This window comes from Malaclemys terrapin, chromosome 21, assembly GCF_027887155.1.
Source record: "Malaclemys terrapin pileata isolate rMalTer1 chromosome 21, rMalTer1.hap1, whole genome shotgun sequence".
NCBI classification, from domain to species: domain Eukaryota; kingdom Metazoa; phylum Chordata; order Testudines; family Emydidae; genus Malaclemys; species Malaclemys terrapin.
The window spans coordinates 1,272,070-1,323,283 of NC_071525.1; the positions used below are offsets into that span (position 1 = coordinate 1,272,070).

General features: G+C 45.8%; 2 protein-coding genes across 2 annotated transcripts; one reads left to right on the top strand and one right to left on the bottom strand.

The window, feature by feature from the left end:
* Positions 1-1,664: 1,664 nt before the first annotated feature.
* NUP210L (nucleoporin 210 like) lies at positions 1,665-45,462 on the top strand. The gene is made up of 40 exons (XM_054010592.1): positions 1,665-1,927; positions 4,182-4,318; positions 4,853-4,984; positions 5,906-5,999; positions 6,643-6,793; positions 7,869-8,001; positions 8,538-8,696; positions 9,262-9,330; positions 10,679-10,785; positions 11,785-11,925; positions 13,718-13,855; positions 14,768-14,923; positions 15,507-15,705; positions 16,062-16,207; positions 17,191-17,412; positions 17,947-18,120; positions 18,581-18,773; positions 20,243-20,331; positions 20,651-20,755; positions 23,992-24,093; positions 25,003-25,131; positions 26,379-26,506; positions 27,471-27,603; positions 28,231-28,293; positions 28,808-28,987; positions 29,664-29,744; positions 31,054-31,185; positions 31,806-31,964; positions 33,446-33,537; positions 34,851-35,025; positions 35,690-35,865; positions 36,304-36,524; positions 38,473-38,609; positions 39,133-39,259; positions 39,965-40,114; positions 40,411-40,661; positions 42,225-42,429; positions 43,246-43,350; positions 44,922-44,996; positions 45,095-45,462. The coding sequence occupies exons 1-40, from the start codon at positions 1,665-1,667 to the stop codon at positions 45,211-45,213; spliced, it is 5,748 nt and encodes a 1,915-aa protein (XP_053866567.1). The 3' UTR covers positions 45,214-45,462.
* Positions 45,463-46,559: 1,097 nt separating this feature from the next.
* Positions 46,560-48,863, bottom strand: RPS27 (ribosomal protein S27). Its single transcript, XM_054010590.1, has 4 exons — positions 48,754-48,863; positions 48,392-48,500; positions 47,578-47,688; positions 46,560-46,805 (listed from the first exon to the last, which is right to left on the bottom strand). Exons 1-4 carry the CDS (start codon positions 48,757-48,759, stop codon positions 46,777-46,779), a joined length of 255 nt encoding a protein of 84 aa, XP_053866565.1. The 5' UTR covers positions 48,760-48,863; the 3' UTR covers positions 46,560-46,776.
* Positions 48,864-51,214: the final 2,351 nt, after the last annotated feature.

The following is a 51,214-nucleotide window of genomic DNA, read 5'->3' on the forward strand; positions in this document are numbered from 1 at the left end:
GCTCTGTGAGGGTTTGGTGCAGCCTTACTGCTGAGACTGTGTCCCAGGGAGAGGGAAGCTGCCCAGTAATCTCCCACCTCTGTGCAGCCAGGGGCCTGTGCTCCCCAATGCCATCCTGGAGCCTCCACCTTTATTTGACAAAATTTGCAGGATTTAATATAGTGTGCAGAATTTTTATTTTTTTGGCATGGAATGCCCTCAGGAGTACCTCTCCTGCATGCAGGGGTGCTGAGAGCCATTGAACCAAACTGTAAACCCTGGATATCATGGAAACCACTTCAAGCCAGCCAATGCAGCAGCAGCACCCCCTAGTTCCAGGACTTTTGCCTGCATGCTAACAAACCATGCCAAAGGGCCCGATTCTGCCTCTCCCACACTGAGCTTTTGGATAGGGCTAAGTCCGCCATCAGCGCTTCACTTCACTGTACCTAGCCACTCAATGAACTAGGAAAGGGCCAAAGCCCACAAGCTTGTGCTTTCCTCCTGCTGTATGGGGACACCTACAGGCTGCTCTGGGGATCCTGCCAATTTGGGGTTGGCTTCTGCTGGGCAGGGTTAAATCATTGTTGGCAACTCTATAAAGACTTTATCACAACTTCCCAGCTGTGGGGTCTCTCTCAACACCCCAGTGCCTGGAGGCACACCATGGGGGAAGACTCAGCTGCCATTTAAAACACACATTTCTAGGCTTCACTATTGTAGAGAAACTTCGAGCCGTGACCTGTATGTGCCTTAACAGCTGGAAAGCAAACAACAAACTATGATTTTGGGGGCCTGGCTCATGGCTATTAAGGAGTGGCAATCTAATTATCCTAAGTGTTTTGCTCTAGCTTGGGCCTCTCACCTCGTATCTTCCTTACCCCATTGTCCTCTCCTGCCCCCCACCCTCGCTTGGCTCAGGATAAGACAGCAGGCCCATTCCTCTCCCTGTTCCCAATGCCTAGGTCAGGGGTTGGCAACCTTTCCGAAGTGCTGGGCCGCGTCTTCATTTAGTCACTCTAATTGTTTCATGTGCCAGTCATACATTGTTAACAACGTTTTTAGAAGGTCTCTTTCTATAAGTCTATAACATATAACTAAACTATTGATGTCAATAAGGCTTTTAAAATGTTTAAGAAGCTTCATTTAAAATTCAATTAAAATGCAGATCCCCCCGGACCGGTGGCCAGGACCGGGCAATGTGAGTGCCACTGAAAATCAGCTCGCGTGCTGCCTTCGGCATGTGTGCCGCAGGCTGCCTACCCCTGGCCTAGGTCATCCTGAAACCTTCCAGTGCCATTCTCCAATGCGGCTGCCTCTGGGGTGGCACCGGGTGCCTGGGCGTAGGTTAATTCTGGGCGCAGGAGACTGGCACCGGCGTGTGTCAGGGGCACGCAGCGCAGCCACCACCCCTGTTCTACGTTAATCCTGCCCCAGACCCACCCGCTGGCACCCAGTTTTGCAGCCAGGACATCAACCCTGGCCCTGGGAGCACACCAATGCCCTCCCCTCCCCGCTCGGGCAACCTGCGCATGCGTAGTGGATAAACTGTGCGCCCCACCCGGCAGCGCCCCGAACGGAGCGGAGCATGCGCAGTCGCTGGGCTACAGAGCGGCCGACGGGGAGCCGACGCACGCGCTGTGGGGCACGGAGGGGCGGGAGCAGCGCCGCACGCGCAAAGGCGCATGCGCAGAGTAGCGGCTGCGTGCCGGCGAGCGGGAGCTGAGCCCTACGGCAGCCGCCATCTTGTCGCCGCTCCTTTCCTCGTCTTCCGCATGAGGCTGCCGAGGCGGGGCCGGCCCCCCCCGCTCCTCCTCCCCCTCCCCTTCCTGCTCCTCCTGGGCCCCGCCCGCCCCTTCAAGCTCAACGTGCCCAAGGTGCTGCTGCCCTTCAGCCGAGAGCTCCACGTCCCCTTCGTGCTGGAGGCCGAGGGCGGCTGCTACTCCTGGTGAGGGGCGGGGCCTCCGGGAGCGGGCTGGGGGCGGGGCCTGTGGGGCTGGGGAGGAGCTGGAGGCGGAGTCTATGGGGCTGGGGGCGGGGCCTGTGGGGCTGGGGAGGAGCTGGAGGTGGGGTCTATGGGACTAGGGAGGGGCTGGAGGCGGGGCCTGTGGGGCTGGGGAGGGACTTGTAGGGCTGGGGAGGGGCTGGAGGTGGAGTCTATGGGGCTGGAGGCGGGGCCTGTGGGGCTGGGGAGGGGCTGGAGGTGGGGGTCTATGGGGCTGGAGGCGGGGCCTGTGGGGCTGGGGAGGAGCTGGAGGTGGGGTCTATGGGACTAGGGAGGGGCTGGAGGCGGGGCCTGTGGGGCTGGGGAGGGGCTGGAGGTGGGGTCTATGGGGCTGGGGGCGGGGCCTGTGGGGCTGGGGAGGAGCTGGAGGTGGGGTCTATGGGACTAGGGAGGGGCTGGAGGCGGGGCCTGTGGGGCTGGGGAGGGGCTGGAGGTGGGGTCTATGGGGCTGGAGGCGGGGCCTGTGGGGCTGGAGGTGGGGTCTATGGGGCTAGGGAGGGGCTGGAGGCGGGGCTTGTGGGATGGGGCGGGGCTTGTAGGGCGGGGTCTATGGGGTTGGGGCGGGGCTTGTAGGCCTGTGGCTGAGGCTGTGTGGAGATGGGGGGGGGGGGAGAGACCAGGGTTTTTGACCTGTGGGTGTAGGGTTGAGGGGAGCCCAGCCTGGTGATGGGGGGAGGAGGCCCTTACCTGGGGAAAAGGGTGAACATAGGGTCGTCCTAGGGGAGAGGCCTGGGCTGGAGGGAGCTTGGCCTTGGGGGTGGGGCTCAGCGAGTGCCAGCCCCCAGAGATGTGGAGAAGCTGGGTGTATGGCAGTGGCAGGGGGAGTAAGGAGCTGGGCCTGCAGTAGGAGAGAGGGGCCCAGATCTCTCCCCCGGGGGAGTCTGTGGGGAGGGGAGTAGCTGAGCCTCTGTGGGGACAAGAAGGATTTTGGCCTGTTGGGGTAAGTTATGGGTAGTGGGGCTCCACTCTTTGGGAGGAGCATATGGGCCTTTGGAGGGTTAGAGGGGTCACAGTCTGTGGGGAAGGCAGGGACCATGGGGAAAGCAGTGTTGCCTTATTAGTTTGTTTGGTCAGAGCTCTACAACAGGCCGGATGATCTGGTACAGCGTTGGTTCAGTGGCCTCCTTACCCTGCTGAGCCCTTATCATTCATGTAGGTCCTTGTGAATTTCAAAACTAATCTTTGGCACAGTGGGTTTTAGCCCACAGAACTCATTTCCACAATATATTGGTAAGACCAAACCTTGTGTGGGATTTGAGAAGTGGTTAGATGTTTCTATGGATAACAATAATATCCAGAATGGCAATAGTGAATACTAACTCCCCTCTCCTGGCAAAATAAATAAACCTGCACAATTTTTGGAAGTGATGTAACCCTTAGGCCTTAAGCCAACCTCTAACTGTTGCCAGTTAGGAAGAAACATTTCCTGGGAGTGGGCATTCCGTGACTGTCTGTTGCAACATCCTCTGAAGCAACTAGTACTGGCCCTTGTGGTGGGACGGGGTACTTTTCTAAATGAATCACTAGTCTGATCCAATATGGCAGTGTCACGGGGGTCGGGGGGAGACAAGGCCCTGCGACCCCCGGCTTCCTGCGATTCACCGTGACTCTCAGCCAGGCAGTAGAACAGAAGGTTTATTAGACGACAGGAACACAGTCCAAACCAGAGCTTGTAGGTACAACCAGGACCCCTCAGCCAGGTCCTTCTGGGGAGTAGGGAGCTTAGACCACAACCTCGGGGTTCCCTTTGATTCCCCAGCCAGCCCAAGACTGAAACTCCACTGCAGCAGTCTCACTCCTCCTCCCCCCAGCTCCTCCCCCTGCCTTTGTCCAGTTTCCCCGGGCAAAGGTGTCACCTGGGTCCAACCCCTTCCCAGCTCAGGTTACAGGCTCAGATATCCTCACTCAAGTGGAGTCATCCCCTGCTCTCCCATGCAGACAGTCCCAGCAAGACATTAACAGGTCAATCCGCCCCACTTCCTACTTTGTCCCAGGCAGTTCCTATGTATCCTCTCCGATAGCATGCAGATCACTCATACCAAGGGGAGCATTTCCCTAAGACACTTCCTTATTCTGAGTTTCAGATCCATCTGATGTTGAATCTATCTGTAATATACTGAAAAAGATCTGCACCTCCCTTATTTTGCCCAGGTAATAAAAATAAGAATAGAAGACTCCAAATCTCTCTGTTTTCCAGGTATTCCACACGTCATGACACAGTCACCATTGAGCCAATTTACGAGAATGGTACCACTTGTTCGCAGAAAGCTTTGCTGTCTACTCAGTCTACACAGGCCACAAAGCTAAGCAGTGTTGTTATAGCTGAGGAGCTTGGTAGGTGGATAAAGAGCAACATGATAGAGAAGGAATTGGGTGTCTAGTAGGGACTTCCAGGGCTGAGATAGAATAGGCTCATGAAATCATCCAGTCCTTCCCAAAGACACACATATAGGATTGGGCACTATGGTACTAGTGCTTTGTTCCATCTAATTTTAATAGTGCAAGATGTGGAACTGTGGTGTATTTCAGTATCCGTTTCAAAACCACAGATCTGAGTGATGTACATGCAAAATGACAGTGACGTGTAGTGGGCACACCACAGTCTGCATGTGGCTCAAGGAAAGATAAAAGCAAAAAGTATAACAGTGTAACATCCATGCCCATCATAGTCCCAGAATGGGCTTATCAGGGACTTTGTTGAGGAACTTGTGCTTTCCGACAAAGGTGCTTCCTCCTCCTCCCACTGATTTAAGAATTGCCACTTTTTTGGTTTTGTTTTCAGTAGTATTACCTTCTCAAGACTTGGGAAATCAACAGAGACTTATGGGATGTTGAATTAAGGCACACTCATTTATTCTCACCTTTTAGTGACAGGCCATTTACTGCGTTGTGACATCATTGTCGATATGATAAACAGTATTGAAATTATCTCCCGAACCCGAGAAATATATGTGGAAGATTCTCCACTTGAATTAACCGTGAGAGCTCTGGATGTTGAAGGTACTGTATACAGGACAAACTTCTGGGGCAACTCCAAGGATTAAACTCTACCTCCTGAGAAACAAAAACATCCCTTAATCTGAGCTTTTTAAAGAATGTATTCTGATATGTAGCAGATCTTGTTCCCATCCCCAATGTAGAAACTTTTGGGTGTATCACAAAATCCTATATTTCATGTGCTGTGTAATTTTCACGTAGAGAAAATATGCCTAACTAGTTCCTAAAATGTTTTAATATGAGCAACATGAGAGTTTATTGTACTTCTGTTTATCTTTCATTTGGAGGGCATATAATAACTGCTGAGTAAAAGTAGTATCCCATTTAGTACGAGCATAACAACTCTGTGACATTGCAAGGTTCTCAGATGCCACCCTAATAAAACTGGTATAAAAACCTAGATAATAGTAGCCAGAATTCTTGTTTTCTTTGCTATTATCTCCACCACAGAGCTGATTTACTAATAATTGTTTAAAACTGTTATATTATCATTCCAGCTAATTTCCAGCATGAAAATAAAATAATGTTCTTCTTTTCATCCTAGTTTGTTTTTTTGTCTACTTGTACATGGGTTTGTGTGTTTGTATTTAGGGAGAAGTTGGATATGGTCAGAAATATTTTGGAATATAATGGGCATGGGCAAGTATACAAGATTAAGAAGGGAGAGTTGTCATCAGAAATATTCCACACCTGGAACATGGGCCTGTGGCCTGTTTGTTCACGGTTCTGTAACTGGATTTGAGGAGCAAGGCAACGTAAGGACAGTTGGTGGTGGCATAGTGATAATGCAGGGTTTTCCCTGTTCTCACAGCAGTAGACAGTAGAAGATAGATTAACACATTTAGCTGTGTAGGACTCCATACCTAAAAACATATGTATTCACCAGTACATTTCTGAATCTGTCTGTTTGGTTTCTGTCTTCAGGAAACACATTCAGTAGTTTGTCAGGAATGACATTTGAGTGGAGCATTGCTAAGGACGATGACATGGAAGGCTTAGAACTGTCTAGCAAAATTAGGTAACTATATTTAGAATGATTAATATACCGTCTGTTGCATTTCTATAGCGCCTTTCATCCCAGCATTTCACAGTGGGGTAGGAAGTACTATTATCCCCATTTTACCTGTGGGTAAGTGGGAATGCAGAGAAGAGAATTGATATTCTCAAGGTAACAGCGAGTCAGTGATAGACCTGGATATAGAACCCAGGAGTTCTGATTTCCAAGTTTATGGGCTGACTCTTCAGTCACACAGAAGTACTGGTGCTGGTAAAGCCAGATGCAGCAGAAGCTGGCTGAAAGAGTTCTTGTGATCTGCATATCTGTAATAAGTAGACACTGAGTGCAGGTGGAGGGTTCTGTAGTGGATTAGCTTCAGCTATCTGTGTAGACATTACCTTTCTCTGTTCTATTGCCCTGTACACCGAGGGAGTTCTCTTGTCTCCCCGACTTGGTGATTAATGGATGTGCACATATCAACATAGAAGTTACAGGGTTCTGTCCCTTTATTTTGGCTAACATAGGTCCTCGTTCCACATAATCCTGTAAAGTTTGTCCTTCGATTACTAAAACATTTGTATACACACACACACACTGAAAATATAAACGGAAATGATCTTGGAGATCCTTTTCTACCTGTAAAAGCCTAGTTTCGTCTTTTTAGGATTTTAAAATACTCTGAAGCAGAGTATTCCCCACCAGACTACGTTGTCGAGATGGAACGAGCAGGAAAACAAGGGGATAGGATTCTGGTATCGGGCATCAAAACTGGTGCAGCTGTCATAAAGGTCCGAATTCAGGAACCAACTTATAAGGTGAATTCTTATTGTAGATTTCCCACCTTTAAAACAAAACTTGTGCCTTAAGTAGATTGCAGTTCCCAGGCATATGCTTGTTAAAATTATATTTTCTTTACCATCAATACCATTATTTGTCTTTCAGAAGTTATAGGCAATGACACCATTCAAACCATTTTCCATTTAAAATGTATAAATTTGGACAGTTTTGATAGTAGGGTATTGAGAAATAAATTGATCTATAAATCCCTAAAATATAATATACCCATGTATAGTGGGTTAAGAGGACACTCAATTAAAAAATCACATTTCTGTCTGAACTTGCCTGTAACAATAGCAGATAAAAAACAACACCTACGACTATTGTAACTAAGAGGTTGGAGAAAAATACTTTTTTTTAATTTTTTTTTCAGTTCGTTACTGCATTTGTCAGCATTTGGTGGCTAGTCAGTTTCACTGATATGATCCCAAAATGATTAATTCAGTTAGTATTTTTTTTGGTTGTGGGAGTCTTTCACATAGCAACAGAAGAAAGAAAATATTTTAAAAATAAGAATATGTGATTGTAAAACCACAAAAATTAGCAAGAGGACTTGGGCAGATGTAGAATCTGAAACTACTTTTAACCTTTTTTTTAATTAACTAGAGTTCAGCTGTCCATCCTTTAAAAGAAAATTGCCACGTTTTACTATATCTAGCAGGCAGAAGGTTCGAATGGTGAGACACTTCTTCCCATGAGTAACTGAAATTTATTTTAAAATAATATTTTTAATAATAGAGTTTTAATTTTGAAATCTCCTGCTGCTGGTGGCCCTCTTGCTGAAAAATTACAGTGTGATATTGACAGAGTGGGATGTCTGGCCAATGTCAAACTCTAAAACTAGTTTCCCTCTTGCTTTTGACACTGCTTTCACAACCAGGGCAAAGCTTTTGCCCATTAAAACCAAGCATTCTGTGTAATACTTTTTAAAGTTCTACTTTTGATTGTTTAACCCTCTGTTGAAGCCTTGTGAGAGCCGTGCTCTCTCACACATTTCTATCCAGTTTTTGCAGAGTGGTAGTAAGCTTCTGGTTTCTATCCGTCCTCCATTAGAAAGTAGCTGCTGCACTGGTGCGTCTGTTGGTTCTGGAGAATATATTCCTAATACCATCCTATGACATTTACCTTCTGGTTGGAGCCTACATTCAGTACCAAGTTGCTAAAATTGTACAGGGAAAGATCACAGGTAAATTCTTTTTTTAATACCTTCAAGTTTCCCAGAATCTTCAGAATTTTTTTCTAAGTGAAATTAAGTTTCGTGCACAGGTGGTATTTCACTTTCCTGCAGTTGCTGTTCATGACCCCTGGGGAAGCCAGGGTTAAACTTAACCCTGAAACCCAACGGAGCAGATGTTTTCCATGCGTGTCTAATGTCCCTTGTGATGGGTCTGTGTCCTACAGAAAAACTCAAATCATAATAGCAGTGGATGCCGCTGTATAGAGGCCAATGACTATTGTGTGGAACAGTGCTTCAGTCTGTGGCAACAGAACATTTGAACTCCAGATACTTGATGCACTTAACTAACCAAGACTGTTAAAGCTTGCACACAGCTATTTGACGGTCTTCAGGGCTAACACACCTCTGCCCCTGTGTGTGTGGGGGGGTTACTTCTTTGGTTGTCAGGAACCCAAATCTGTGCCTTTATAAAGAGAGAATCTTGTGGAAGACAGAAGTAGACTATTGTGAAATAACTGTTTTAAAAAGTAACTTATTTCCTGCAGAAATAGATTTGCCTCTTGAACATTATGAGCTTGAACTACGTGACCCCACTGTTGCACCTGGTGGGTCTGATCTTATTCCGGTGGCCAGACTGGATGTGGACACAGCCACTGTGACAGCAATGCAGTTGGGACAGATTAGTCTGGTCTTTGTTCATAAAAGTATCCTTTAAATAAAGTTGTAACCATGTCAGTCTTCTTTATTATTGTGGTCGTTCTCTTTCCTAAGCATGTCAGACCTGAATTAAGTAAAACCATGCTTCAGAAAGCAGATTGGGTGAGGCCCCACCTTGCAACGCCTCAGAGAATTCTATAACTTGTTAGGGTAACTCCCTCCCTCAGGAAGATGGATTTTCCTTCTTCAGCCCCTGTCCCTTCCTCAAGCTGGGCATGATGACATACTCATTCATCCACTTCGAGGTCAGTATCATTGGTTCTTTTTGGCCAGCGCCCATCACTCAGCTCCTCGCTCAACTCCTTCAGCTGTGATGCTTCTGGAATGAGAATGAGCCTCCTTGCCAGGTTCACAGTCCAGTTCTCATTGAAGTCAATAGAAAGACACCCACTGACTTCCGTGGAAGTTGGCTCAGGCCCCAGGTCCCCACATTTATGGGCTTAAGGATTCCAAGGACATATGGTTTGTTTAAAGGCTTCTGTTGCTCCCATACGTCCCTCCTATTTTTTTTTCCACAATAAGACTGAATTCCTTCTTTATACGCAAACTAAGATATTCACATGCGAGCTGCATCTGGACTTCCAAACTGCACTGTCTATGTCGTAGAAGCTGGATTTCTAGGTAATTAATCAGAAGATAAAAGCTTGATTTTTAAACTCTTATTGCTTCATGTTATTGACCAATAAAATGTTTGACTTTTAACAAAGTGACTTAATTATATGATAGCATTGCTCATGTTACTGTTTTACGTCTATCACACAGAAACCTGCTGTTCTTGTTTGTAAAGTGCTGTGTAAGTTTACAGCACTATACGTGTTTTGTTTTAATAATAATAAATGTAAAAATAAATTGTTCATATAGTTTACAGAAAACTTATATCTGTTAAAGAAAATAACCCCATGCTATTTCAAGCTTCCTCTTATTAATTTTTGCATATTTTTGTTTATTGTATACTTCATTTAGGGCCATTTTCAAATAATTAGATGTTAGAGGGTTAAAAGCTTATGGTAAAATTCCAACTCTTGCCATGTTTTGCACATGACTGCATTAATTAACAGGCAAAGTGATTTTATATATATACACACACACACACACACACATATGTGCACACACAATTTGTATGATTGCTTTGTATAAAGCACTTTGAACCTTACGAGTGAAATGCCTTCTGTAAATGAAAAGATCATTCTTATTATCAGTTAGTCTCACTTCGTGAAAGAAACAGGTCATGATAGTAGGATGAGACTATGTCTTATTGAAGAAACAGTCTTTGCTTGTTTCCTTCCAGGTACGTGGGCTTGAAAATTCAATCTTGCATATTCACAACCCAGAAATCTAGCTAGTTGCCTGCTCTGTAATTAGAGGCGTTAGTTAAACTTAAAGATTAACGGCACAGAATGGGCACCAGAGTTGGAAATAACTGGTCTCAGTTGCCGTATGAACCTATGCAGTCGTGCTACATTATTAAAAGTAACTACGCTGTTTACAGAGCTGTTTTCCATAGGAGAGTTGTCTGGCGCTCAAGAAGTATTGAGAAGAGGGACTGGATTGTTTAAGGGATGGGTAATTGACCCTTTTGGGTCACAAATTCTCATCCAGAGTAAATGCACAGTGACCATGAAATTACCACCACCTGATTGGCTGTTGAGTCTCCGTTTACTTTGCAGCGAACAGATGCCTGCATCACAAAACTCACCACTTCTGTTGGCCCAGGAAAGGATTTACTTCACACTTCCTTTTTGCTTCTATAAGTGCTCAGAGTAGGAGTAAGAAGCATTGCAGGGAAATTTGCATTTACTGTTGCCTGTGTTCTACCATTTAGGGGATCCAAAGGGGCCTGCAGTCTTCAACGCTGTGAATGCAGCACCTTTCACCAGCATTAAATTAATGAAACTGAAACCTGGCTGGGTTTTTATTCAATGATTTTCTTTTTTTTAATAAGCCACCTTTCTTTTACATTTTATTTCAGGTTTCAGTGTTCACCCAGGAGACAGGTGGGTTCTAGAAGTGAAGCGAGCATATACAATCACTGTTGAGGTGTATGATAAATCCAGCACTAAAGTCTATTTATCTGATGTGAGTATGTGGGAAGGGTCTGTTGTGCTTTATTCCTTACAGACCCACAGCTGCAACAACTGAGGGATTCAAATCCCTTCAAAGTCTTCTTGGAAATAGCTTATTCTTCAGATGTTTAGGATTGAGAAGTATTCAGGTCTCTGGAATTCAGCTTAATGTGATGTTACTAAAGAGAGGATAACTTATTTTCAAATTTAAACTTCCATCTTCATTTAGAAGCTGTAGTGTTCTAATAAATGTAATTTTTCTTATGCCTTTACATTTAGGGCAGCTTCAGCACGCGGGGAGAGTCTGCTAGGAGAAAGGCAGCCTGGTTTATTGGAAGGAAGGTTCAGTGGTTGGACACTAGCCTAGGAGTCGGGACAGCTGGGTTCAGTGCCCTGCTGTGCCACAGACTTCCTTTCTGACCTTGAACAAGTCACTTAGCTTCTCTGTGCCACACTTCCCCATCTGTCAGACCTGGGGTGGTAACACTGCCTGACCTCACAGGGGTGTTGTCAGGCTAAATACGTTAAAGATTGTGAAGTGCTTTGAGATCTACTGATTGAAGATCTACTATATAAGAGCTAGGTCTTATTGGTGCTAGTCTGAGCTGTCTGCCAGTGGCTTATAGTGACCTTATGCAAGTCACTTAAACCTCCTTGAGACTTTGTTTCAATGTAATTAAAATGGCAATGACAATGTTTCCTTAACTCCTGGGGATTTTTAGAGGTTGTTCTCCTAACAGTCATTTCCTTAAGAAAAATGTTCTTCATTCCAATACAGAAACCAATGACTGGGCCCTTCATTTACCCAACTGTATCCAGAATGCACTCCCAGCTTACAGTTGTTTCATAACCATGTTGGTTTCCGAACTCTGGGAACACCCAGCGTGTGTGCGCGCTCGTGGCCTTGCAGATTTCTCTGACTGTATGTCTTGCGATTCTTCTGATAGAACGTGGATCCGGTTTCTCTGGGAAGTGGTTCCTTCATTGATTTCTGTTTTTTGTTGTTTTGCAGAACCTCAGAATAACTCACCAGTTTCCCAAGGAGTATTTTGAAGAGTTCTTGTCTTCGGTTAATGGTTCTTACCATATAGTTCAAGTCCTGAAGGAGGGCATTACAGTAATAAAAGCTGCCCTGGTATCTGTTCTTCTACAGGTAAGAGGTGAAGGTTGTACCCTTCCCTTTCCAGAATTTGCTGTTGCCTAAAGAGTTGATCCAGTGCCCATTGAAGTGAGTGGAAAGACTTCCATTGATTTTAATGGGCGTTGACTCAGACCCTATGATATTACTGTTCACAAATGTACAAGCTGAACTCCTGTATGTTTCACGTTATGGCAATATTGCTAACGCCTTATTTACTTTGAATCGTAGCAGATGGTCCTATAAAACCTGTGTGTATAAGCATCTCCTCCTGGGGCTCCTGGGATAGCGAGCTCTCTCTGAAGGACAGCGTGATTTCCTCAGAGACATGAAATCTAAGGACTAGAGAGAAATGCCATGACTAATTGAACTAGGTAGTGCTGAAGATCAATAGGCTTCATTAAGCTGCTTTGGTGCTGCACCCTTTCCTACACTATTCTGAATTTTCTAGGAGTTCCAAACAGGAATAAGGGGGTGAAATGAAGAAAAAGAAAATGTACGTTGACTATCAGGAAAAGCTATAGAATTGTCTGCCAAGGGAAATGATGGAAGATGCTTTGCTCAGGACATTTCAAAACACAGCCCTTGAGAACATAGTATAGGGAACTATCATGCGCTGCTCATAGGATGGACAAGATGCAGACGACCTATTAAGCATTAGTTTTAGGGAGCAAGTATTTTTAATGTATCAGACATTTTTCTCTGTACAATTCCAGGCTTTAGTAAATGTGTTATATAGGGAAGATTTTGTAGAAGTCTGCTTAATGTGCACAGATTAAAGCCACATGAGGGCCTTGATCTGGAGAACATCTCTAACTGAACTGAATGCGCACTGAGGACAGTATATGTCTCTTGGATTAATAGGCTTGACTAAAATGCATTCTTGGGTTAGCCTATTAAGCTGGCTGGTTGTTTCTGTCCAGTTGTAATGTTCTCTTCCAAATGGTTTTGAACAAGTGAGAGGTCTTAGTTACACCAAGTAGCTGGGATTCCTCTACCTTTGCTCTAAACTTGATGTAAAGTGCAGTTTATTGTTATTTCTTCTTTTAATTCTTTGCTGGCAGCAAGTGTGCTTACTTGTCCTATAAACCATATAAACAGGAGCATTAAAGGCTGCTTTTATATAATATTCTATTTTTGTTTTTATAACTGTAGGAGTAATCTTCCTTTTATGAAATCTAGATTTTGCCCCCTCTCCTTCTGTTTGGTGACATACTGTACATTTCTCAGTCATGTAGTGTTTGACTATCTCCTAGAGTTTTACACATGAGGCAACAGCTGTTGGGAACAGCTGGAGGTATTGCTGCTGTTTTGGGGGAATTTTGATTAAGCTTATACAAAAAAGAAAAAACAATTGACTTAAAGCAGAAACACAGTGTTCCTTATTCCCACCTTGTTTTCCAGGTAATCAGTACAAATAAGAACCATTGTTTCTTCACAAAGTGTCAAATCTGTCTGCACCTTGAAGGGAGGAGTATGGTATATATGGAGATATACCTATCTCATAGAGCTGGAAGGGACCCCGAAAGGTCATCAAGTCCAGCCCCCTGCCTTCACTAGCAGGACCAAGTACTGATTTTGGCCCGGATCCCTAAGTGGCCCCCTCAAGGATTGAACTCACAACCCTGTGTTTAGCAAGCCAATGCTCAAACCACTGAGCTATCCCTCTCCGCAATATGCATTGTCTGCACATGCTGCCCCATGCTGTTACCTCCTTGTACAGGCAGTTAAGCACTAGTTTACCACTTTTGTGAGTAGGGTGGCATCTTTGCTTGAAAGATTATTGTTCCTTGTTTTGTGCCTGTAGGCTGGCTCTGAGGATTACTTACCTGTCCCAATCAGCCATGAACAGGAGGTGAAGATTTACTTTCCAATCAAGTTGACACCCTCCTTCCTTGCATTTCCACACCATCCCATGGAAATCTTGTATCGGTACAAAGTTCAGGTGAAGTATATATGGTATGGAACATCAGGAAGAAGACCTCTTTGATATGAGAGTCCCTTCCAGAAAAAAAGCTTATTAATTACTTCTAGCCAAATAGAGACCCTGTTAGTATCCACAATAGCTAGTGAGAGGGCGTGACAGCCTTTGTTTCTTTGCTAGCCTGATCTTGCACCCATTAAAATACACAGCAAAATGCTCATTGAATTTACTGGGGACAGGAGCAGGCCCCGTGCTAGCAACATCACAGGCAGATGACTAGTGCTTTCCTTTAGCCCCCCTGCAAGCCCCACCCCTCCTCACCAGGCTTGTTTGCTCTTCCCTCCCTCACAGGTGGTCACATTTTATCTTTGTCCTAAACTGCTCCTTTTGATCCTGTTTCTCCAAGGCTTTGTCTTCCTCTGTCATCTCTTCTCGTTCCCTTCTTTACTGATCATGCGCCCATGTTTCTAGCACCACTTATCTTTAGTCTGGCTACACAGCCTTCAAGCCCACTGCATTCCTATATCATTCTAAATTGTATTGTCTAAGCAGCTAGAAAAGGGGCCGCGGCAACCTTCTTTCACTATTCTGTTCCTGGCTGTGCCACTGACTTACCTTAGGTAAAAAAACCTTCCTGTGTCTCATTTGTGTCAGTATGGTTTACAGTTTCCTATCCCCCCTTATAGGGGGATTGTGAGACTTAATGAATGCAGGTGAAGTGCTTTGAGATCCTCAGATGAAAGGAACTGAAGAAATGCTGTTGGTACTTTATTTTTTTACCCTATTAGCATGTTGTTCCACAGCCAAATCAGCTCAAGCACACAGTTTGCCAAAGAATTAACACTAATCTTGATCCCTGCACACAGTCCTCCTCCCGCTTTAGTACTCGGTAATCTGAACTGTTTACCTTTTCTATCCTCTGCTGCTCCATAGGTAGAAGGAGGCAGTGGCAATTTCACGTGGACCTCTTCCAATCAGACTGTAGTCACAGTCACCATAAAAGGAATAGTGACTGCCGGGGTGGTCAGAGGGCAGAGCACAGTACAGGCCAGAGATGTGCAGAACCCCTTCCATTACGGAGAAGTAAAGGCAAGTCTTTTCCTGACAAATCTTGCTTCCATGACAGAGGGGGTTGCTTATCCAGGGTTAGAAATCTAAAACTCGTATCTGAAGAACAAAGTTGATGATGGGCGCCTGCTTAGAAATGTTGGACTAGATTCTCCTCTGACTTACATTGCAGTTCAGTGCTTCAGACGAGTTACTCCATCTCCTGATACTCGCTGGAGGGAGGGAGTAGGATCACCCCCAGGGTTGTTGCTGTTTGTTTGTTAAGCACAGACTTCTTGTCAACATATTAACAATTGTCTGCTGAGCACAACAATATTAAGGTTTATTTGAGTCAGGATGCCTGGTGCGGTACAGTACCAATAAAATCAGCTGTAACTGAATCTCTTAAACCTGGATAGTGGAATTCTGCCTGTACGATTAAGGCTGCAAGTGAAATTCAGCTGCTAAGCCAGAGCTGGCTTCCACTTTTATGTACTCTGCCTGCCTCTCATGAGAGATTCTCGGTTTCCTTCTTGAACCAGCGGCACTTTGCAGTGTGACTCGATTCTAACCCTGGGGGTCTAACCCTTCCTACTTTGCTGACTGAGACTCTTGGTCAGTGCAGGTGTGTGTCTTGAAATTGACGAAGATGGAGATTTTGCCATTTCATGCAGACATTGAGATTGGCCAAGTTTTGGAAGTTCCACTCATGATGTACCACACCGATAGGGAGACAAGGGAGACCATTGCTTTTACGGACTGCTCCCTCTTAGCCCTGGACGTAAGCATGGATAAGCAAGGAGTCTTCATCCTTGCTGAAGAGGGTAAGATAGATGAGCTCCAAATTTGCTCATTTTTTAAAATACCTGTTTGCAAAGTCCATTTATAATTTATTTCCCAAAGTGCCGTTCCCTGTTTTCCAGTTTGAGTATTGCGTCAACCAGTCACAAGGTCTAGACAAAGGGATAGTCACCCTGTCATCATGTCTGGAACTGTATCATTCAACTCTTCCGACAGCTAATGGGGACAGGACAAGTGGAGAGAGGGGGACAGTCTGGGAAACATTTAGGAAACATTTGGGAAGTCATGGATTCCATTACAGCCATAATCCTGTGTCCAGACATCAGCCCTGCTCATCAGAGATGTAGAAAGTGCTGAAAAAATGCTCTCAAATTTACAGGTAATCAGAAACCTGGCCTGACATTCTGCTCCAGTATCCAGTTAGCAGCAAAGTCCTTGGGACACACGTTGGTAACGGTGAGCGTGACCGTGTTCCAGGAGTATTTTGAAACCAGTGCCACATTTGCTGCTTATGAGCCTCTCAAGGTGAGGAGCCGCTCCCCTCTCTCTACTTCCTTCCCTGCCATTTGAGTCATTCTTTTGTCTTCGCTGTCTTCACATATTTGCTTCTGGAGCGAACCCACTGATGGTAGTGAGGCAGCAATACTAGTGCACACTTCCCTTGTGTTGTGGACTACCTGCCGTATTCATGTTGTCATGGAATTGTGGTCAGAAGGAGAGGGTACTTTACCCCTTCCCCGCTGAGGGATTTGTGAGGCTTTATTAGTTAACATTTGGCAAGTCCCTTGGAGCGGGGAGTTTAAAGCATATCACCCTGAAATGTTGCTATATTTTTCTCTGGGAGGAGGAAGTTCCTCCCAGACCTCTTTTTCCTTCACATTACACCTGCCCAAAGTTTAAACCATATTTTGCAACTACCAGACTCAGAGGATTGAATAAATTCCTTTTGTGAAAAAAAACATCAAATGTATCTGAGCAGGTCCTCTATTTCAGTAGCAATTTTTTTTTCTGTTAGCTGAGCTTTCTGCTGCCGCAGTAGGGTATCTTTTTTTTATTTTTGGTGCAGATGATTATATATAGTATTAGTTTTCTTACAGATAGCTCAGTATAGTCCAACCCAGATCCAATAGCAAATGGCCTCTTCCTATAATATTGTGTAGTTTCTCAACCTTTTGGGCCTGCATAAGAACATAGGAACGGCCATACTGGGTCAGACCAAAGTCGACCTAGCCCAGGGTCCTGCCTTCCGACAGTGGCCAATGCCAGGTGCCCCAGAGGGAATGAACAGAACAGGGAATCATCATGTGATCCATCCCCTGTCGCCCATTCCCAGCTTCTGGGAAACAGAGGCTAGTTGGCTCCACTTAAAAGCCCCTTCCATTGCCAAGTGGTATAAAGGAGCCTGCATGTAAATGAGAATCAGGCCCATTGGTTGTATTATAGACGTTACCTTGCTGAGACTATGTAGTAAAATAGCTCTGGCTGCTAATTTCTCTTCGTGTGATCAGGCTCTAAACCCAGTGGAGGTGGCGTTGGTGACTTGGCAGTCAGCGAAGCAGATGGTATTTGATGGAGGGCCGGGGCCATGGGTTTTGGAACCATCTCGTTTCTTCTTGGAATTGACTGTGGAGCATGAGGAAAAAATTGAAATTACACAGGTCCGGCTGCCAACTAAAAGGAAACAGAACCAGTACATTTACCGGATTTTGTGCTTGGAGCTGGGAGAGCAGGTAGGAAGAAAACACCTACATTTTCTGCAATGTAATAACTAGCTGGCAACAGATTGGCTAATATCTCACACATAAAGCAATACAGTGTGAAAAAAACATGTTCCATTTCTCCTGACAGGGAAGTTCAGGGCTTGCACTAGCACAATCTAACTAAGGGACAGTTTGACTCTTGTGTACCAAAAAGTCATTTTAGAAACTCCTACTGTCCACTTCACGGTGGAAATAGAAAAAGGGATAGTGTATTGCTGCATCTGATACTTAAAAGTATTCGGAGCAGAGAAGCTTCATTAGTGATGGTGCCTCCCCAGACACCCTGGGCCTCTAGAGATTCTCCCATAGAATGTTTGGTTTTGAGTCTCAGTATTTTTTTTATATATAGACTAGACCTTTATCACCACCCCTGACCCCCGGTATGGTCTAGCTTTTGTTTTCTTTAAATAAACCCATTTTGGAGTGCTGTTCAACGGGAAATCATGGGTATAGCTGAAATTGAAAAGCCTGCTGGTTAACCATCTCCCTTGCATATCCTTGCAGGTACTTACGCTCCGAGTAGGTAATCAGCCCGGAGTCCTGAACCCTAGTCCTGCCGTGGAAACTGTGCAGGTGACGTTCATTTGTGCTCATCCAGCCAGTGTGTCTGTGACTCCAGTGTACAAGGTAGTTGCAGGTGCCCAGCCTTGCCCGTTGCCTCAGCACAACAAACAGCTGGTAAGACTTCATATGTTCTAAAATGAGTGAATAACCCTCCTCTCCTGTAATCATTTGTAGGGTGATTGGAAACCCATGATGCGTGTGATATGTTTGATGTCCAGATGAAGCTTGTGTAGCATTAACTGATAATTTAATAGCTTTTATCAGGAAATCTATTATCTGAAGATGGAATCACCTCTGTCAAATGAAACTACTTTGATGGTCCCTGCTCAGTTCCTCTGCCCATCAAACCGGCTGGGTAATTACGTCAAATTACTGTGTAATTTGGCAGTAACTCATTCTCTGCATAAGGAAACTCCAAAGAGGAATCACAGCATCCTGGGCCCTGTAGTCTCCTTAGGCTGCACCTCTCTCGTTCAGATGAATGTGGCTATGGGCTGCATTGTACAAGGTGGTTTTCCTCTGGAATCCGGCTCCGAGTTACTAATGAGATTGAGTTCTATTATTTTGGGTGCAGATCCCCGTGTCCAGTTTGAGGAATACAGTTTTGGAGTTGGCCGTGTTTGATCAGCACCGGCGGAAGTTTGACAACTTTAGCTCCCTGATGCTGGAGTGGAAATCAGCCAATGAAAGTCTCGCACACTTTACTGACTCAAAGTCCATGCAGATGGTAGCAAAGGATGATGGGAGTGGACAGACCAGATTGCACGGTACCTGTTCAGTTTTATACACTGAACTCCAGTGAAGTCAGTCGGAATTGCACCTGCTTACCCCAGCACTGAATTTAGCTCAAACTCTCTCTCCTTCCTCCTAATATAATCTCTATATCTATGCATCACCATGATATCTGGGCTTCACTTTCTCTAATGATTTTGGCTTTATTAATAAAGAATTTAACATAAATTAAGCTCAAACTTCAAGTTTCCTCCCTAGGCTGGGCTCCTCCTAGGTTCTTCTCTAAGGACTGTTCAGCCCACTCGCTAGATCAGAGGTGGGCAAACTACGGCCCAGGGGCCGCATCCAGCCCTCCAGACATTTTAATCCAGCCCTCGAACTCCTGCCGGGGAGCAGGGTCCAGGGCTTGCCCCGCTCCGGCGCTCCAGCTGGGGGGTGGGGTCAGAGCCTTGGCCCACTTCGCACAGCTCCCAGAAGCAGCAGCATGCCCCCCTCCAGCACCTACACATAGGGGCGGCCAAGGGGCTCTGAACCCTGCCCCTAGCGCTGCCCCTGCAGCTCCCATTGGCCAGGAACCACAGCCAATGGGAGCTGCGGGGCAGCACCTGCGGACAGGGTGGCACCTGCGGACAGGGCAGCGCACAGAGCCGCCTGGCCGCGCCTTCACGTAGGAGCCAGAGGGGGGACATGCCGCTGCTTCTGGGAGCTGGTTGAGGTAAGCGCTGCCCAGAGCCTGCCCAGCCCTGATCCCCTTCCCACAAGTCAAACCCTTCAGTCCCAGCCTGGAGCACCCTCCTGCACTCCCAACCCCTCATCCCCAGCTCCACCCCAGAGCCCACACCCCCAGCTGGAGCCCTCACTCCCCCCCGCCTCCCAACCCCCTGCCTCAGTCCAGAGCCCCCTCCTGAACTCTTAATTTCTGGCCCCACCCCACAGCCCGCACCCCCAGCCAGAGCCCTCACCCCATCTTGCACCCCAACCTCCAATTTGGTGAGCATTCATGGCCCACCATACACTTTTCATACCCAGATGTGGCCCTTGGGCCAAAACGTTTGCTCACCCCTGCGCTAGAGCATTTCTTTAGCGAGCCAGTCCCAGTTCCCTTACATCTGCAAGTGGAGTAACAAGCCACCTGCCTAAGTCAGCAGCACTCACTTAACCCTTTCCCAACAGAATTTCCTCCTGCTTCCAGGGTGGGTGGGGTATGTCAGAGGAACACTGCTACTCTGTTACAGCCTTTAAAAGTGCCATAGCATGGGTAATGGATTATAGATGTGTGTTTTTAAACGGATAACACAAGGGAGCTGTCAAAGAACGATTCAAGCAGATTTCTAACAATTAATTAATTGCTTCCAATTCTTAACACTGAAATTATTGCTCATGAACCTCATTTGCAAATATTGCATCCTGCTCACTCTTATTCCTAGTTGAAGGTGGAATTGCTGTTTTTGTTTGTTTTCCATCTCTTGTTTCCAGTGAAATATCTGCTCTCTATTGCTTATAGGGCATCAGCTCCTGGAGGTGCACCGCATCAAAGGGACTATTCTGATTGGAGTCAGCTTTGTGAAGTATTCAGAGAGAGGCAGTCCAAGAGTGAGTGGAAGAGGCCATTTTGGGCATAGTATGGATTGATTAATCTCTAACTGATCTGTCTAGCAAACTGTTGCAGTCTACTCATAAATTGAGCTGAGTAGGTTAGGATTGTGCAGATAATTATATCTTCAGGATTGAATACTGGGTTTTGTCCTCTTTCAAGAGGAAAGTCCTATTTCTGCCATCCCAGCCAGTTAGGAGAAGTGCTAGTGCACTGCCACAGCAATCATCAGGTCCTTCTGCGAAAGAGAAGGTTTGGGGTTTTGTGACTAGAGGGAATACTAATGTCACTTCTCTCTGGTTTTGGTTGCATATTTAGGAAGTATCTAACTTGCCTACCTCCACGGCTGTGGAGTTGTTACTGGTAGAGGATGTGACAGTGGTGCCAGACAATGCCACTATCTATAATCATCCTGCTGTGAAGGTAAGAACGTTATTCGTATGGCTACACTATATCACATCAGTCTTTGGTATATTAAGCAGCATTTTACCATCAGTAGATGTTTTTTTTCCCCCCCTCAACTGCCTTCATGAACATTTGGAGGACAGTGACTGTGTCCCTGCATAAAGCTCATGCCCATCTGTTGTATAACTGCTCATCGCTTCATGGAATGATAACCTCTTTGATCTCTCCCTTTCTGCTCAATGAAATGTAAATACAGTGTGGTGTTGGACTGCAAGTGCTGCCTATGTTCAAAGGTAGCAGTGCTTCTGAAAAGAAGGCCACTGTTCCAGATGAGTGTTAAGAGAGATGATCTGCAAGTATTCTTCACAGTACACTTAATGAGGCCTGTCCTGTTTCAGTGAAACTGAAGAGACAGTGCAATTAGTGGAGGAATCACTGTTCATTGCCTTAAGACATCCTTCTGTTGAGTGTCTCTGTAGCACTCCCAATCCCTGCCCACTGGCCAGTGAGTGATGGGAAATCAATCTTGGGTTTTCCATTTGAAAATCCAAAGCACTAACCCCCAGGCTGGACCATTCACAATTATTTTAATTGGATACATGGTATTAGCTGATGCCCTTGAGTTCCTTTCTTTGTAGGGGAGCAGGGGAATCATGACTTTGTGTATTAGAGCTGGCTGTTCTTGATCACCTCATCACTTAGGGCCAAATTTGAGGTCTTTACTCGGTTTTTACTCATAAGAACATAACAATGGCCAGACTGGGTCAGACCAGTGGTCCATCTAGCCCTGTGTCCTGTCTTCCGGTGCCTGATGCTTCACAGGGAATGATCAGAAGAGGACAGTTTATTGAGTGATCCATCCCCTGACATATAGTCCCAGCTTCTGGTAGTTAGAGGTTTAGGGACACTGGAGCATGGGCTTGCGTCCCTGGCCATCTTGGTTAATAGCCATTGATGGACCTACCCCCATAAACTTATCTCATTCTTTTTTGAATCCACTTCTACTTTTGGGCTTCACAACATCCCCTGGCAACGAGTTCCACAAGTTGACTGTGTGTTATGTGAAGAAGTATTTCCTTATGTTTTTTTAAATCTGTTGCCTGTTAATTTCATTGGGTGGCCCCTGGTACTTGCATCTGAAGAAGTGAGGTTCTTACCCACGAAAGCTTATGCTCCCAATACTTCTGTTAGTCTCAAAGGTGCCACAGGACCCTCTGTTGCTTTTTACAGATTCAGACTAACACGGCTACCCCTCTGATACCTGGTTCTTGTGTTATGTGAAGGGGTAAATAACACTTCCCTCTTCACTTTCTCCACTCCATTCATGATTTACAGCCCTCTGTCATACGCCATCTTAGTCGTCTCTTTTCTAGGCTGAACAGTCCCAGTCTTTTTAATCTCTCCTCAAATGGAAGCTGTTCCATACCCCTATTCGGTTTTGCTGCCCTTCTCTTCACTTTTTCCAATTCAATATTTATTTTCAATTCCAGTTATATGATTTTTGAGATGGGGTGACCAGAACTGCAGGCAGTATTCAAAATGTGAGGGTAACATGGGTTTATATAGTGGCATATGGTATTTTCTGTCTTGGTATTTGTCCCTTTCCTGTGGTGCCTAACATTCTGTCCGTTTTTTTGACTGCTGCTGCAGAATGAGCAGATTTTTCAGAGGACTATCCAGAATGACTCCACAATCTCTTTCTTGAGCAGTAATAGCTCATTTAGACCCCATCACTTTGTATGTGTACTTGGGATTATGTTTTCCAATGTGCATTACTTCACATGGAATTTCATCTGCCATTTTGTTGCCCAGTCACCCAATTTAGTGAGATCCATTTGTAACTCTTTGCAGTCAGCTCTGGATTTAACTGTGTTTGGTAATTTTTGTATCATCTGCAAACTTGGCCACCTCACTGCTTACCCCTTTTTCCAGATCATGTATGAGTATGTTGAATAGCACTTGTCCAAGTACTGATCCTTGGAGGACCCTGCTATTTACCTCTGTCCACTGTGAAAACTGACCATTTATTCTTAACCTTTATTTCCTATCTTTTAACCAGTTACTGATCAGACCTTTTTTATCTCATGACTGTGTGTTTTGCTTAAGAGCCTTTGGCGAGGACCTTGTCAAAGGCTTTCTGAAAGTCCAAGTTCATTATATCAACTAGATCACCCTTGTCCATATGTTTGTTGACCCCTCAAAGAATTCTAATAGAGTGGTGAGGCATGATTTCCCTTTACAGAAGTCGTGTTGATTTTTCCCCAACAAATCATGTTCATCTATGTGTCTGATAATTCTGTTCTTTACTACGGTTTCAACCAGTTTCCCTGGTACTGAAGTTAGGCTCACTGGCCTGTAATTGCCAGGATCGTTTCTGGAGCCTTTTTAAAAGTCAGTGTTACATTTAGTTAACTTCCAGGCATCTGGTAAAGAGGTTGATTTAAACGATAAGTTACATACCACAGTTAGTAGTTCTGCAATTTCATATTTGAGTTCCTTCAGAACTCTTGAGTGAATACCATCTGGTCCTGGTGACTTTTATTCCTGTTTAATTTATCAGTTTGTTCCAAAACCTTCTTTTATTGACATCTCAATCTGGGACGATCCTCTGATTTGTCACATAAAAAGAATAGATCAGGTGTGGGAATCTTCCTCTCATCCTCTACAGTGAAGACTGATGCAAAGAATTCATTTAGCTTCTCTGCAGTGGCCTTGTCTTCCTTCAGTGGTCCTTTACCATCCAGTGGCCTCACTGGTTGTTTGGCAGGCTTCCTGGTTCTGATGTATGTAAAAGAAATTTTGCTGTTCGTTTTTGTGTCTTTTGCTAATTTCTCTTCAAATTCTATTTTGGCCTGGCTAAGTATTCCTTTACACTTGATGTGCCAGAGTGTATGTTCCTTTCTGTTTTCCTCAGTAGGCTTTGACTTCCAATTTTTAAAAGAAGTGGTTTTTTCCTCGAATCCCTTCTTTTACTCTGCTGTTTAGCCACGGTGGCATTTTTTTGGTGGTCTTACTGTTTTGTTTTTTTTTAGTTGGGGTATACCTGTAATTCGAGTCTTTCTTACAGTGTTTTGAAAATGTTTCATGCAGCTTGCAATTCTCAATTCTTACTTGGGCTAAAACTCCCTTTGGAGACTGAGTAAAAGCTGAGTAAGGCCTGCAGGATTTAAACCCCTACGTCAGTGAGCCAGCACTCTGAGTTGGTAGAGGAGTGAGTGCCCTGGGATTTTACTCATTTTTCTGTGTCATTCTAGGAAATATTTGATCTAGTGGAAGGATCTGGGTACTTCTTGGTCAACAGCAGCAAAGAGGAGATTGTAAACACTACATACCTGGAAGCAGAGAGTGCCATCGAGGTGAGCACATTCAAGGTGTTTTCCCCTGGAGAAAAGCCTGGGTTCAAAATCTCACAGTGAGATTCACCCTCTAGGAAAGAAATAGATATTTTTTCTTACTTTCCATCTCTCATTTCTTTTTACCTTCAGAACTGTTTATGCAGTTCACTTTAACACGCTGAATTACTTTATTGCCAGCACGTTTGTAAAGTGGGCCAGATATTTGTTAGACTAGATTTCTTAATAAGAGAAAATATTAGAATAGTGGATTAAAGTATGCCTGTCACCAAATGGTACAAAATACACTGTATCAGCTACTGTGTATAGATTTTATTTACCTTTTGGATTTTATTATATGGGTAGGGACTTGGCTGACTTCCAGATCCTGTATAGGGTGACACTTTCAACCATTATAGTTGCTCAATCAAAATTAATTCTCTCCTGTAGTTTTCCTGGCTGCTATTTCCTGTAACAGTAAATATAATACAATATACTATTTGGTGCTAACGGGCCCAGAGGCATGAGTGAGCAGCAGAGTCAGAAATCACACTTGAGTCAGCTTTGCTTTCCTGTAGAGAGAAATTTAGCCTGAATATCAGGAAGAAACATCCTGACTGTGTGACCTTCTGGACTGTTGAATAATTTCCAGGGAAAGTGGTGAAAACACCATGAGTTGAGACATTTAAAACTAGACTGGACACAGTGCTCTAGGAACTGTGCTATAGGAACAGTCCTGTGATGGCTTCTGGTTGACCCTAACAGAGCTTTTCCCTCTTTTGTTTACATGGTTGTTTGAACAATGACTTTTCAGCAGAATGCCAAACTTGGTCACTTTTACAAGTTAGCTTTAGCTTTTTGGTGACAGAGATGCAAATGAAATCGGTATCCACTGCAGATAGTATGGCTAATACCTCCTCACTTTCCTTGTAGATCATTCCTTTGCATCCTGGATCTCTAACCCTGGAGGTCTACGATCTCTGTCTGGCATTTCTGGGACCAGCTACAGTCTATATACATGTGTCTGATATGCACGAGTTGGAGGTGGATCTCATTGACAAGGTGAGACAATCTCAGGGAAACTCCAATGTCTGTAAAAAACCTAGCCTGCTGGGATGTGATATTTTTTTGTTTGTTCTTATTTCCGTTCACACGTTTGTTTGTTTGTTTTTGTTTGTTTGTTTTTGCATTGTATTGAGCCATCTCTGAAGTAATTTTCCTTTCAAAAGATATTTGTTTTATTTTCACACTGTTAGAGAAATCTGTATGAACGTATCTTTTTAAATACAAGAGACATCGTCAGTGTGGCAGCCTTTCATCTAGGCATCCAAGAACAGGATTCTTGTCTGTTCCAATATGCTGTTGGCTCCCAAGGACAAAGTATGTGACTGCACAACATGCATTCATCATCCTGAAGAAACGCATCTCTCTCTAGGTTGCTTAGTAACGAAGATAGACTCTTAACTATGGTGGGTGGTAGTTTTGAGAGTTTGAGGCTTCAAAAATATGAGAGTTACACGTTGGTTCTATAAGTCTTACGATTCTTTCTTCAAATCTTGTGGGGCAGAGATATTTCACATGAGCCACATAGCTGGGCTTGGTGCACTTGGTGCAAGATTTGTCCACAGGACTGCAAGAAAAAACACAACTTCTCTTCAATACTTGGTTAGACGCTACCCACTCCTGCCCTAGTATATACTCTTCTCTTCTTCCCTGGGGGAGTAAGCAACTTCTTCTGGAACTGAGCTGCAAGGGGTTTATGTTGAAGATTGAATGCATGTCTTAGCTAGGTGATAAACCATGAGATCTTGCATCCACTTCAGAGGTTTGTTTTTGGCAGTAAATCATACTGCTGTAGAAGGACCAGGCCAGTCTTTTGGGTTTTTTTTTTTCTTTTCACATTTTATTAATGTGAAATCTTAATTTACCTGGGTTAAAAAATGTATTTAAGGCCATTCAGTGTCCCAACAATAGTGTCACTCGCTACACAATGAGAGACCCAGTGTGAATCCCTGTCTCATACTGTAGGGGCTGCCATACATTCTGGCAGCCCCACAGCAGCTCTTAGAAGAGATGAGCCTCTAATTTTAACAGCAACAATTCTCTATTTCTGATGAAGAAGTGACACTGAAAGAAGAGGGAGCCTGCCTGCATCCTCTTGAATGTCCTGCCTATGTGAGTATCTCTCTGCAGGTAGGAAGGAGAACTTAAGAGACGTAAGGTGGGTGGTGTCCCTTTGCAGCCCATCCAAGGTTAGGCATAGGTACAGAGACCGCGCCAAAAATGGTAAAAGTGCTCTTTTTACCTAGATCGAGATTGGCAAATCTGTCCTAGTCAGCGTGCGAGTCCTCGGTTTTCATCGACATCCATTCAGGAGTAAATATTTCAAGTACATGAAGCTCAAACTGCAGGCAGCATCTGCTATTGTTACACTTTTGTGAGTACTACAGTAGGCATCCTGGTGCATTTCCACTGCAAATAGCAGCTGAGAATATCCATCCTCTACTGCAAAATAGAACTGATTACTACAGAGCAAAACCCAGCACCCTCCCTATCCATCCCCTGACTAAAGGAGTGTTGTGGTGACTAGATGTCCAAACTCCTTCATTCTATCTCCAGTCATGTCACTGTCCCAGCGTGCGTGGTCTTGAGAAAGTCACTTCACCTCCCCATGTCTGAGGTTTAATCTTCTGTAAAGTGGGGATAATACATACATACCTCATAGGCTAGGTCGCCAGGCTTAATTCATATTTGTAAACCTCTCAGTGTAGCTCCTCAATGAAAAGCGATGCAGTAGGCAAAGTGTTATCTCCATTCCCATCACTTGGTTTTCTACACTGCCACGGAATCCCCTTGCCACAGAAAAATATAGCTGTGTAGTAAATATGTTTACATTGTTTATTTCTGGCATGGTTAGTCCATAAATGTATAGCTCTTTTGATTGAAATAGCTTGGAATCCCTTTATTATCTTAATACTGTGCTGCTTGCTTACTGTGGAGGCAGATGAAAATATATGTACTTACTTACAAATATCTTAGTATTCAGCAATGATGTCAGGGAAAATGGATTATATAACTTAAACCTTGCCACAGCAGGACAAAAATGTTGTGTGCATGAGGAAAGAGACATTGATTTCCCTGGAAAATATAGATTCCAGAGCATTAACATGATTGAATACAGCCACAGACATTCTCATAACTATCACAGATTGTGAATTATGCCACTCAGAGCTTTGTGGAACATAAGTCTAAGACTGTGGTGGCTGTCTAGAAACACAAACCTCGGTATTAGAGACTCATTTTAAACTCATCCACTAGTTTAAAGGCATTTTCTGTCCCCAGCATTATATGATTTTAATGCAAGCTGGGAAACGTGAAATAACTGTTAAGTATCTTTGTAGGCTAATGGAGGAAGTGGGTGAATACTCTGAAGTCTATGTACTCCGAGCTGTCGCAATAGGCCAGACAACTTTGGTGGCAACAGCCTGGGACAAGATGGGAAGAAAATTCACTTCTGCTCCTCGGAAGGTTGAAGTAAGAACGCTCACCATTTGTGCCTGCCTACCTTCAGATGTTTCTCTCTTGGTGTAGAATCATTTCCTTCAAAATGCAGTGAAAAAAACACTTGGATAATGTTGGCCTGAAAAGCTTGGAGTTTAGATGGGTTTGACAGTCATAAAAGAATGGAAAGGTCTTATAGGAAATCACAGATTTCCTGGTAAGGGCAACTTGCTGCTATTTGTATATTTTACCAAATTATCCCATTTTCCTTGTAAAAATCTGTGTAGTCCTGATGTTAATAAAACAGAGGGTGTTTGCTAACTGGGAGTCCCATTCTCTGTTACAGAGATCTCAAAAGGATGTGGCATAATCAGTTTAGAGAAATGCACATGTGATTCATTTTTTATGCTGTAGCAAAGAATTCAGATACTGAGCTACCATCAATCTCGTTGGTCTCTAAACTATAGGTAATTTTAGCTCTTGTGAGGTTTTTTGTTGGCAGCGGAGGTAGAATTTCTGTGGCACTTCAAGACTAAGTGCAGACTGGCCTGGTGCCATGTAGTGCACCACTAAGCAAGGAGTATTTTTAATATTAACGGTTTGTCTTTTAAAAAGAAATCCTGCAGCAGAAAAGTTTCTCCCTCCTTTTCCCTTTGCCAGGTCTTTCCTCCGTTCAAACTCCTCCCAGAGGAAATGACCCTCATTCCACACAACATGAGGCAGGTGAGCTTTAAAGTCTATTAGTTCTTCCAGAGACAAATGAGACTTACCCAATCCCCTTTTCCTCTTTCTTTCTTCCTTCCTGCCTTTCCCTCCCTCCCCCTGCCATATTAAAAGAGTAAAAAATGTCTGATAGAACAGGTGGTAAAGGCTCTATATCCTATTACTAGTCCTATTTCTATTTCCTACTATGCTATCTCTTCCCCACTCTTTCCTAAGCAGTAGAAGTCAAAATTACATCAGGTATGTTTGGCCTTCTCTTCCCCGCCCTCTCAGACTCTCAGCTCCAGATCATTTCCAGGCTAGCTTCTCCTGTTTCTTTAAATGTATTTGCACTGTGCGGTGTATCTGACGCACTCACTTGAGAAGCCGGGAAAGAGACACTGCGTCGTTTGTTTCCAATATGTGATACGCTTTCTGTTTGTGGACAAGGAAAAGCGCAGATTTGGCACATGGTTCAGTTGAGTATACCTCATTTTCTGAGGCTACAGTTTCCTCTTGTTTAAATATATTGCAGGTGATGTCAGAAGGTGGCCCACAGCCACAGTCCATCATTCACTTCTCTATCAGTAACCAGACTGTGGCTGTAGTTAACAGGCTGGGCCAGGTGATGGCTAAGGCAGTTGGAACAGCCATAATACAGGGTACCATTCAGGCGGTCAGTGAAGACACAGGAAAAGTAATAGTTTTCTCAAAGGTATCTTCCTGTCTTGTTTTGTAATTCCTTATTTGTTTCTCTGATTTATTTCCCTTGCACTGGCCTCTGCTGAGGAAGCACATCTGCAGGTGGGCTTGGGCATCTCAGTGGAACTGATCCTGAAATCCTTGGTTGGACAAGACCCCATGCTATATGCATGATGTGCCTAGACAGAAGTAAAGGTTACTGTAGGTGCATTGTTCTTTGGTTTTATATTTGAAATGAGAGATCAGGCCTTTGCCTGTTGGAGGGAGAAATGATTGACTAAGTGGCATCAGCTCCTACATCTCTGTGTTTCTTGCTTTTTTTGCACCCTCAGTGGGAAGTGCATTGTTGAAACAAAATAGATGTTTAATTCACGGGAGAAAGCAACGGGGCATCAAATAGCTCTATGCCAACCAGAAACTTTCCCTGCTTGGCTAGCAAATAAGCTGCTGCAGCCTCTATGTTGGTGGCCATAGTGCCATGTTTGCTTAATGTTTTTCAGGGACTGTCACTTGTACAGTTCTGCTAACCTTTGGGACTGCATGCAAATCTAGTTCTCCTTTAAAGCTACCAGCTGAGCCCCTACCCAGCCTACACACTGTTTATTTTGAATGTAGGTCCCCAGTCTCCTTCCTCAGATTGTCCGTTTTACTCATAAATCTCAAAGCATGTTATTTGTCTTATATTGCAGGGTCAAGTGGAATTGGAAGTAGTTCAGCTGAGAGCAGTAAGAATTCATGCACCTGCCACTAGGCTTATAACCGCCACCAAGGTTAGTTCTGTAGCTATTATCGGAAACCACGGTGACCTACAAGTAGTGACCGACTTTCTAGCTCTATCTGGAGTTATAAATCCAAGCAGTGCTGAAAATCCTGAGATAGGGTTTACTAAAGTGATGTAGTAACTGAAAACGGACTTCTTTAGTCATCTAGGCCAGTAACTTCCAACCTTCTCAAGCAAATGGCACCAATTTACCAAATGGAGACTTTAGCTGACTCCTGTTCTACTGTGTATGCTCAAACCTGGATTGCTCCAAACCCCATTCTCACAGTGATAAGCAACCTAAGTCCTACCGTGGGTTAGAGCTCTGTGTTCCACTGAATGGGAGCTGGAAAATGACAGTGCACTAAGGCCCAGCAGAGACATAGCATTAAAGTGGAGAGAGGGAGCCTGGAATATCAGTCACAAATGCCTCAAGAAACCGTTCTAGTGGAGCATCATGCATCTAGTCCACTGTTGTAAGATAGTTTCTGAAACTTTCTCATACTTGGAATTTAGAAGGGCTCTCAAATGCTTTGTGTCTATAAGTGAGAAGGAAGTTCTGTGCAGGACAGCATGGAATGTACACTGAAAAGGTGAACTGCTTGGCTGCTGCCGAAGATCTGTGTATCTCCAGGTAGAATATGCTTGCTCTACTTGCATACACAGCTCCTCCCATCAGTCCAGGGAGTGGGGGACTGAGTTTGGGTCTTCTGCACACTAGTATATGCCACTGTAGGAAGGGGTTGTGATATTTTCTCTAGGGCCAGGCATTTAGCAAGGTTGTTTGTATGTTTTACAGTAATGTTAAGGGACTTCGGAGAATATGCTATTGGTAACACATTCATGACACATAATACAAACGCTAACTATTTTTGAAGAGTTTACAATTCATTTCTTGTATCACCATGCTGGTAACTCCTCATAGTCTGTGTCCTATTTATTTCTTTGTCTGCTGTTCATAAGAACGGCCATACTGGGTCAGACCAGTGGTCCATGTAGCCCAGTGTTCCAGCAGTGGCTGGTTCCAAATGTTTCAGAGGGAATGAACAGAACAGGGCATTTATTGAATTATTGTGTTATGTGAAGGGGTAAATAACACTTCCCTAGTCACTTTCTCCAGCCCAGCCATGATTTTATAGACCTCTGTCGTACCTCCCCCCTTAGTCGGCTCTTTTCTAAGCTAAACAGTCCCCGTTTTTTTACTCTCTCCTCGTATGGAAGCTGTTCCCTACAGAATTACACTTAGATGTCCAAACTGTAGTGTAGGAAACATCAGCAGTACCCTGAGTTCCCATGGTGACCGTATTTTTACTTTGCAGATGCCTGTTTATGTCATGGGGCTGACCAGCACTCTGACTCCATTTTCCTTTGGTAATGCCAACCCAGGGCTGATATTCCATTGGTCAATGAGTAAACGGGATGTTCTGGACCTTCTCCCCCGACACTCAGAGGTACGGAGCTGTCCACACGAACGCAATTAAAGCCCACTGCATGGCAGGTGGTGGCTAAAGGCATCAGGGGATAAGGCAAGCGGCATTAGAGTTCCTTGCTGGGCAGATTAGCACTGCTTTGCAGACCATATGGCTTGAGTGCCAGCATCCCTGCCACCCCAAGTGACCTCCCCTTCCTCCTCCTAGTCCTTCCTCGAAACCGACCAAGCCTTTCACAAAGTCTTCTACACAAGCCTTTGAACAGCGACCTCTGCAGTGACTTTGCCTTAAACTTCCTTATACTGTGTCTGCTGTGTGCATGTTTCAGACTGTGAACTCCTCGGGGCAGAGACTGTCTTTAGCAGGCTCCTTGTTCAAGCAGAGCCAGCTGGAGCTGCACTGAGCAGGATGTTGAACTTTGTATATCTTGAGAGGAACAGTACTAGGCTCTTGAGGGAGTTGCTCATTAACCATTCTATCTAGAATAGCATCTCTCATCATAAAGAAGAAAATGCAAGGGAAAAATGACCTCTTGAACCCCACATATGGCATCGTTCTGCATTTTTCCTTTACTATAAATGAACGGTTGATCAGAAAGGCCTGAGCAACCTGTAATGACAACCCTACCATCTCTCTGTCAGGTTTCCCTGCAGGTTGTACCTGAGAATAACTTTGCTATGGTTGTACATACTAAGGCGGCTGGGAGAACCAGTATTAAAGTGACAGTGCAATGTCTGAATGTATCCACTGGTCAGTTTGAAGGAAACATGGCTGAACTTTCAGATGAAGTACAAATATTGGTAAGTTTCCCCTGGTCACTCCAAATGGGATCTCTTACTTTCATGGGAAGAGGTAGAAGACAGGATTTCATATCTGAAGCAAGGAGGAAAACGGAAACGAAGCCTAGGCAAGATACGAAGTCAGGCTGGCAGGTGTGTCATGGATAGGCTTACGCTGTGGGCTGTGCATGGACAGGTGCATCACAAAAGATGTATTGTGGTCACAGTGTACACAGAGATGTGTAAACCCTTCTCTGCATGTCTCTGTATTCCTTGCTAACTGATACTCCTGCTGCCCATGGGGTGAATATAGATTGTGTAAAAAGAACAGGAGTACTTGTGGCATCTTAGAGACTAACAAATTTATTAGAGCATAAGCTTTCGTGGGCTGCTGCCCACTTCTTCGGATGCATAGCTTATGCTCTAATAAATTTGTTAGTCTCTAAGGTGCCACAAGTACTCCTGTTCTTTTTGAGGATACAGACTAACCCGGCTGCTACTCTGAAACCTATAGATTGTGTGTAACTCCAGCCCCCCCAGCTGCAGTGTTGTTTCAGCTGCAAAGCAAGGGAGAGTTCTGTTAATGAGCTGGCCTGTCCACATTAAATGTCCAACCCACGCTTTTGATATGGATTTTGTGGATTTTCATTTAGATTTGCCTCTTGAAGCCTTTGGAATAGAAATCCTCACCCCCTGCACAGCGGCAGTTTCAGTGACTGCTGTCGAGCCTGGAGCCAAACAGTCTTGGCATTTTCAGAATAAAAGCAAATATCAGCCAGTAAGCAGGAGAAAGTTCCTCATTTCCATGCAATTTGAAGAGCTTTAACCGTACAGCTCCCATAACAGCCGCTGGAAATGCATGCTGAATGCTTAGTTGTTTCTTTCAGAACTTTCTTACTATGTTTTGTATATTCCTTGTGTGAAAAGATTCCCAACAATACAAGTGCTTTTCTCTGCTGGTGAGCACTGTGCATTGCTATCCAGGCAGTCATTATCATTTCCACCCCCATGTTGAGGGGCTTTCTTCTGGTTTCTTATTGACCAGCCTACATGGAAACATAGGATTTGTCATCCTGGATCATGTTATTGGTCAATTGACTTTTTGTATTCTGTCTTTGGCAGTGACTCAGACCTGATGCTCTAGGAGTAAGAAGGGAGGGAAAAAATCCATATGTTCCAGTCCTGTTGTTCTCTACCGTACATATGGATGGTGGTGGATTCTGTCGGACAGCAATCAGCTTGTATTCGCAAACTTAAAAAATGTGTTAATCCCTACTATGTCACGTATAAAGTTATGGATAGAAAATTATCCAATCTCTACGTTTTAGTCACAACGTCTAATCTCTGATCCCCTGTGGGAAGGAGTTCCACAGGATGATCACATGCTATGTGAAAAAGCATTTTCTTTCATTGGTTGGTTCTAAAAGTACCTGCTATTTAATTTAACCCAGATGTATTTTTCTGAATTTCTCTTTATAAAATGATTTGTTCTGTTCCTACAGGTGTTCGATAAGCTTCTACTTTTCTCTCCTGAGTGCCCTGCAGAGCAGATTCTGATGTCCACAAACTCACAGCTCAAGCTGTATACAAACAGGTAAACAAAGAAAAGACATTCCATTCTGAACCCAGGAAATATAGGAGAGAGAAACAGTTTACAGCAGGGGTGTGCACAACCTATGTCCCGTGGGTCATATGTGACCCACCAGAGCATTTCATAAAGCCCGTAGCCTGCTTCAACACAAAATACCAACAGCTGATTCATTAGCGTTTTGGCATCATGTTTACATCATTTAGTTTACACAGTTGTGTAAATAGACAATACTGGACATAGGTTACGTCTATCTAAATACGTACGAAACAACCTGAACTTAAAAGATAAATCGATACAGGTGACATTAAAAACATAGAATGTCAGGGTTGGAAGGGACCTCAGGAGGTCATCTAGTTCAACCCCCAAAATATGTAGAATCTGTTTGGCCCACACAAGGTTTATGTGGCCCTCCTGTGTAATAAGGTTGGGCACCACCAGTTTACAGCACATGTTCTTCCTTTCAATCCAGGGAGCTGTCCGTCTCTCTGCATTGCAGTCAACTTTTTATCTTCTTTCCAAGAGCTGCACCGATTTGCAGAATTCTGTTGCATGGGAGACCACTTTTGGGCATGCTCTGTCTCTGAAATTGCCTGAACATTAGTCTTTAAAGCCATACCTTGTGCATATTAAATGAAACTCAAGCCTTGCACAGAAGGGCTGAAGTGAAATGTAAGTGTTCCACGGCCGCGTGCTATCCCCCAGCGCACGGATGAATTTTATCCACTGAGGATTGAGACCAGGCTGAGCTCTGCCCTCAGTGCAAGAAATGAACTGTTGGATAACTGCAAATGCTTGTCTCTGGGGTGGTAGTTTTTGTGGTTCTTAGATTATGCACACTCCCAGAAATGTTCTTTTCTGTTGGGAATATAATATGCACTTTTCTGAGGGGTATCCTCTGATACCCTACCACCCTCAAATGTGCAACATATCTGAATGACCCTGAGCAGAGCAGGGTCTGACCATCTGGAGAATATTGTGCCTTCCTCCTACTCTCAGTCTCTCAGCATAGGGAATGAGATGGAGTTTGGGGCCCAAACTCTGATCTCTTGTGAATGAACAGGTGGTGCTGTCACTGAACCACTGGCTTAGCACTTTCATGCCTCATTTAAATAATAATAAAATACATTAAGCTGTGAACTGGAAGAGCTTGGAGGCACACTATCCTGGGGGAGTTTTGAAACTGCTGGATACATGGCTTGTCTGAGAAAAGCCCTTCTTGCTGAGTTTTCTCATAGCTTCACTGCCCTCCATTTAGACCCAAATTTTCAGCCTGGTAGAGTGTAACCGAGGGTTTGTTCACTCTGTTTTTGACCTAGGGATGGGGCAGCGCTTGTGAGCTCTCAAATCCTGCAGTGTTTCCCCAACTCTTCTGTCATTGAGGAGCATGGCCAGGGGCTCCTGAGAGCAGGAACTGTAACAGGCACTGCAGTGCTAGAAGTAACTTCTCTAGAACTCTTTGGAGTCAACCAGACAGTCATAACTGGGGTCCGGGTAAGACATTTGCCAGTACTGTTGCAAGTAAAGGAAATAGCACCCGCCTCTGATTTTTTCAAATCAGTAAAACCTGCTGATGCTGAGAGATCACGTACTATTCATTGTATCAGGATCAGTGTCTCGGAGGGGCGAGTAAGGTCCCCTGGTTTGTGATCTCCAGGGTTCCGCCTCCGCTCTGCCTCTGACTCAAAGTGTGACCTTGGAGGCCAGTCACATCACTTCTTTGAGCCTTAATTTACCCATCTGTAAAATGGGGGATGATAATGTGTGGTGAGGTTTCATGTTTGTAAATCACCCCATTGTGTGAAAGGCCCCAAAGTGCAAAGTATCTTTATCTGTTACTTCATTTTTTACAGCTTAAAATAAGGGCTAAGAAACAGTGCTGCTGATCTCACCATAAATATATTGTATGCTTTTTAATTGATTCATGTGCTATTGATAATTTAAGGGCAATCTTAAATGCTTTGAGTGATGGGAGACCAAGCAAAACCTAGGTGCTGCAGGAAGAGATATCGATGGTTCAGTAGGTGGTGCTCTTCCTTCTGAAGTAGTTGTGTACCCTTGTACACTTGTACACAATAAGTGAGTCTGTTTCAGTGGGAAAGACATACATTTAATGTATTTTTTTAAAGTGAACCAAAGGAAGCATTGTCTCTTACAGGTGGCTCCAGTGTCATACCTGAGGATAAGTACCAGTCCCCAGCTCTACACCATTAGCAGCACATCTCTGATGGCATTTCCTCTGGGGATGGCTCTTACTCTCACAGTCCAGTTCTATGACAATATTGGGGAAAAATTCCATGCCCAGAACACCCAGCTTTACCTGGCTTTGAACAGGTACAGTCCTGAGGAGGTTGGCACATAGCTGACTAGGGTAACTAAAACTCACAGGTAAAATTTTAGCATTACAAGTGGTGGGATAGGTGAAAGGTCCTGTACTTCAGGGCTAAATAGGGTGACCAGATGAGAGGAAGAAAATATTGGGGGACATGGGAGGAGAGGGGGGTTTGCCGGCGGAGCAAAAACAAAATCTGGCGGAGCGAAATATTGGGACAAACACCTACAAATCGGGATGGTCCTGATTTTATCAGGACGTCTGGTTACCCTAGGGCTAAAGCAGAATTGAAGGGAACTCTTCAGAAGTGAAAAGCTGGTTCACGTACTCACTGGGCTATGTTAGCCGTGGGGTTTTTATACTTGAAATATGCTGCTTATCTCTTCTGGGCATCCGAAGCTCTGCTGGTTTTCTTTTGACTGGGGCTTGTTTGCTTTCAGAGATGACCTGCTGCTAATCAGACCTGGGAATAAGAATTACACCTACATCGCTCAAGCTGTGAACAGAGGAGTGACGCTGTTGGGAATCTGGGATGAGAAGCACCCAGGCATGGCTGATTATATCCACATGCCTGTGGAGCATGTCATTGAGCCAGACCTCTCAAAGCCCATTGCAGTAGGAGATGTGATCTGTTTCAGCACTCCCCTTGTAAACCAAGAAGGTTTGTGTTTTGTTTTTCTGCTCCTGGTGTGTTGTAGTCTCTATCTATTGTGGTGTTAACTTGACCTGTTCCGGTCACCATGTTAGATCTCACAAGCTAAGCAGAGCTAGGCAGCCCATACTTGAATGAGAGACCACTAAGGGACAATGGAGCGGTGCTGGGGATTTAATAGGGGACCATCTTCCCCAGAATCGGAACTGAACTGGTCTCCCAGCATGGCGTTAGGGTTCCCTGCGCAGCTGAAGGTATTGACTTGAAGGCAACATAAAACTGTGGCTGTGGGAGGGGTGTTCACTCCAGTGTCCTGGCCAAATTCTAATCAAGACACATTCCACTTTCATTAAGTCGTCCAATTTCAAGTTGGTACGGCTTCTAATTTCTCCATTAACTCTGTGACAGACAGGATAAGGGCCAGTGTAAAATGCGTAACTGCTTAGCGATGGGAGTTTGAATGCTTACTGGCATCAAGGAGTTAATATTGGACATATTAAAATGCTCTCAGCTTTAGCTTGCCATACCAGGAAGAGCTGTGTAGCTTATTTTGGCATCCAGGAGTAAGAAGGAGATGAAGCATGTTGCACGGCTCTGGCTCCGGCTCCACTGCACGTGTGGAAAGCGGTGTTGGCATGACTTCTGCACTAGGTTCGTTTCTGGGATTGAGCACAAAGGGAGCTCTGTTGGGTCTGGTGGAAATCCTGTTCCTACAAGAGCCTAGCTTAATGCAGTGAAGCGCTGCCAGTGGCAATTCCTGGCTAGCCCAGAACCAGAAAGTGTCAGCTTTAGTGGGTCCTCAAAAGAGAGTATCTGCTTCTTACCGTCAAAGGACAAGGGACCTGATTCTCCTTACACCTACATTGGCTTTGTTACGGATTTACACCAGTACAAGTAAAAGGAGTATCAGGCCTATCTCCTCCCTTCTCCAGTGCTCTAGGACAGTGGTTCTCAACCAGGGGTCCAGGGCTCCCTGGGGGGCCATGAGCAGGATTCAGGGGGTCTGCCAAGCATTAGACTCGCTAGGGCCCTTGGCAGAAGGCTGAGGCCCCAGCACCCGGGGCTGAAGCCAAAGCCTGAGCAGCTTAGCTTCATGGGGGGCCCCTGTGGCATGGGGCCCTGGGCAATTGTCCTGCTTGCTACGCCCTAATGCCGGCCCTGGCTTTTAGATGCAGAAAACTAGTTGTTATGCCACAGGTGGGCCATAGAGTTTTTGTTGGGGGGGGAGGTCGGGGAGGGAGAAGACTCAGAAAGAAAAAGATTAAGAACCGCTGCTCTAGGATTCAAGTGTGGGCTCAACCTTGCTGTCCCTGACCTTGAGTGTTTTGCATCCTTTCATTCCAGGGCTGCTATTTTCCGCTTTTTTCCCTCACTCACCGGTGGGGCACTTCACAGCCATCCAAGAGGGCAGGCTGCACAGGGGCTACTGACGGGTGTTCTTTATACAAAGGATTCACTCAATACATAATAGTCAGTGCTTCTGCAGCTCCAGTTTTATTACTGTCTTCTCATCACGGCCCAGTAAATTAGGCTTTGACAGTGTCTTAGGAACACAAGGTAACCAGAGAGCATTGCCAGGAATGCCAAACCCTTTCCTGCATCCTATAAAACCTCATCTGAGCATTCTCTTGACTCAGTGACCCTAAAAATTAACCTGCAGCCTTATGGTTCTATTTTATTCACGTAAATATGATTTACAGTCTGCCTTTGCAATCAAGCAGACAGTTAGCTCAGTGTATTCCACTGGGTGGGGGGCATTTGTGTAGTGTGACTATTTGAAAGGTTCACTTTGAGCTCTAAAAATACAAGATCTGTGAGTGTAGCCTACACCGTATGAACTCTGTGAACGTGCTATAGGGGAAGTGACGTCTGAAACCTATTCCCAGCACAGTCAGTGATTCCTTTCATGAAGTGGAGACTGACCAGAGGAATCTGGTTTATGACTTGGCCTTTATAGGTGAACCTGGGCTGTGGCAAGTCTCCCCCACGGGCATTCTTGAGACAGACCCTTTGAGTGGAGCGGCATTTGTGAAGAATGCTGGGACAGCTACAATCTTCCATGACATCCCAGGGATAGTGAAAACATACCGAGAGGTATTTATTGCTACACTCTTCTATAGGAGAGACCAGCTTACTACAGCTTGTGCCAAGGAAATTCTTCCCATAAATTACTTGTATGCTGCACCCATGGCAGCTAGTCTGTATTTACCCTGGAATCCTTTTGTTTATAAGAATGCACAGCCCGTACTTAGAAACTCAAAGCAGCACTATTGGCTGAAGACTCTGTTATGGTGCTGCAAAACCAGAGTTTTTACTGTAACTTGACATGGGATAATTTGCAAACCTGGATTCAGTTGCTCGTTAGGAAAAACAGTCCTGTAAGCAAGTGAATGGGGTCTTTAAAAAGAAGACACTAAGAGCTTGATTCTTTTACACCACTCTGACAGTGTAAGGGGGACTGAGTGTGAATGACAGTCTGGTCCCCAAGGTAATAACATTGCTTGGTTCTGGAGAATGTTCAGTAGCAGAAAAATAGTTACAGCAATAAAACTCCCCACTGTCCATATGAACACACCAGTCTTTCGAACACAGATTTATGCCCAGATTTATGTTTTAGGTAGTTGTCAATGGGTCATCAAGATTAAGCCTCCACCTTGGTCCCAAAAGCTACCTGACCAATACTCCTAACTCTTCTGAAGTCTGGGTTTTCGTTGCCACAGGCAGGGCAGGAACAAGCCTCAGAGGTAAGACCTATTACTGCTGGCTTCTTCTAAATTCCTCCAGCTTGGCCTAAACTACTGAACTGCTGCAGGTAATGGGGTGGTTCGGTTCTAGTGTTTGTTCCATGGGAGAGCAAATGTGTGTCTTCTGTAGGTGCCCTCATATTTGAGAGAAACTGAGTTGCAGGTAAAAAGCAATTTATAAACTGGTCCTCTAGCACTTTATTCAAAGTCAGTATAAACTATGCAGGCTTTATAACCCTAAAATGTGATGAAATTACAGCTCAACCTTTGTAACTGCTAGACTACAGATTACTGGTACATCCTATGTGTCCTTCCAAGAATATCAAAATTAGGGATATTTTCTCATGTAAAATAGGAAATTCTTTTAATGTATGCCTTGTCTAGACAAGGCCTATTCTTATGCTGTCAATAAAAACTTCAGTTTCCAAGCCCTAGGTTTTAAGTAAGAAAAACATGTTGTCTGTTTCAAACTCAGCTTTGTACTTTGCCATTGAAATGATTGTAGGTGTCAGTGACCTACTGGGAAAGAATCTTCTGTCTGGGAAGTGTAGGTTGGATGGAAATGATAGACTGGCCTCTCAGCTGATCTAGCCACCAGAGAAAGCTTCACCACCTGGGCTTGATAGAAAGATCCATTGTGATAATGCTACTCTGAAACCTGTGATAATACTAGCTCATTCATTCTTCCCGTTCTCTTTCTTCTAGGCCCATGCAGCCCTAGTCAGGTTTATGCAATCACTAATCTGCTTCGCCCAGAGTCTCACCTTCTATGTCAAGTTGAGTTCAGCAGCACTGTGCTGGATATTCCAGCAAGTAAAGTCTTTCATGTCCGGTCACACTTCAGTATTGAAAAAGGTAGGCACGCCAGCCCCTTTCAAGGGAAAGGGCCAGGGATTTGGGGGGATTTTTCATTTTTGATTTTTTTTTTCTTCCCTCAAAATTCCCATTTCTCCACCGGATTGAGAACATGGTGTTGTTTCACAAACATTGTTTCTGCTGACTTGTTAGCATTGGGTAAGAATATGCATAGTGAATTCTCCTTTCCCCTCACTGTTTGTAGTTTTCCGGTGATAGATAGCTTATGTATTAAAAACAATCAAACACAAGACCTCTGAATGTTTATTCTTTGGTTTTCCCCATCTTGAATTTAGGTCTCTATGCCTGCATAATCACTGCTAAACTCCAGTCTGATGAAGTCCTGCTGGCTTTGAGTTTTGCTGAGGTCTCTGTAGATGTGATGGTCTGTCTCTTCAGTGAACAAAGCAAGGATGGAATGCAAAGAATCCTGGTTCCCTTCCTCCCCGCATTTTACCTCAACCAGTCTGAATTGGTTTTTAGCAGCAAACAACTAAATGGCAAGATCAGAGTGCTGGGAGCTGAGAAAGTGTTAGAAAAGCTGGAGGTACATAAAAAGCTCTCTGCCCCTCCATTCCTGGGGCATACACATACCTTTCTTCCTTCTGTTTAGGATGTATCTGTAGGGAAAGTCTGATCCCGATACTGTAGGTGCGGTCTGAGCAGTCCCTTGTGGGAGATTCTTCAAGAAATGATTGAGTTACTTCTGTGTTTGGAAACACTGTAAAAAAAACACCACTAATTGAGCACTTCCCCTCTTTTATGTCAGGAGGGGGGAAAATGGTGGGCAGGTAGACCAGGGAGAACCTAAGTTACAGTAACCCCACTGCTAGGCAGGCCATTTGTCCAGTTTCCAACTGGACAATCCTCTTTTGGGGTGGTTTGTCGCCTGTCTGATACTGAAAGAAAACTGGATGAAGAGCTCGCCACTCTGCCCCCACTGGAGTGACCACACACACACACACACACACACACACACACACACACACACACACACACACACACACACACACACACACACACACACACACACACACACACACACACACACACACACACACACACACACACACACACACACACACACACACACACACACACACACACACACACACACACACACTCTCCCTCTCCCTCTCCCTCTCCCTCTCCCTCCCTCTCTCTGCGAAGTCACCCCCGCCAGGGCAGGGTGGTGCAGTCTTCAAGATGGCACCTGCCATGCCGCATAACTTCGTGTGCACTGTGTCTGCAAGGTCATGCCAGCAGGCCCAGGACGTTTCTGGAAGTATCAGCACATCCAGTATTCTGCTACCCACTGCAAATGATGGTAATTACAAGAATACTTATCATCACTACTACATTGTTGTAAATAACCTCGCTATTAAGTGTGTAATATTTAGGGCCTTACCAAATTCACGGCCATGAAAAAAACGTCACGGACCGTGAAATCTGGTCTCTCTTGTGTGCTTTTACCTTATACTATACAGATTTCACAAGGGAGACCATTTCTCAAATTGGGGTCCTGGCCCAAAAGGGAGTTGCAAGAGGGTCACAAGATTATTTTAAGGAGGTCGCGGTATTGCCGTCCTTACTACTGTGCTACCTTCAGATCTGGGTGGCCGGAGAGCGGTGGTTGTTGGCTGGGCACTCAGCTCTGAAGGCAGCGCCCCACCAGCAGCAGTGCAGAAGTAAGGGTGGCAATACCATACTGTGCCATCCTTACTTCTGTGCTGCTGCTGGCAGCGGCTCTGCCTTCAGAGCTGGGATCCTGGCCAGCAGTTGCCGCTCTCCAGCTGCCCATCTCTGATGGCAGTTGCCGCCGCCAGCAGCACAGAAGTAAGGGTAGCAGTACCACAACCCCCCCCCCCCCACAATAATCTTGTGACCCCCCCCCACAACTTCTTTTTGGGTCAGGACCCCTACAATTACAACACCGTGACATTTCAGCTTTAAATAGCTGAAATCATGAAAATTATGATTTAAAAAATCCTATGACCATGAAATTGACCAAAATGGACCATGAATTTGGCAGAACCCTAGGACTATACAGAACTGGCTTGTACTGGTTTTGTTTACCTTTTCAATAACTGCTTTTTGTCTGTTTTCAAAGGTCCACCCCAACTCTCCTGTGATAATAGTGAGGCAGCCTGAACATTCACCCAACATGCCTGGACTTGTCTCCTACCCAGTTAGTGTGGTCAATCTCACATCTCTCCACCAGATGGCAGCCCCCATCTTTATCAATGTCTCTTGTATTCTCACAGGCCAAAGAGTTACCATAACTGTGAGAGTTCTGGCAGGGCAGCCTCTGTTTAGTAAGTATCAGCTGGTCTTGTTTGCATGAGAAGATGCAATAGTGCCATCAAAGCGGTGTGCTAGTTACTGGATCCTCATTCTTTACCATTCCATTCTGCTTTCCTGTTACAAGAAAGTGAAACAAGCGTCTACCTTACTGTGTCTAGGGCTGAACCTGTGTGGTATCTTAACTCTCATTGACCTTAGTGGAAGTTAAGTACCCAACACCATCCAGCATTGGTCCTTCTGAATGCTAACTCCATAATGAGGGGGCCCTCTTTTGTTCATTTCACAGTGAAGACTCTGGGATCACAAGGAAGAGGCTTACTCCCTAGGTGTGAACAGCTGAACTTGATGCGGGTGGGAAGAGGCATTGTAGGGAGCTGCAGGTTAAGAATGATGCAAAGCGGTTTCCATCTGATTGTAGTTAGTAATCTACATGACATGAGTTGGTGGTCTGGGTCTATGTCCTAGTGAACAGAGGGGAGTCTCCGATAGAATCGGGAGACTGAATTGCCCTTAGTCCATGGGGTGGGTCCCTCCAAGTTCTAGTGAGGCACTTTGACGGGGCCTGAGCCACGAAACTTTCACTGCACCTGTTTGTGCTGCAGCTGGTCTAGGGAGAGAACTTCATTCCTTAAGGCTCCAGCACCAAATTCCCATGGAAAGGGTTAATGATTTTGAAACTGCTTATGTCATATTTCTTTTCAGTTAGTTCTTGCAACAAAGCTGCAGAGTGGTTTGATGCATGTTTCCACAGTGTCATTTATTACAGAAATGAGGAGTCTGCCTATACGCAAGACTAAATCTTACCTCCTTTTTCTGGAAAATGTTAGGTCCGTGCAGTGAAGCAGGAATTGTCCAACAGCTTATGGGCTCTTACCAGATCCTTCTCTTCACCCTCTTTGCTGTTCTAGCAGCGACAGCTGTAATCTTTCTCAGTAAGTGAAAACAGAGAGGGTTGCAGGTAAACAGGCAGCTTTACCTGTGTGTTCATTCAGTCGTTGGATACAAGCATGTGGATGTTACACTGTGTGTGTATTTTGAAAAGTGCAATACTCTTTTGAGTGTGTTTGAAAATTACAAGCCCCTGGATTAAAAAAAACAAAACAAACCTGTACCCACCACAACCAACCACATTTCAGACCATGTCCTGAAATAGAATACATCTAGCACACAAAGGTTTAACCCCCAAAAGATCATCCTGGTGTCTGTCCTATTTCTGTAATGCCTTTCAAGAACCTGTATACATACTACTGGACAGGGATGCAGCCACCTTTCATGTAGACACCAACTAGTATCCACCAATAAGGAAAGGGCATTTGGGCCAGTAAGAAAGATAGATATGTAGGTAAGTACCCTACCATCTTTAATGACCATATAAAGCAGACAGGCCCTCAGTTTATAAAATCTCAGGAGGAGGGAAAAACCCACCACCCATCATAAATGTCATGTAACTTAGTAAATCTGCCTCTGAAGGATAACAGGCTGACTGGGACATGTTGTATACATCAGCAGTGCCAGGCCCCTATTGGTCATATTAAACTGTCATCCTGGTATGAAAAATCACCTTAGGCAAACTTTAAGGGAAAAAAAGCAATGTAGGTTCTTTGCACTGGGATATACATGGAGCCTTTCACTGCTAAAGCTTGATGCTTCTACTCTAAACCTGAAATAAACCAAGTTAGGAGCAGGCGCGGTGGCCTACATGAAATGAGTCCAGTTCCTAAAGAATTTGCTTCCCTCCATGGACAAGCCAAATTCCTCTCTTCTCTAGACATGTTCATTCTGGAGCAGGGCCGAGGTATAGTGGCAAAGGGCAGTGTGGTGGAAACTTGCCCTGTCACTATTGGATAGAGAAGATTATTGGCTCCAACAGGGGTACCTTTTAAGCACTACTGATTTAACCTTTAATAGATGTTTATTTATACTTATGATGGTATCTAAATAGTGCAACATTTGTCAGTTTCACCTGTTGATTTTGGTACTCTGTGCCTCACAATTCTGATTTATCAGATTTTCCCAACAGTGCCAAAATGCACATTCTCTTCCCCCTTCACACACCTGCATAAATGGTAGGGAGAAGACTCGTAATAGGGTTTTGACCCACACAAGCTGTGAAAATGTGTTTTGTGGGAATATCTTATTTGCCAGTTTGGCCTTTAGACAAAGTTGCATTCGCTTAGTTAAACTTGTGGAAAAACTCATGCTTATGTTTGCATGGCTTAGTGCACTGTCTTAAACCCATACTAATTGACAAGCTTAACAGCACATCTCTCTGTAGAACACTCAGAGTTAAAGCAAATCAGTAAGTGTAATGTCAACACAGAAATTAGAATCTCATTCAGGAATAGTGGCTTTAGTTCCTTGTATAATCCTTATGACTTCAAAATGGCCATGCAGCTTTGTGGTGGTTTAAATCACACCTTAAACTGCTGTTAACTGTGTACACAAACCTTTAGCACAATGAGACTATACCTTCATACCTGTTCCACTGCTGTTATTTTTGCAGCATACAATGCCTTTCTGACCAGAGTACAGACTGTACCTATTGTGTATGTTCCTACCTCAGCTACACCTCAGACAGGTAAGCTGGGATTCTTTTTGAAACTTGTGTAATGAACTGTATATAATTTGTTGGAACAGTTGTATACAAAAGTCAGTAGCAAACATCACTTGCTTAAGATAGGACATCCTCTCACCCTGTTTGCTCTTTCCCAAACTCACTTCTCTGGAGGCAGAATAGCCAGCCTGGAAAAGCGAATTTGAATTCCCCTAGCAGAGATCAGGTACTGTTGTTGTAGCTGTGTTAGTCCTAGGATATGGAGAGAAGATGGGGGAGGTAATCTTTTGTTGGTGACAAGAACAGAAGTTGATCCAATAAAAGATATTATCTCCCCCACCTTGTCTCAGGTACAGGAAAGGGCTTGAAGTTTTAGGAACTGTTTTCTATAAATTGCAAGGTTAGATGGCAGCAGCTGTCTAAGTAAAACCCTGTCCTTTTTGTTCCTGTGTCCTAGGGATATCCAAGCAGTCTGGTATTTCTGACTAACTTTTTCCCTCCCACACTTAGGGTATTCATATCCTCCTGTTGGTACTCAACAACACAATGGAAGAAACAGGACACAGCTATGGCTTTGGAGTGTACGGAGAAGGCATGTTTGAAAGAAGTACCTATTTGTACAACAATAAATGTCTAGTGAAGTGTGATGTTAGGTGTAGTTCCAGCTCCTGTAACTGGAAGTCACAGCACCTTCTTGGTTCTCTAGAACAGTCTGACTCTATAGACTCTTCAGGCCACACTGATGGGTACCGGACAGGTGCCCCACTATCATGTTGCCAAAGACACAATAGAGTTTGTGCCATTCTACTTTAAATGATCAGTGTGGTAGATCCTGCAACAAGAAAACTCCCTCATGATTTGGGCCAGAATAAAGTCCAGAAGCCACCCAGCAGTTTGACTTTTAAACCTTTTTCAGGCAGAGGTCATAGAGTCCAGTCCCCTGCCCGCATGCCAGGACCAAATACTGTCTACACCATCCCTGATAGACATTTATCTAACCTACTCTTAAATATCTCCAGAGATGGAGATTCCACAACCTCACTAGGCAATTTGTTCCAGTGTTTAACCACCCTGACAGTTAGGAACTTTTTCCTAATGTCCAACCTAGACCTCCCTTGCTGCAGTTTAAACCCATAGCCTCTAAGGATAGAACAAGAAGCAAAGGTGAACAAGTTTTCTCCCTCCTCCTTATGACACCCTTTTAAATACCTGTATGATACAGCAGGCTTCTTGTGCCTGCCTGCAGAGGCAGCGTATCAGGTCAGAGCACTGAGAGGGTAACAAGGTACTTTACTGGGGTTTGAGGAATATTTGGGAGTCATTTGCAAAAGCCTGTGGATTCCCAGTGGTTGAACCTTCCATTTTAAGAGTGGTCAGATTATGCTGACGTCTCAGGAGAGGGAGGGATGAGAAAATAACTAGTTTCCCTCCAGGGTGAACAGGGACTCACTGCATATCCATATTCTTTCCCTGCTGAGTCTCGTCATAGCACCTGTTGCTATGTGTGTGTTCACTCCTGTTGAACAGTTTTGCTCATATCACCCAAAAGAGCACTATGCGAGTATCAAGTTAAGCAACAGACTAAGCTGTATTTTATCCAAAATTTATTGACAGTCAGATGGGTGAGGCTACAGGGACAGTATGAAAGTCATGTTCTCCCCTCACATTCTAGAGACGTCTTTAAAGCCTTCTGTTCACATCTTGACACTTAATGTTGCTCCGTGGCTGAATCCCATGCTCTTGAACCATCTGTATTTGTGCTGCCAACTGCGCAGGTAGTCCCACCCATCTCAGACACTTTCGTTTAGTGCTGCTTTCGTCTGAAGGAGCATCCTAGATAAGGAAAGAACAGTAAGTAATCCCAAGCACGTTACCAGCCTGTGTGGGGGATGGTTGGGTCGTTTACCCCTTTGACTATCTTAAATAGTGAATTGTGCCCAGTCCGCAGGAGGGTACCAGTACCACAAGGCCTCTAGGGGTTGTGAGGGAGGCGGACCTTATTCTCATAGCTCAACAAGGACTCAGCCACTGGGAGAGAGTCTGAAATCCTCAGGTATCAACAGCTCCAAAATCCATTCAGTCAGATCCATCATTATAGAAGTAAAACTGAAGCAGAGCCAACAGAACATGGAACTAGCACAATAGTCCCGGTGTGGCTCGTAACCATGAAGGCCAACAGCTGGTAAGTATATCCCCTGTGGCCCTCTGAGGAACACCAGTACATAGCCATCCATCCTAAGCATTCTTCAAGAATCCCCAAGGCTTCTAGTCATTCTGTCCTGCCAACTGCTCTAGGAGACTAATTGTCGCTGGTCACTTAAGAGGCGTTTCATTATACTTCGCAAACCCACTCCCTGCAAGCACTTCAGGCACATGTTGGACAATCTTAGACTCTTCTGAAGTGCCACTCAAGGTAAAAGTCTGGAGATGGGGTATTCTAACTCAGGGTGTACAATGCATTAAGAACCAAGATATACATTCCCTGCCCTGAGGAAACTATAGTTCAAGTAAGCCAAGAGCAAGACAAAACAGGTGAGGGGGTTATGATGACACAGTAAAACAATGTAGTAGCTGGCTGGGTTCTCAAGTACAAGTTGCTGTTTACCTTCTGTAAGCCTTGCCTTTCCTCCAGTGGGCTGGCACAGCACCGTTGAGCAGCCAACACACAGAACTACAGTTTGAGCATGGCTGAATACAGTGGTGATTTTATAGCAACCTGAAAGAAAGCACAAGTTTGAGAGGAGCATATTTCTCTACAAAGGAGCTGGGGCAGGGTTATTTCTACTGCTGGAGCAATGACAAAGCGGGCATATTATTGGAGAAATGTTTTGACATTTTCAGCAGGCAAGTGAAACTTTAATCTGCTGGAGAAAGAGAAGAGGGCTAAGGGCGACAGTGAAAAACGTTCAAACAGTTGTGCATTGCTCTGGCCATAATGGGGATTTAAAGGGTTCTCAAAAGCAAACGTTTTAAGCTTGCATGTTACAGGTAGTTACAGCAGACTGCAGGGTCTAGTCCAACAGTAGTCTATTTTTATCAAGGTCCAAATTTCTTGGTCAAAGTATAATCAAGGTCCAGACTCCAGAGAAAATGTTAAAAAGGTAAGATTCCAGGATCCCTTCAGAAGCACCTGGCGGTCTGGATTTGGCCTGCAGCCCACCAGTCTATCCCCGGCCCAGCTCTATCGAGGTAAGCAGTCCTTACAAGTCTGTAAGATTTCCAGAGTAGGACAACTTCAACCACCACCCAGTCTCACATGCTCAGGGTCAGTGTTGACCACAGGGGCTACCAAGGTACCTTCGGCCTCCTGCCTGGGGAGCGAAGCGGGACTGCTCACAGCCGGGGGGCAGCCTGGGGCCATGCGCCCAAGGGCTGCCCCACTCCGGCTGTAGGTCCCGCCTGGGGGGCCAGGGCCTCACCTGGACACTTCACATCCATGAAATAGGAGTTCGGACTCTGGACCAGACGCTTCTTCTTGTGTTTCCGCTTCTCCTCCTCGGGGGAGGGATGCAGCAGGTCTTTCGCCAGCTGCAAGCCAAGCACAGCGGGTCAGGCCGGCTGGGGGGGGCAGCCCCCCCCAGAGGGGCGCCCCCCAGCCGCCGCCATCTTGGTCCCTCCTTCCCCCCCTCCCCGGCCGCCATCTCCCCGCTCCGGGCCCAGCTCCCGCTACCCCCGCCCCCGCCGGACCCCGCCCCCGCTGGCAGAGCCCGGCCCCGGCCGGCGGAGGGGGACGCTCCCGCTCCCGGGCCCGGCCCCCCGCGGGCCGCTCGGCCGCACTCACAGGCATGTTCGCGTGGAGACAGCCGCGGCCGAAAAGGAGCTAGACCGGAAACCGGGGCCGCTATATCCGCTCCGGGGTTCCCCACACGGGCGGAAGTGAGCGCTTGGCACGGCTCCGCTGCCATATTGGAAAGGTCGAAACTGCCACCCAATGCGCAAAGAGAGTTGGGCGGTGTCGCCATTTTGAGAAGGTCGTTCACGCCAACAAAGCGCTCCGACTACCGGAAGCGCCGCCATATTGAAAAGGTCTTTGCCTTCAGCCAGAAGAAATAATGTAGGCGGAAGTAGCGGCCATGTTAAGAGGGTCGGTCTTTCGTCCAGGGGCTGAGGAAGCGGGAAATGACGCCATCTTGGGAAGGTCCCTGGGGACCCAGGCCCATGGGATGAGCCCTGAGATCCCTCCCTACAAGCCCCATGCTGCTGAGGTGCCCCCGGATTGGTCGCGCTCCGCAGTCCAGCCCACCCCACATGACATCACCGTGGGTGCCATGGCGATGGGAGGAGGTGACACAACGAGACGCTGATGCGTCTCAGCACTCGGTGATGTCATTGGAGGGATGATGACATCATAGCGTGCCGGGCTACTGGGAACGTGCCCCGCAAAGACTGATGGGCCCGAAATGCGTTAATTGCTGTCACCCCCTCCCCAAACTCCTGCTGTGGCCTCGACCGGAGACCGGCTCCTCCGTCGCGTCCCGTCCTAGGCGCTGGCTGCCACGTCGCCCCCGTGCAGCCAGGCCGCACGCGGCTTTGGGATCTTCCCACGCGAAAGTGACCGTCATCAATGCAAGCGTGGATGTGGGAGGAGCTTACCGGTGCCCCCGTCAGCGGGGTGAGTCCGAGACCGGGCAGGGCAGTTGGGCGAGTCTGCGAGAACTCTAGAAAAGGCCTCGAAGGCCCCGTTCTCTAATCTCCAGCAGCACGGGGCAGGTCCAGTGAGGGGCTCCTCTGTGGCTGGAAGCCTGCGGGGCCACAGGCACGAGGTGTGGGCCCCGCACATCTGGATTTCTTGCTCCTCTTGGAACCTGGACTTCCGCCTCAAAGAGGTTAGCAAACAACAGGGCAGAGAGGGAACAGCAGTGGGCCAAGAGCGAGGTGTCCCGTGGTTTGGTCACTGGAGGGCAGAGTGGTGCTTGTTGCCCATCTGGAATGCACAGAGGCCTTTCTGCCACTTCCTTCCTGCACATCCCAGGAGAAAAATTCACCCCGTGGCGCTTCCCCGCTGCAGGAAAGTTTTGCCCAGGATCTTTCTGATGACACAGATAAAGGGATGAGCTGCAGGATTAGGATTTATGTGGTGTCAGCAAACCACGATGGTGACCCAGGGACGCTGGTCACACCATGAATTAATGTCAGGAAGTTTTTGGAGCATGTCTGCAGCACAATGGGCCCCCCACAGCTCTGCCAATGCCCCTCAGTCCTGATACGCAGTTTCTACTACCCCTGCCACCTCAGCTGGTGCCCCTCACTCCTGACCTGCAGCCCCCTGCTGCGATCCTAGCCCTGAGTCCCCACTCAGCTCTGCCAGTGTCCCTCAGCCCCTCTGCTACTTCAGGCTTGGGCTCCCTGCAAGTTAACACAGCCCTGAGAGGCCCCTCAGTCTCCACCCATAGCCCGTCCCTGCTGCTCATCCAGTCCCGGGCTCCACACATCCCAATCCTGAGTCCTGACCCGCAGTGACTGAAGGGCTCCTGCTTGCCCACCGCAGAGCAGCGTGGGGAGAGGAACTGGATCCCATCATCAGTATTGTTCTGCCTGAGGGGCTCCCAGACCTAGAGCAAGAGAAAGTGAAGGAGAAAAGCATCTGGTGTGTGAAGAGGGAGAGGGTAGGACCGACCCTCCCCTGGTATGGGACCCGCCCTGCTAAGAGTTAGACAAAACAGCTTCAGTAAACCTGCCCCACGCCTCACTTTGTTCAGCAGGAATTCCAAAGATACCCAGCCCAGCTCAAACATAGCCCAGCCCTGGGGTCTCCCCTCCAGCTCTGCTGGCGCCCCTCAATCCCCAGCCCCCTGCTAGCCCAGCCCTGGGCTCCCCGCCCCCAGCTCTGCCGGTGCCCCTCACTCCCCAGCCCTGGGCTCCCCGCCCCCCAGCTCTGCCGGTGCCCCTCACTCCCCAGCCCTGGGCTCCCCGCCCCCAGCTCTGCCGGTGCCTCTCAATCCCCAGCCCTGGGCTCCCCCCACCCCAGCTCTGCCGGTGCCCCTCAATCCCCAGCCCTGGGCTCCCCACTCCCCAGCTCTGCCGGTGCCTCTCAATCCCCAGCCCTGGGCTCCCCCCACCCCAGCTCTGCCGGTGCCCCTCACTCCCCAGCCCTGGGCTCCCCGCCCCCAGCTCTGCCGGTGCCCCTCACTCCCCAGCCCTGGGCTCCCCGCCCCCAGCTCTGCCGGTGCCCCTCACTCCCCAGCCCTGGACTCCCCCACCCCCAGCTCTGCCGGTGCCCCTCACTCCCCAGCCCTGGGCTC

Excerpts from the sequence above, each read along its gene's own strand:
- NUP210L (XM_054010592.1), top strand. The coding sequence starts at position 1,665 with ATGCGCAGAGTAGCGGCTGCGTGCCGGCGAGCGGGAGCTGAGCCCTAC. Across the intron at positions 13,856-14,767 it reads TGTATCGGTACAAAGTTCAG|GTAGAAGGAGGCAGTGGCAA; the intron begins GTGAAGTATATA and ends GCTGCTCCATAG. Across the intron at positions 39,260-39,964 it reads GGCAGGAACAAGCCTCAGAG|GCCCATGCAGCCCTAGTCAG; the intron begins GTAAGACCTATT and ends TCTTTCTTCTAG.
- RPS27 (XM_054010590.1), bottom strand. Across the intron at positions 47,689-48,391 it reads CATGGATGTGAAGTGTCCAG|GTTGCTATAAAATCACCACT; the intron begins GTGAGGCCCTGG and ends GCTTTCTTTCAG. Across the intron at positions 46,806-47,577 it reads AAAGGCAAGGCTTACAGAAG|GATGCTCCTTCAGACGAAAG; the intron begins GTAAACAGCAAC and ends TTCCTTATCTAG.